The following is a 72,089-nucleotide window of genomic DNA, read 5'->3' on the forward strand; positions in this document are numbered from 1 at the left end:
TTCAACTGTTGGATAGTGATACATCATTTAAATTAAACCACAGCACACAATAAGTTAGGTGACTAAGAATCGATATACAACATACACATTTGATGTATGCATCACTGCAAATTTAAGATTATTAATAAAAAAAATTTATTTAAGATATTAAAATTCAACAACATATGCCATAAATCTGCGTACTAGAAAAATATAGGTTAATTATTTGGTTAAGGTTATAGGCGAACAACACGTACACATTTGATGTATACATCACTGCAAATTTAAGAATATTACGGAGTAATACGGAGTAATAAATATTTAAGATATTAAAATTCAACAATATAGGCCATAAATCTGCGTACTAGAAAAAAGTTTAGGTTAATTATTTGGGCAAATGACCCAAAAAGGTAACATAAGTTACCAAATTTGACAATTAAGCTAACCCCAATTCGTGTAAGCCCGAAAAGAATTGCAATTTAATTTTTGCGCAAGAAAAGGATTGAGTGTTTAAAATTTTTAAAATTGAGGTAATATCAAAATCTAAAATCGCGAATTACTTCAAATTGAGATTTGGAACAGATTCGTAGTGCTTCGATTAACATTTGTTGTGAATTCAAGTTGATCCAAAACATCACGAAATACAACGAATCGAGATGAACAAGTCGTTTGAACAAGTCGGCTTGTTTTTTTTTTTTTTTTTTTTTTAGAACAGCGAAATTGGAATCACCCGAGGGGGACTTAAACACCCGTTGCGATCATCTCCCGTTTCGACTATGCCGATGCAGTGATATTAACCCGCCCCCTATCGCTGCCCGGGAGGAAACCTTGAACCTTGTTCATATCGATTCGTTGTATTTCGTGATGTTTTGGATCAACTTGCTTCACAACAAATGCTAATCGAAGCACTACGAATCTGTTCCAAGTCTCAATTTAAAGTAATTCGCGATTTTAAATTTTGATATTACCTCAATTTTAAAAATTTTAAACACGCAATTATTTTCTTGCATAAAAATAAAATTGCAATCTTTTCGGGCTTTTACAAATTGAGGTTACTTTGATTGTCAAATTGAGTAACTTATGTTACCTTTTTGAGCCATTTGCCCCGATTATTTTGTTAAGGTTATAGGCCATATATAAATTCATTGGTTAGTGATACATTTATTCATGTTATCATCACCCAAATTCATTACACGAGTTAAAATTAAATTTGTGTATAATGGTCATATATTGTTCCACGAAACCAATTTAAGACAAGTGGACTGTTCTAACAACCCAAAGATAATTAATTTTCATGAATTGATATCTGATTTTGACAATGGAGTTTGATTGGTGTCTACATCATATATTTGATTGACATCGATCTTGTTCATATATTGATTTCACGTAATGTATATATGTATATGAATGTTTCATTATTGAGAAGTGATGATTATGTTAAGATCATTGTTATTTGATAATTCTGAAGTTAAATATTCGAAGAGTAAGAAATTAAAATAAATCAAAATGAATAACACATAGAGTAACACAATATTATTTTTAGATTAAAATTAGTGACACAATATTGTTTTAAAAACAACGATGAGAATACTCAAATCCACCCATATAAGGTATAAGAAGAAACTTGTGTCGAAACTCATGTGGTAGCGATCTATCTCTTAATTAGATGTCAGGAGTTCGACTCTCGTGAGGTGCATCATTTCATACAAGGTTTTCCTTTAACCCTTGAATTCTATCTAAAGTTGCCTTCCGCACATCATGTCGTGGGGGCGGTAGGGGAGGGGGGGTTTTACCGCTCATGCCCTCGGATTGGGTCGGGTTTCCTTCCGCACATCATGTCGTGGTGGCCGGTTATGCAACTGGGAGATGAACGCGTGGGTGGTTTAGTTCCCCTTAAGTGATTCCGAATTGTTGTTAAAAAAAAAGGTATCAGAAGACAAGGTGTAGACAATTAGTTATCTACCATAAGGTAAAAGAAAGTCGTTTCTCCACCCACGGGTAAAGAAAATTGTTTTTATACTCACGGTAGAGAAAATCGTTTCTCCACCCATGGGTAGAAAAAATCATCACTCCTTTGACTTGAGCCGAGGGTTAAAGAGACTGTTTCTAGATGGATTTCAGACCAATATGAAAAAAAAAAAAAAAAAAAAACAGAATAAACTCGCATATATACAAGTATGGAATCAAATCGATACATTACAAAGGATGATATACAACCAAAGGGCTTCCGACGCAACGGTATTAGTAAGTCTTATTAACTTTGAATTTTTGAGTTCGAATCCCGTCGTAGACAAAAAATGTGTGTGTGTGTGTGTGTGTGTGTGTGTGTGTGTGTGTATATGTGTGTGTGTGATGTCTAAATAAACAAAGGATGATATACAACCTTAAATGATATGCATATGCAATGCGCATCAATAGAGAAGTTAGCAAAAAATATGTATAGCCAAATATAGATTTATACATTATGCCATATATAATGCATAGTCATAAAATAGATAACATTTAGTATAACGAAACATACATATTCAAATAGACAAACATAAAAGGAAACAAAAAACATGTATATATCTACCTAAAGCTTGTACCTATCGCACTAAAAAAAAAAACTTAGAGATATCTATCGATTTAAGAATCTTTTTACTCATAAAAAAGTTCAGTTACATGGACTCCCAGCCCAACTCATAGCCATGAAGTTTTTAACCTTATCCTCTAAACTTGGTTCCTTATCTTCAATTTCAACAAGCTTTTCTAACATATCTTCCTCACTACCGAAACACGTCATGTTAAATTGATCATTCGGAAGATTAGTAAACATATGTTGGTTGTTTTTTAATGATATGAGAGAGCGGTTAAGTGCCTCCTTCATGCTTAATTTCTTCGACTCAACATCAAAATTCGTGTTTAGGGCGCATGTACATTTATTAAGATAAAATAAGCAAGAATCACAAATAAAGACCGTCACCGGCTAGAAACAAGATCCGTGAAGAGAATAAGCTATCCGGATAGGCAGTGCTGAACGTAACTCAGGCATACAAGACATCTAGGAGTCACCGGGATTAAGAATATCGTGAAGGGATACTTGATGATTTTTGGTTGCGCTCACAAGTAAGCCCTTCAGACTTGGTCAAGTGTGCAGACTACCCGGTAGCCTGCACACAGACATCAAAATATCTTGACTATGGCACACGAGTGGAGTGTCTATGTCACGTCAGCGCGTAGTACTAGGAAAGTTTGTTACACTATTTTGTTACAACCATGAAAGAGACGGGTTCCACACCATCATTCTCTCTAATAAACTCTTGGTGCCTATAAGTAAACCCCACGAGTCATTTTTTTCTAAGGACAATTACTATAAAATTACTCTGTCAAAGTCACATTTGATATCACAGTCAAAACGTATTCCGATTGGATTTCGGTAACCACCGGAGTTCAATCCCCTTAGATATTAATTGGCTCAATCTTGTTAAGTATATTGATCCACTTAATTGTTTAACGCCCTCGCGAAGCCATATTCTGATCGGGTTTGCACGATTGTCGGAGTTAAAACAATCTATCAACTACATTATTCCTAAATTAAGTACTCGAATCCTTAACCATAAGTTTTAGGTTCGATCAAATATCACTATCTAAAGATACGAGCAACTCAATCGTCTCTAAAAGAGGTATGGCATCAAAGATAGGGGCATCTAACGTGGATCAAGCCCAGAAGAACATGGAAACTCTACCGGTGATTGGGAAATCAATCCTTCAGAACCGGATCAACATCACAAGTATAGAAGACATTGATTAAGACAGGCATGTTTATGAAAACATTGAATGTAGGCATTCAGAGGAATCTCCGATAAGGGCCAGAAGGATGAACTTCAACCTCTCAGGACAAACAGCTAGAGTAAGTAGCAGAATAGTTTCAAATCAGGAAGATAGTGACATGATAGCAAAAAATGATTTCAAAAGACGTGGAGACACTGGTGTTGGAAAAGCTGGAAAACATGTTCGGGGAAAGATATCAGGCAGAAATCAGCATGTTGAGGATGAACTTAATAATTTTGATATGTTAAGCTTTGGTTCCTTACCACCAGTTAGGATATGGAACAATGGGGTAACGGCAGAAGATGCAAACGCATGGTTAAAAGAGTTGTTGGTACATGCGGAACCACTGGAATATAAACACTCTCCGTCCCAACCAGCTGTTCAAGGAACAATGTTGGAAAATCTATTTGCTCTAATCACCGGCTAAAAAGGAAAAAAATCCTATGGAGTTGTCTATTATCGGTAAAAAATTCTCCGATAGAATTGCGGGATACTTGCTCCCGGAAAGAATTATTATTCCAATAACACGGGGTATATGGGAGGAACAACCGATCCAAATGATTTCTTACAGATATTTAAAGGAACTATTAAAACTCAACATTTGGAGTGATGAAGTAGCTTGTCATCTATTCCCAACTGTGTTGCAGTCTGCAGCAAGGGAATGGTTCTCCAAATTGCCATCAAGAGGAATAACAAGCTTCCTAGATCTCAGAGAAAAATTCCTCATGCAATATCAAAATCTGTGAAGACACACACTAACAAATCTGTATGCTGACGAAATCCCACAATACCGAGGGGAAAGGATAGACGCTTTTGTAACTCGATATATGCTGGAATGCAAAAAAAAAATAATAATAAAATAAAAAATAAAAAATCCATGGACTACCTGAAAGCCATCAGATATCAGGTTTCATTTCCTACCTGGATAAGGAAATAATCTTTATTTGGTAGCACAATTGCGTTAGAATATACCACTTTTGCATAAGCAGTAACTATTGCGCGTGGAAGACAAGAGAAGTGAAAGCAAACACATACATGATACCAGTGGAAGAAGGAGTGATAGCAGTTATCACAACAGTATAAAATACATCAGTCATGGAAAGGGCTACGAAGGTAGCTAATACGACAAAGGGTACAAGAAGCCATATGAAAAAAGTTCACTTTTAGAAAGCTTAACGAACACTCCAAGAGAGATACTGATGACAGAACCAGTTAAGGCTAAATTAAATTCCCCAACGTCAATAGAGAAGCGTGACAGACAAAAGAACAACTGATAGATATTGCAAATTTCATGAAGATATCGGCCACACTACAGACGAATGTAAGGCTTTGATAAGAGAGATTGTAGCAAGAATTAAGGAGGGGGATCTAAACCATTTGCTGGAAGGAAAGAAGTTCAGAAAACCAGACCCGAACAAAACGTTCAATTGGCAGAAGGATGACGGGAAGAAAAAATAAAGAAAAAGAGAAGGTGATCATTAACATGATAAATTTGCAAAGAAAGGAGAATAGAGTAAAGAATGAATCCTGGAAGGATGTAGCAATAAATTTCCTAGCCCTATCGGAAGCAAATCCTAGGGAAGAACCAGTGATAATCGCGGTAAACATCGAGGGGGTCTATACAGAAAAAATGTACACTAATGTCGACAGTGAAGCTGGCATACTATACACACATTGCATCTTGATATTACCAACATTTGTCGTTAGGAATTTGAGAAAATCACATGCTGTAATAACAGGTTTTGAAGGATTACCTGCGAAGCTGCTGGGCAAAGTTAAAGCACAAGTAAATTTGGGTAAATTTCATTATTTAAGGAGTAAGATTATAGATATTTATGTTGTGGAGTTCGTGACGGAAAAAATGTAATACTTGGACAAAATTCTTTACAAAATTTTGGGTCAGTTATCTTGACTACACATGGCCTCATGAAATTCACAATAAAATGGGGTGTGGCAACGATTCCATCCTCAAGATAAAACAGCCAAGAATCATAAGTAAGAGCTATCACCGGCTATAAACAAGATCCGTGAAGAGCAGAAGCTATTTGGATAGGCAGTGTCGAACGTAACTCAGGCATACAAGCCATCTAGGAGTCACCTGGATAAAGAACACCGGTGAAGGGATACTTGATGATTTTATGCTATGCCCACAAGTAACCCCTTAAACTTGGTCAAGTGTATAGGCTACCCGGTAGCATCCACACGGTCTTCAAAATATTCGGACAATGGAACACGAGTGGAGCGTCTATGCCATGTTAACCTTTAATATCATGAAAGTTTGTTACGCCAGTTTGTTACAAACATCAAAGGGACTGGTGCCACATCATCATTATCTCTAACAAACTCTTGGCGCCTATAAATACACCTCATGGGTCATTCGTTTCTAAAGACAATCAATATAACATTACTCCGTCAAAGTCACATCGGATATCATAGTCAAAACGTATTCCGATTGGATTTCGGTAACCACCGGAGTTCAATCCCCTTAGATATCAATCTGCTCAATCTTATTAAGTAGATTGATCTGATTGATTATTTTACGCCCTCGCAAATTCAAATTTTGATCGGGTTTGCACAATTTTTGGAGTTAAAACATTCTATCAACTACATTTTTCCCAAATTAAGCACTCGAATACTTAACCATAAGTTTTAGGTTCGATCACGTGCCTCTTTAGCTCTGTTCATCTCCCCCAGTCCTTCTATTTATATAATCCATGAATTCTTCCATTTGAGAATTCTGCTTCTTGACATGCTGAAATCGTTGATGCTGATAATAACCATGATAATGTTGTGCGTAAGAATAGTTAAACCAATGATCGCCCATTTTTTTGTAACTAACAAAAACTAGAAAAGGATACAAACACCGATTCTACAAAAAAAAGTAAACAAAAATAAAAATAAAAATAAAAATAAAATAAAGACTAAGTTAATAACAAAATAGCAATAATCTTAAACTGACACAATCATCCCCGGTATCGGCACCAAAAACCCGGTGTCAGTGTCAGGAATCTTAAACTAATGACAACCTAGTAAACCATCTTAAAAATACAAAACTATCCTCGGTAACGACGCCAAAAATTTGATGAGTTAAAATCAGGTTATAAAATTTTAATAACGAGAGAGTATCAAATAATGACTAAACACAAATACATTCAAGTTTACCCGATTATGTAGTAGTGTTGTAAATAGCAAAATCCAGGTATCGTTCCATGGACAGTATAGCCGCAATTTAAGAAAGTAAACTCAGATGCGATTAATGAACTAAAACTACTAAAAAGAGTAAATAGCAATAAAGTGATTTTTCGTTTAAAGACCGGAATGCCAAAGAAAAGTATTTTTATTTTTTTGAATAAATAAAAGCGAAGAACAAAGCATTAAAACGAAGTAAATAATCAGAAATAACCAATTTTACCTAGACTCCATTCACTTGTATGTTGGTTTTTTAAAATTAAGACCTAGTCACTTTTCTGCTACACGTGAAGTCATCTTGCTAGGTCTACACATACGATCAAAATATAGTTACCAAGACTAGCTGACAATCAACAAACCTAATGACTTAAACTTATGGAACTGTCAGTCGCGGTCACCACTAATTGTGCTAGTTGGTGGTCGCATACAATTCACTTCTACATGATTTATCGCTTGAACTTAATTTATCTCCATGGTCAGGATGGATGAACAATTCTGTTGTCACTAATTGTAAAAATACTAAACCTAATTTTTGAGTCGTCAGTTCAATACAATCAAGCAAAAGTTACCAATTAAGTCGAAACAATAATCTCAGTGTAAAAGTTGTTCTTTTATTCAAGCATTAAATCCTGTAATATAAAATTAAGCAACATAAAATTAGTCCAGACAAATACATAATATATAGTTTAAACAAACATAAAAGATTAGCCAACAATCATTAAAATCAAAACAATGTTTAAAGATAAATTGTTCATAAACAAAGACTTCGCCCTAAACTTGAATGATCTTGAGTTCAATCCATGTTTATAGATTGTTCCATGATTACTGGAAGGAGTTAAACGTATAAGGTTAATGCATTATGAGTGAGGATTTAAAAGTAGGTTTAATTCAGATTTTCCACGTACTATTAGGTCTGACGCGCGGCCAATATGGCTCATTCCATAATTGAGGAAGAGAATGCGCAAATAATGAGAGAACAAGATGCATCATATCCCTTCGGAACCTAGCGAGGTAAATAAGTTACATCTTGTGAAAGTTGATTGAACCTCTAAAAGAGAAAAGTAATATTAGAGACACTGGTTTTAGGGTAGAGATGTTAAAAGATAAAGCTTTTGAGCTACCACCACCTAATCCAGTGTATGTGAATCCTGTGGTTCCACCATACCATCCACCTCTTCCATATCCGTTGAAGAATGGTAAACCATGAGTTGGAGCTTTGTACGTGGATGAAATGGATAAAAAGACATAGCAAAAGTTAGGAGGGCCACAAAAGGAGAAGTAAAAGAAGGATCCAGTTACTAGAAACAGTGAGAAATGCCCAATGAAGGCTGAAATGCCAACTTCACCCCTAAGTTGGGAAATCTAGTGGTGTTCATTTTTCTTGTTTGCCTAGTGATCCAATCATTCACGATACATCTCCTAATCCAGTGACTGCTCTGATCTTGTAACTCATTGTGCAAGATGCATCAGTTTCTAGGAGCCCATACCTGAGGTACTTAACATACATTTTGTGTTGCAAGAATTTCTAGAATTGGAAGGTATTAGCGCTTGCTCTTTTGATGTTATAGACAAGGCTGTTATTGATAAAGAAGTGGACTTGTTGGCCACTCTGATGGCTAATAGCTATGAGGATAACTCTGAAATGTTCCGTTCATATTGATTATAAACGTTCCATATTAATTGATTTCGTCGCGAGGTTTTGACCTCTATATGAGACGTTTTTCAAAGACTGCATTCATTTTTAAAACAACCATAACCTTTATTTTATCTATAAAGGTTTAAAAAGCATTACGTAGATTATCAAATAATGATAATCTAAAATATACCGTTTACACACGACCATTATATAATGGTTTACAATAAGAATATATTACATCAAAAATAAGTTTCTTGAATGCAGTTTTTACATAATATCATACAAGCATGGACTCCAAATCTTGTCCTTATTTTAGTATACAACAGCGGAAGCTCTTAAAAATCACCTGAGAATAAACATGCTTAAAACGTCAACAAAAATGTTGGTGAGTTATAGGTTTAACCTATATATATCAAATCGTAACAATAGACCACAAGATTTCATATTTTAATACACATCCCATACATAGAGATAAAAATCATTCATATGGTGAACACCTGGTAACCAACATTAACAAGATGCATATATAAGAATATCCCCATTATTCCGGGACACCCTTCGGATATGATATAAATTTCGAAGTACTAAAGCATCCGGTACTTTGGATGGGGTTTGTTAAGCCCAATAGATCTATCTTTAGGATTCGCGTCAATTAGGGTGTCTGTTCCCTAATTCTTAGATTACCAGACTTAATAAAAAGGGGCATATTCGATTTCAATAATTCAACCATAGAATGTAGTTTCACGTACTTGTGTCTATTTTGTAAATCATTTATAAAACCTGCATGTATTCTCATCCCAAAAATATTAGATTTTAAAAGTGGGACTATAACTCACTTTCAAAGATATTTCCTTCCTCGAAAATAAGACTTGGCCACAGATCGATTCACGAACCTATACAAATATGTACATATATATCAAAGTATGATCAAAATATAATTACAACTATTTTATTATGTTTTAAAGATTTGAGTGTATTAAGTCAGCTGTCCTCGTTAGTAACCTACAACTAGTTGTCCAATGTTAGATGTACAGAAATAAATCGATATATATTATCTTGAATCAATCCATGACCCAGTGTATACACGTCTCAGGCTAGATCACAACTCAAAGTATATATATTTTTGGAATCAACCTCAACCCTGTATAGCTAACTCCAATATTACTGCATATAGAGTGTCTATGGTTGTTCCAAATAATATATATACATGGGTCGATATGATATGTCAAAACATTTGCATACGTGTCTATGGTATCCCAAGATTACATAATATATTAGAATACATGTATAATACAATATAAGTTAGCTAGGATATGATTTGTATAGATTTGTTAAACATTTCCCGTAGCTAAAAAGATCAAAAATATCCAATCTTGTTTTACCCATAACTTCTTCATTTTAAATCCGTTTTGAGTGAATCAAATTTCTATGGTTTCATATTAAACTCTATTTTATGAATCTAAATAGAAAAAGTATAGGTTTATAGTCGGAAATATAAGTTACAAGTCGTTTTTGTAAAGGTAGTCATTTCAGTCGAAAGAACGACGTCTAGATGACCATTTTAGAAAACATACTTTCACTTTGAGTTTAACCTTGATTTTTGGATATAGTTTCATGTCCATATGAAAAATTATTTTCCCAGAATAAAAACTTTTAAATCAAAGTTTATCATAGTTTTTAATTATCCAAACCAAAACAGCCCCCGGTTTCACTACGACGGCGTATATCCGATTTTATGGTGTTCATCGTGTTTCCAGGTTTTAAATCATTAAGATAGCATATCATATAAATATAGAACATGTGTTTAGTTGATTTTAAAAGTCAAGTTAGAAGGATTAACTTTTGTTTGCGAACAAGTTTAGAATTAACTAAACTATGTTCTAGTGATTACAAGTTTAAACCTTCGAATAAGATAGCTTTATATGTATGAATCGAATGATGTTATGAACATCATTACTACCTCAAGTTTTCTGGATAAAACTACTGGAAATGAGATAAATGGATCTAGCTTCAAAGGATCCTTGGATGGCTTGAAAGTTCTTGAAACAGAATCATGACACGAAAACAGTTCAAGTAAGATTTTCATTCGAAATAAGATTGTTATAGTTGTAGAAATTGAATCAAAGTTTGAATATGAATATTACCTTGAATTAGAAAGATAACCTAATTTAAATAACAAAGGTTCCTTGATCTTAGATGATTACTTGGAATGGATTAAAAAGCTTGGAAGTAGACTTGCAAACTTGGAAGTATTCTTGATTTTTATGAAACTATACTTATGGAATTTATGAAGAACACTTAGAACTTGAAGATGGAACTTGAGAGAGATCAATTAGATGAAGAAAATTGAATAATGAAAGTCTTTGTAGGTTTTTTTGGTCGTTGGTATATGGATTAGATATAAAGGATATGTAATTTTGTTTTCATGTAAATAAGTCATGAATGATTACTCATATTTTTGTAATTTTATGAGATATTTCATGCTAGTTGCCAAATGATGGTTCCCACATGTGTTAGGTGACTCACATGGGCTGCTAAGAGCTGATCATTGGAGTGTATATACCAATAGTACATACATCTAAAAGCTGTGTATTGTACAAGTACGAATACGGGTGCATACGAGTAGAATTGTTAATGAAACTGAACGAGGATGTAATTGTAAGCATTTTTGTTAAGTAGAAGTATTTTGATAAGTGTCTTGAAGTCTTTCAAAAGTGTATGAATACATATTAAAACACTACATGTATATACATTTTAACTGAGTCGTTAAGTCATCGTTAGTCGTTACATGTAAATGTTGTTTTGAAACCTTTCGGTTAACGATCTTGTTAAATGTTGTTAACCCATTATTTATTATATCAAATGAGATGTTAAATTGTTACATTATCATGATATTATGATATATAATATATCTTAGTATGATACATATACAGTTAAATGTCGTTACAACGATAATCGTTACATATATGTCTCGTTTCGAAATCATTAAGTTAGTAGTCTTATTTTTACATATGTAGTTCATTGTTAATACACTTAGTGATATATTTACTTATCATTTAACATAATTAACCAAGTGTATCAATATCTTAATATGATTTATATGTACCTAGTAAGACATTGTTATAACGATAATCGTTATATATATCGTTTTCGAGTTTCTTAATTTAATAGTCTCATTTTTATGTATATAACTCATTGTTAAAATACCTAATGAGATACTTACTTATAATAAAATCATGTTAACCATATATATAACCATATATATGTCATGGTATAGTTTTTACAAGTTTTAACGTTCGTGAATCACCGGTCAACTTGGGTGGTCAATTGTCTATATGAAACATATTTCAATTAATCAAGTCTTAACAAGTTTGATTGGTTAACACGTTGGAAACATTTAGTCATGTAAATATCAATCTCAATTAATATATATAAACATGTAAAAGTTCGGGTCACTACAAACTCTGAAAAGATAAAGGAACTGATGATAGAAGATGAGTCCCGCAACATCATGGAAAAATCAAAGCGGATCAACCCTAAATCTTGAAGATACCAACACGGATGTAAGATAATGCCTTACGAGTGGACATCACAGTGTGAATAGCCTGAGAAAGATGGTATATAGTGATCCTTTCAACTCGAGGTGTCAACGACTAGTTAACTTTTCTAAATTCGTGGAACATACTCCTTTTATTTCTCGTACCGTCTGATAAATGTGGGGGAATTCAAAATCAACTAAAGGCTGATAATGGGAATCAAGTCGCGTGAAAGGGTAAGTAAAAAGTTTCACGACATTTAAAGTTTTGTAGGTTTTCGTTTTATTTTTCAGCATTAGTAATTTACGCATTTTAATTATTTGGTGTGTTAATTTTCTATTTTAGTTAGATTAGGCGTACAACACCCAAAGCGCTGCTTTCATTTTGAAAGCGCCGCTTTGTGCTTTTTGTTGAATGAAGGCGCCGCATCAAACCAAAACGTCGCTTTGAAATCTTAACATTAAAATTAACTTTTATAGAAAGTGCTGCTTGTGTTTATGAAGCTCCACTTCCGTGTATGGGTGTTTAAACATTTTTTAAAAATGAAGCGCCGCTTTTCTGTTTGGAAGTGCCGTATTAATAACTGTACGAGTTAACAGAAATGAAAAACTTTAAAAACCCAAAATTATTGTTCCATTGTTTGTGTTTTTGTCCTTTTTGTTATAACAGTTCATCATGGAAGAGTAGAGGAGCTTAAGATGGCTTTTGAGTTATTACTTTTTTATTCATTCGTTGTCCATCGATATTCTTGCTGAAACCCTAGAAAATTTCGGTCCCCTTTGCTTTTATTGTTTATTATTTTATTTCCCACTTTTGATCGTTGGTATAACATGCTACTAAGGACATAATATGAAATAAGTGTGTGTGTGTGTGTGGGGGGGGGGTTATATTTACACTTGGTTTTTGTTTGTGTGTATGAAAAAACTGTTGCTTTTACGATTAAATGGTATATGTTTGATAAGTAATTGGTTTTTAACTCTTAGGTGGTGACATTATAAATTTACTATGATTGAGATGTTTATACCTTTGAGAGCACCTAAATGGTTAGTGTATTGACCTGCAGTTAAGACTTTATCGGTGAGGGATTGTGTGCTTAGTAACTTTACAACCCTAATTTGTCGTGTTCCCTAAATTGACTGGTTATATAAATTCTCTACTAGACATATAATAGACGAAGTGAGATCACTTTTGTGAGTTTGGTAGTATAAATGATGAATAAATATCAATGATTTGGAGCATTTTTATTTTAACACCAATTTTAAGCATGTCTATCCAGGTCATTAGCACTCGAATACATAACCAGTATATATAGTGTGTTAGCATCATTTGTTATCAATTAAAAAAGTAACCAAATATATAGAGTGCTATAAATAATTAATTACTATTATAAACCAAAACCTTTAGAATAAAAACTAAATGAAACCAAATTATCATTCCTACCCTTATTTTTAGTTATTGATGTGGAAATTTTTATCTTACTTTATCTTATTTAGTGTTTGTTTCAATAAGTGAAAATGCAACTTATTTGTAATAAGAATTGAGGAATAATGATATTTAGAGAACTATTGTAAAATTCAAGGTTCACTGATAACGATGACAGATTAAGTAAGTTAGAATAATTGGGTATGACCGTTTGGACTTGAATATGAATTAGAAATTAGAGGTTGTGATGAACCTGTGACTTTTGTGATGGTGATTGACCATATTACGAGGACGGAATATTCTTAAGGAGGGTAGATTTGTAACAACCTCAAACTGGGTCTAGGAGTAAATAACCTTTTTACCCTTAGTTAATATTAATTTATTAATATTGGTGATTTTAATAATTATGTGTTTATAATTATTGGTGTATGGGATAAAGTGCATTTTGTGACAAGGGTTACAGAACATATTTTGTTATGTGATTTGGACCTCGTTAGGACCGCTTAATGAGGTACAATGCGTTTCAGATAACTGGTAAATACCCGTGTGTTATACGGAGTAGGGTTTCCTCACAATGAAGAAACCCAATTTGAATATATAAACTGCTCGTTTCATTACTTTCTTATTTTAGAAACCCTAAAACCTAAACACCTCTTATTGCTTCTAAATCATAAAATCAATAAGTGAAAATAATAACTTGTGATCATGTGCATCAGATTATAGTAGTTTCAAGGATCAAAACAAGGTAAACATCATTGAATTTGATAGATTTAAAGTGGGTTTTGGGTTAAAATGGGTTTTGATGATTTTTGGGTTTGATTCTTGATTATATGTGTTTGTTATTGTGATGACCCGAAAATTTTTGACTTATTTAAACCAATTCTCTATACGATTTATTATTTTAACACGCTAAACAAAGTCTGTTAGATTGAGTCTCAAAATTTTAGAACTGTTACATATATACAATTACCTTTGACTACTCTCGACGATTCATGAATAATTATATGTATGTATATATATATGTACAAGTAAAAACGACTTTCCTACAGTAAAACCCTATTTGCTACAGTAAAAATTACTTTGCTACAGTAAAACACTATTTGCTACAGTGAAACCGTATTTTGCTACAGTGCTACAGTGAAAACGAGTTTGCTACAGTGATTTGCTACCGTAAACACTATTTGCTACAGTAAAACACTATTTGCTACAGTAAAACACTATTTGATGTCGGCGAACTAGCAAACAAAAACAGAAAAGGCGGCCATGCGATCGCATGGCAAAAACACTGAAAACTCATGCGATCGCATGAGCTACAGTAAATCGAAAAGTAATATAAATATGCCAGTTTTGCTCGACGAATTCCTTACAATTTAGTTTCTTCTGTACTTTAAATTTATATTTATATTTATAATTATAATTATAATTTAAGTTTAATAATAATAAGGTATATTCGAGGGTGTTTTAATTCGGGTTTCAAACCGCTTTAAGCTAAGGAAATATTGGGTATTATTCGGGGTATTGTTCTTGAATCCAAGGCCAACCATACAGTCGTCTACCATCATTACGTCTACGCAATTTGCCTACAATATTGAATCGCAATATTGAACTGTGAGTTTATAGTCTCCCTTTTTAAATACTTTAAATATTTTTGGGCTGAGAATACATGCAATTTATTTTAAACGCAATAAGACACAAGTACATACAAAATTCTACACTGAGTTAAACCGAAAATCCCTTAGCTTTGGTAACTAGTAGCTGCCAGTACATAGGATATGGACTGGTGGGCGCGAATAATTGTATATGGATCCATAGGGCTTGACATCCCCGTCTGAGCTAGAGCGCTAGCCTTTTAACGGACGTATGTTATTTGAGTTTAAGACACGTTGGTTTGCGCGTATTAAAACGAATGGGGTAATTATCACTATAGCGTTAAGTTTAGTTACCAGGGTGCTCTGTTACGTAGAATCTATTGATAAACTTTTGGTGAAATCTTGTGGTCTATCTTTATATATGTTTATGACTCGAGCAATTAAACCTATAACTCACCAACATCCGTGTTGACTTTTTAGCATGTTTTATTCTCAGGTCCTTAGAATGCTTCCGTTGTGATGTGCTTGTTGCCTGCATGGAATCTCTCATGCTTTGTACAAAGTTTATTGCATTCAAAATAAAACTGCGTTGTGTAATAAATAATTGGACTGTGATGTCAACCTGTAAATTAAAGACTTGTGTATTTTGGGGTTTTGCTTATACCTAAGCACTCGCCCACATGTTTATAACTTTCTATGTTTAGAAAGTCACTTATTTTAATGAATGCAATATTTTATCAAAACGTATCATATAGAGGTCAAAACCTCACTGTGGAATCAATAATTAACGTGCCGCGTCAATAGCGATTTTGACGGGTCGTTACAGTTATGCTTGATTGATGTTAGAAATTGTTTATATATGTGTTATGTGATATTATTGAGTCTTTGGATCGACCAAATCAAGCAAAAATCGAGTTTTGGGTGCTAAAAACGCGAAAACAGCGTGCTGGAACTGATTTTCAGCACCCACACTTTTGACAGTTCAACCACGTGGTTGAGTATAATTTTGAGGTCTCAACCACGCGGTTGAGGGCTCAACCATACGGTTGAGGGCTCAACCACGCGGTTGAGCAGTGGTCAGCTTTTAGTAAAATTGAAAAGGGCGTAACTTTCAAACCGTAACTCCGTTTTTGACAAATAAACTATCGTTGGAATAATCTTGAAGTTTACTTATCAATGGTAAGGTTTTAAAACACTAAATAAAACTTGATATTTGGGTCAAATTACAATATAAGTATGTATGCTTCGTTTTACGCACTTGTGGGGGTTACTATTGAAGGGGAAACTGTATAATCTTGTAATATATGGATAGGGACATATATGAGTTGGGTTTTGTGCTGAATTGGTATAAAATTTGGTTAAGTCCATCACTCGTACGAACGAGATGTTTTTATTAAATCTTTGTTTGTGAGAATGAACCGTACGACTGACATCTCACTCGTACGAGTGAGATGGTCAATCGTACGAGTCAGTGGTTTGACCATATGAGTCAATACATGTTGGTGTTATGTGTTTATGTTTGATTTACACGCATGAGTCACATGTCACCCGTGTTAGTGAAGTGACTCACTCGTGCGAGTGATTGTCACTCCTGCTGTTGATCTGACAGATTTTCTTGGTGTTGTGTTTCTGCTTCGTTGATATGTTTGATGTATGATTATATGTGTTTTAATAAGAACTTGACTGAAAAGTGGCGTTACTATAGGGTTGGTGGTCATCTCGACCCACTTCATGTGATTATATGTTATCAGTGTTTTTGATTTCAAAAAAATATAATTGTGATATGATTACTGACTTGGATTGTATCATTCTCAGGTGATAAAGGAACAGAGAAGACTCAGTAACATTAGACCACTGAGTTCTAGCGGGTAATCGGTGAGTGGGACTATCCTTATGAATATTGGTATTTGGTAACAAGTGTAATTACTACCCGCTGCTTGCTTAATATAGATTATGATAATCTATGTATGCATGTTAATTATTGTTGTAATGATAAGTAGTAGGTTATACTACTGTTATCAGGTTTCTGCTTAGATTGAAATAGTAGAATGCCTGATTAGATTGCCTTGTAGTTATTGGTGATGTTACCTACGGTGAGATTGTAGGTGGGTTATGTGAACATTTAGGAACTGGCCATGTATAGAAGGGTCAGTACCGTCCGTGTATAGAAGGGACGGAAGAGGTCAACCGTGTATAGAAGGGTTGGGCTCGGGGGGTTATTGTACGGGCAATATATTGCAATTGACGTATGTAAACGTCAGGAGAGGTATACTGTGGGACAATAACTGGAGCTATCGGTACGGCTCTAGCTTGATCAGCTAGTAGTTGCAGACCTGGCAGGGTCAACGATCCTCTTAGGGTTTTATAGCGGTTAGTGCTATGTATAGCCGTTAGTGCTATGAGAGTGAATAGCTGTGTAGAGCTATTGATATCATTAATGAGTAGCTATGGATACCTTTATTATAGCTATGTAAGGCTATGTTAGTATAGTGCCTTTGGTGCCTTTACTGAATAGCTTGTTGATGTTATTGCTACTCTGTTAATCGAATCACTGCCTAGCTCTGTATGATATAGTTGAGTAATGCTATATTATGTGATAGCTGTGTAATACTATGTCCTTATGCCCTTGACCTAATGCATGATCCCTAAAAGCCTTGGTACTTTGTATTAGTATCTATTGGGATATCTCACTCACTTAGCGTTATGTTAATCCCCTACATTCTCCCCTGCAGATTATATTGTTTTGTATGCTAGAGGCGGGAGAAGATAATCGTATTCTAGTTATGTTTAACACACTGAAGAACTCTGATGTCTGATAAGTATGCCTAACTGTTTTGAAAAGTAACACCATTGGATTGTAATGTATATTAACGAGGTGCTTTTATAAATGAATATTATATGCTTTAAATACTTCCGCTGTGATTTAAAAAAAAAAAGTACGGTGTTACATATGTTGATCCCCTTCACGTAAGAAAAACCTTATCACATCTTGTCCATTGGACTTGCAACTTAAAGACTACATAGCTTGCTCTGAAGCTATTGCATTGATAGGCAGCCTTTACTGGTACAATAAAGCAGTCAATTGGGGTGCCTTTTTAACAATTTTGACGATTTGCAATACATCTTGTAGTCCAAAATACAGACAAGGAAAACGTCTTCCTTTGCAGCTAATTTAGCAGCAGAATCATCCACGTCCAACAGCTGGTCACTATCAACTAAACAATAGAAAGTCATGCAAGTGATTTATTACAACATTTATCAATCAATATACAACTCCCAATATATCAACATAACTAATTACTTCTAAGAGTTAGGCTTTTTGACTGAGATGGTAATATCAGCCCAACAGCTGAGATGGTGATTCTAACAGAGGTTTTAGATGTACCTTTACAACTCTTGTCTTGGCTCTGACCCACTGAAATATGACGCTTTCATGTTTATCAAGATTAAAACACAATATAGAACTTCTTTCAAGTTCTTAAAAATCAAATATCTGTCACCTAAAATGGAGTAAAGGGCTGCTGCATTAGAAAAATGATAACACACAAATAACTACTAATGTCCAGCAAATAAAAAAAAAAGAGAAGGAAAAAATCACAACTTACCCATAACAAATAACTACAACCACGCGTAACCATAAGTTGAGAAAACAACAACAAAAGTGTCTTCAGAAGTAATCGCAGGTGACAATGAATAAGGCAAACTGAATGCAGACGATATAGCTAAACATAAGATATACAGAATTACAGTTACTAAAGAACTATGAGAGACAATTCAATATAAATAAGCAAATACGAAATACATGGACATACCAGGGTCAACCATCGATACATCAGAAGCAGAAGCTACCGGGTCCTTATTTCGAATGTCTCTTCCAACAAATCCAACAACATTACTACAATGTGTAACAGACGACTTCCTAATACGATTATTTTTTGCGGTCGAAGAACTTGAGGAAGCAGGGCCACTCGCACCATCAATTCCACACGGTGAAGCAGCCTCTACACACTTTACAGACTTCCTTATTGGTGACATTATAATACCAAATAACAACTGCATATAACAACACAAAAGACTCCATGTATACGAAAATCCAAGGACAAATAAATATTATAACCAATAAATAAAATATTAAAAAAAACCCAAACCTAAGAAACAAACCCTAATCAGATGTACAAAGTGAAAAACAACTGCACTTGACAATATGAAAGGAAAAAAGCAAAAAAAAAAAAAAAAATTAGCTACCATACTTAAAAAAAAAAATTTACTTGAATACGCTGCCGAAAAAGAAAATCAGATTGGAGCAACGAACAACAAAATCCCCAACAAAAAAGCACCTGCAAGGACAACGATCAGATAGCAGGAAAAAAGTCAAAATTCAAACATGCAGGTTGAGGAAGGTCTGTGAGTATTTTGGAAACCATCAATAAATCAAAATAGAAAGAAAATATGAAGGAAACAATAGAGACGTTAACACAAATCGAAAATGGCAACAAAAACCCTAAAATTGACCTCCAAATTCCAACTAAAAACCGGAATAAAAAGAAGAACCATACCTAAATCTTCCTTCGCAAGTGATTCTGGTCGTTGAGGGTTGCAATCTACTTTATGGCAGCGAAGGTAGCACTGAGGATGATGTGGTGGCCGATGTTGGTGGTTGGTGGTGGCGGTGGTGGTGGTGGCCGATGTTGGTGGGAGCGAAGGTGATGGCGGTGAAGGACGGGATTAATTTAGGAGAAAGTGGGTTTTTAATGTAGGGAATGTTGGGGGAAAACGGTGGGAAAGGGTGATGTCGTTTGTGTAAGTAGAACGACACAATTTTAGGCTGCTGTTAGTATATAAGGATATAAGGAAATTATAGTATTACATTATCAGCCAATATCTTTTGTATATGAACAATTTACTTGTAAGCAAAACAAAATATACATATAAATAAATAATTTAAAACTGAAAGTGCATATATATTTGTGGGTATATATATATATATATATATATATATATATATATATATATATATAATTTACAGCTGAAAGTGTGTACCTCTTTAAGTTAGTAATTTAACCCTTCTTTCTCTTCAAATGAGTATGATTCAGGTTTAGCGCATTGTCATGCCATTCTTCTCACCTAATTACACAACCATTATTTTTAGTGCAGTCCGATTAGGTGCCATTATGTATTATATAGATGAACATCAATAACTTAGTTTCTTACTTTTGGTTTGAAATGTTCATTGTCGTTTGCAGTGTTTGATTTTCATGTGGACTCCCACCTAATCGATTCTTCAATAAGCTCTAGGGGAGCTGAGAAGAGAGTTTCAATACGGATGTTTATATTAGATGCTATTGTAGTTGTATTACCTGTTAGCTTTGTATAATTGTTTGTAGGATTATATAGCATCATAGTAGTCACCTCTGTTAAAAATAGTGCACAATCCATTTAGTAATTACTAATTACTAATTACTAATTACTAATATATAATATATAATATATAATATATGATATGTGATATTACAAATCTACATACTAAACTCAAACTTAATTGAACATAACAGATTTATAATTGTAATCATAATCATAATCATATAAGTGAAAGTAAAAGTGAAATACCTCATCTTGATTGTTCTCGAAAATCCTATAAATCTTCATAACATCATCTAACATCTTGATTCCTCTTTGAATTCATCACCATCATGTTATCGTTCATCATTTAGTTGCAAACCTAAGTCTAATTGAACTTTATGGCATCATAAACAATTGATCAGTCATAAAGTTTTAGTAATACAATAGACAAAAAAATATTAAATGTTGTCCAAAATTATAGAGCTCCCGAAGGCAAATGGTTCGAAATTTGCCCCTCCAATAAATAATCGCCACATCATATTAAAGAGACGACAAAATGTCGATTACATTTACAGTAGCAACCTGCTACAAACCCAAATACAATCAAGAGTAATTCCATATACATAAATCTAAAGACCACATAAAGAAAACGGTGCAACTTAAATGAAGAAATTTTATAAAATAAGTCAGAGATGAACTGACCTTATTTTTTGTATTGTGATATTGTGTGTGGGCAGTAGTCTTGGAAAAGCTAAGCCAAACACATCACTAAAATAACAAACAGAAAACCATAAGCATGAATAGTAAAATAATAATAAGCTCATCCTATTGTCGTTTCCCCTACTCGAACGATATCCCATTAGTCAACAAATACGAAACATTTGTTATTAGAAATAATTAAGCTATAATTATACCACAATCTTCTTTATTTACAGAGAGAAGCTATATTTTTCCATAAACTACCTTTACAATCTGTAGACCAAAGAATGCAGCCCAAACAAATAACACAAACCCAACTTCTTTCCAGGAAACATTTGGAATCGAAGTCACCCTAGATGTTCATGTCTTGAATATTTATATGACAACGGAATCAGCCAAAACAAACATTTGGAATCAAAGTCACCTTAGATGTTCATGTATTAAATTGTCAAGTTTCGATGATCTTTCACATTCGAGATAAAATTTGGTCCCACAGCTGGAACCACCATGAAGAAGCTTGTATTCCATCTCAACACCAACTCCCGACATCTTTGAATCAAATGTTGAAATAAAGATATTCTTTTTCGACATTACCACCAATAATATAGTTTTTGTTGTAGTTAGTATATCTTCGTAGGTTGCACTAAGTAAAAACAGAACCTAACATGACTCTCCAGATGGTTAGCAGCCTCCTCCTAAAATATGAAGAATATATATAAAAACAAACTTAACATAAAACTTGAAAAAGATCTAAACAGGCAAAGATCATGTTGCATAACAAAAGACTAAGATGTTCAATTTGGTTACAGTGAAGGTAACATGTACTTTTTATATTAAATTTATGCTACCCTATTTGACAAAAAAAAAAAAAAAAAAAGTTGAAACAACTATTTTTTGTAACAAATTAAACAAATATTGTTTAATTCCCTGTTTCAAGCTTAATTATCTCAATCATAAGTTATATTTTTCAATATACAATAAGCTATCTAATGAGAACTTTTGTTTAGAAATATGTACAATGAGTACTCAATAATGATAAATCCCAATGAATAAAAACTTACAGGCCAAAAATGATGATAATCCAATCCACCAGTTTCGAACAACTTTTTTGTTAACTTCACAAAATACCCTATCTTCGTCTCATCAACATCACCATAGTCTCCAACTAAAGTCACATCTTCCATCTGCAGAAGCAAACCTCGAAAATAAAACAATTTTCATCGCAATTACCCTCATAAATTTTATATTCCTCTATTTGTGCTCCGAAACCCTAACCTCCAACCTTAAAACAACCGAGTGAAAAATGAGAATCGCACGATTCAGACAATGAAACATCTAAATTGCAAGAAAAGGAAAAACCTAACCTGGCAGTTATGTCAATCGTTTCAGAAGGTTCAAGAATCGCCTGGACATCGTCGATTAGGATCAGGCACTGAAGATGACGTGTTCAACAATCGGCTAGATATCGCTGATTAGGGTGAGGCGATGAAGATGCCGTTGTCAGTTGAGGGTTTACATTGGGAAGCCTTAAGGAGAATGGAGGTAGGTTAGATTAATAGGTAGTTATTATAATATGGTATGTTTAGATGCCGTTTTGCGGTAATTAGACTGATCAAGCTTAGAATAATCGGGTCGGGTTCGGTCCATGCTTGACATCAATAAAGGGGGATTTAAGGGTTAATTGGGTTTAACTCTCCGGTCTGGAGTACCATGAATAACCCCTCGTGAGATGAGGATCTCAACAGGGGTGGCCTGCCAATAGTACATCTTCGAGCAGGCTGATCCGACAAAAGCAAAAAGTGTTCTTTATATAGATGAACATCAATAACTTAGTTTCTTACTTTTGGTTTGAAATGTTCATTGTCGTTTGCAGTGTTTGATTTTCATGTGGACTCCCACCTAATCGATTCTTCAATAAGCTCTAGGGGAGCTGAGAAGAGAGTTTCAATACGGATGTTTATATTAGATGCTATTGTAGTTGTATTACCTGTTAGCTTTGTATAATTGTTTGTAGGATTATATAGCATCATAGTAGTCACCTCTGTTAAAAATAGTGCACAATCCATTTAGTAATTACTAATTACTAATTACTAATTACTAATATATAATATATAATATATAATATATAATATATGATATGTGAAATTACAAATCTACATACTAAACTCAAACTTAATTGAACATAACAGATTTATAATTGTAATCATAATCATAATCATATAAGTGAAAGTAAAAGTGAAATACCTCATCTTGATTGTTCTCGAAAATCCTATAAATCTTCATAACATCATCTAACATCTTGATTCCTCTTTGAATTCATCACCATCATGTTATCGTTCATCATTTAGTTGCAAACCTAAGTCTAATTGAACTTTATGGCATCATAAACAATTGATCAGTCATAAAGTTTTAGTAATACAATAGACAAAAAAATATTAAATGTTGTCCAAAATTATAGAGCTCCCGAAGGCAAATGGTTCGAAATTTGCCCCTCCAATAAATAATCGCCACATCATATTAAAGAGACGACAAAATGTCGATTACATTTACAGTAGCAACCTGCTACAAACCCAAATACAATCAAGAGTAATTCCATATACATAAATCTAAAGACCACATAAAGAAAACGGTGCAACTTAAATGAAGAAATTTTATAAAATAAGTCAGAGATGAACTGACCTTATTTTTTGTATTGTGATATTGTGTGTGGGCAGTAGTCTTGGAAAAGCTAAGCCAAACACATCACTAAAATAACTAACAGAAAACCATAAGCATGAATAGTAAAATAATAATAAGCTCATCCTATTGTCGTTTCCCCTACTCGAACGATATCCCATTAGTCAACAAATACGAAACATTTGTTATTAGAAATAATTAAGCTATAATTATACCACAATCTTCTTTATTTACAGAGAGAAGCTATATTTTTCCATAAATTACCTTTACAATCTGTAGACCAAAGAATGCAGCCCAAACAAATAACACAAACCCAACTTCTTTCCAGGAAACATTTGGAATCGAAGTCTCCCTAGATGTTCATGTCTTGAATATTTATATGACAACGGAATCAGCCAAAACAAACATTTGGAATCAAAGTCACCTTAGATGTTCATGTATTAAATTGTCAAGTTTCGATGATCTTTCACATTCGAGATAAAATTTGGTCCCACAGCTGGAACCACCATGAAGAAGCTTGTATTCCATCTCAACACCAACTCCCGACATCTTTGAATCAAATGTTGAAATAAAGATATTCTTTTTCAACATTACCACCAATAATATAGTTTTTGTTGTAGTTAGTATATCTTCGTAGGTTGCACTAAGTAAAAACAGAACCTACCATGACTCTCCAGATGGTTAGCAGCCTCCTCCTAAAATATGAAGAATATATATAAAAACAAACTTAACATAAAACTTGAAAAAGATCTAAACAGGCAAAGATCATGTTGCATAACAAAAGACTAAGATGTTCAATTTGGTTACAGTGAAGGTAACATGTACTTTTTATATTAAATTTATGCTACCCTATTTGACAAAAAAAAAAAAAAAAAAAAAAAAGTTGAAACAACTATTTTTTGTAACAAATTAAACAAATATTGTTTAATTCCCTGTTTCAAGCTTAATTATCTCAATCATAAGTTATATTTTTTTAATATACAATAAGCTAGCTAATGAGAACTTTTGTTTAGAAATATGTACAATGAGTACTCAAATATGATAAATCCTAATGAATAAAAACTTACAGGCCAAAAATGATGATAATCCAATCCACCAGTTTCGAACAACTTTTTTGTTAACTTCACAAAATACCCTATCTTCGTCTCATCAACATCACCATAGTCTCCAACTAAAGTCACATCTTCCATCTGCAGAAGCAAACCTCGAAAATAAAACAATTTTCATCGCAATTACCCTCATAAATTTTATATTCCTCTATTTGTGCTCCGAAACCCTAACCTCCAACCTTAAAACAACCGAGTGAAAAATGAGAATCGCACGATTCAGACAATGAAACATCTAAATTGCAAGAAAAGGAAAAACCTAACCTGGCAGTTATGTCAATCGTTTCAGAAGGTTCAAGAATCGCCTGGACATCGTCAATTAGGATCAGGCACTGAAGATGACGTGTTCAACAATCGGCTAGATATCGCCGATTAGGGTGAGGCGATGAATATGCCGTTGTCAGTTGAGGGTTTACATTGGGAAGCCGTAAGGAGAATGGAGGTAGGTTAGATTAATAGGTATTTATTATAATATGGTATGCTTAGATGCCGTTTTGCCCGATCAAGCTTAGAATAATCGGGTCGGGTTCGGTCCATGTTTGACATCAATAAAGGGGGATTTAAGGGTCAATTGGGTTTAACTCTCCGGTCTGGAGTACCATGAATAACCCCTCGTGAGATGAGGATCTCAACAGGGGTGGCCTGCCAATAGTACATCTTCGAGCAGGCGGATCCGACAAAAGCAAAAAGTGTTCTTGTCGGACCATGCCTTTGGTCTGCCAGGTGTCCTCTGCCAACTACAGCATCGTCTGACATGTGGATGCTACCAATGCGCGCGAATGGGATTGGCATCATGATTGCCATGATAGCGCTATAGGCCTTAGCGTGCGCTCTTGTAAATCCTTATGGCGATGATGTTTGATGCGCAACACGAGCTGATCGGGTATGCGTATCATTAAGTCCCCCAGTTCAATGGTATGCGCAGGAACTGCGCATGGCGTTGAACTCAACTTGTAACCACCGTTCATCCATTCTTTTCCACGCGCCTCCACTTTTTTCTACTTATATTTTAGCAAAGTATTTTGTCCTGTTGCATTAAATGCAAAGAAATCGAAGCAACGTTTGTCAGTTGCTACAGTTGTCACTCCGTCATTTTCGCCGCCCTTGATTACCTCGTACTTATTTCTTTCCATCTTTTGACACATGGTTCCATCTCCGCCTTTTATCTTTTTAACCGCCCTTTTTCAACTTCCCTGAGGCCTCTTCCGTGTTTTTACTCTCCTATAAATACCTCATAATCATCTATTTCATTTTTTACTTCATATGTGCTCTCTAATCCTGCGTAAATCTTCTCAGCTTATTACTTCGACCTCGTATTTTTATCTTTTTCAGTTTAGCGCTTATTTAGTCTCTTTTCTTACGATCTTTTGAATTACTTGTTAATAGATGGCATCTTCATCGTCTACTTCTGAGTCTCCAAACTGATCAGCGCGTAGATGATGTTATTGAAGGTAAGGTCACTGTATATCGACAGGTCATGGTAGAAGGGAATGTGCGCTATCCTCCCACTTCTTTCTTCATGGAGGTTCTTAGCCATTTCAATATCGGCATTGGCCAGCTGCACCCGTATAGCGCGTGTCGCGTTACCCTCTTTGAGATGATTTGCCGCCACTATCAATTTCCTCCATCGCTGGATTTGTTTAAGAACGTATTTTTGTACCGTAAAAACCAAAAAAGTTGGTACTCTTTTAACGACATGATTAACTTTGTGAAGAGCCTGAAAGCCGGGATGCGCAATAAGTGGAAGAACTCATTCTTCTTCATCGATGATTCTTTTATCCCTCTCGCGTATAGAAATATTTGCGCATGGCACACAGAAGCTACAAATGCGCGGTTAAATGTCAGGCCTCCCCTTTCCCCAGAAGATCAGCGGAGACTCGAGCATTTCTACAATCGCGAACTTCCCATCCGCCAATATAGCTCGGATATTTTACGGATTGCTAATATGTGCCCCTATCCGCCTGCCCTGCCAGTTATCAAAGACGCCGATGATAATGGTAGGCGGAAGATGAGCGTTATTTTTATACTTGTTTTCTTTTCATTACTTTCGTCTAACTTAACTTGTTAAATTTGCAGAGATGCATCTAGACAGGCTTCTTGCTTCTAGTGATATCGAGGGCTTTCACACCGAGACGCTCGAAGTGGAGTACGAGGGCGAGCAGGGCTTGGGTGCTGATGAGCGAGCTCATGGTGATGCTGATGTTGGCGCCGGTGGTTCTAGTGGCGCCGACCAACGCGAGGGTTATGCAGTTGACGACCCTCATCGAGCGAACGTCGAAGGGGCCAATGTGACTGAGGCCCAAACTGAAAGTGGGAATAAGCGCAAGCGCGCTAGAAAGGCAAAAGGTAGTGTTACTTTTCTTTAAGTCCTGGAGATTAGCGCTACCTATGATGTTACTAAATCAGTTATCTTCTTGTCTGCAGAGGCTCGTCTGCAGTTCTACGGTATGAATGATTTGATATCAATACCAGAGGCTACAACGACTTCCCAATCCAATTTTCTAGAGAGTATTAAACACCCCAATTACTTCACGTATATATCACTAGAGGCGGAATGGCGCTTTGATGCTATACTAATCAATAATGATGAAACTCTATTTATCAACTCACATTCATCATGAAAACATTGTTATTGTTAGCCATGACGACCTCACTCAAATTTCGGGATGAAATTTCCTTAACGGGTAGGTACTGTGAAGAACCGGAAAATTTCGACTAATTTTAAATCAAACTCTCGATACGATTTAATATTTTTGACACATTAAGCAAAGTCTGTTAAACTGAGTCTCAAAATTTTATACTGTTTCCATGAAATCATTTAACCTTCGACTATTCCCGACGATTCACGAACAGTTTATGATTAGATGTATACATATATTATATAATTATTAAATATTACATAATTAATAAAAATTAATATTAATATATTAAATTTAATTATAAATTAAAGTATAATTGTTATAGTAATATTATTACTAATTTCATTATTATCATTAATATTAATATCAATATTAGTATTATTAATATTATTATTATTATTACTATTATTAGTATATTTTTTTTTTGTTATTATTATTATTTGCATCATTAATATTATTATTATTTCTATTATTATTGTTATTGGTAATTTTAGTATTATTAATAATATTATCAATATTATTATTATTAATATAATTATTAATATTAATTAAAAATATATTATAAAGACATAATTGTACAAATTAGTTTTACATCACTTTCACTTTTATTTTTTTCTTTAATTCTCTGTTCTACATCCAAGGCCTGTCGACCACCATTACTACCCAACAATTGATCGTACCAGGTTTGCTCTAATTATTCGTTTATCACCTTTATCATCAGTGAATTTAAAATATCAATCAATTATTGTTTTTGTCTGATGATTACTATGATTTTATATATTCTATCTAATTTATCTATCTCTATCTATCTCTCACTTCTTCTTCTTTACAAAACCACGAAGACACCACTATCATTCATCTATGTGAGCTACTACTGCTGCTATTTTTTCACTGTTGCTGCACGATCTCCAGTCAAGTACCACCATCGACAAACCATTGAAGTTACATACAAGGTTTTCTGTTTCTATTACAACCCTGATCATCATCATAAACCACCATACACACCACGCCCATTCTTTCTGTTTACTCTCTTCAACCACAACAACTCACCTTATTATTGCTACTGATAATCGTTATCGTTTCTGTTGAAACCACCACGTAAACACCACTATCGATCAACTAATGACACACCTTGCAACTACCATTTTGTTTTCTATTTCTATTCGAAATAAACCAAATAACCACGCACCACCTTAAACCCATTTGATCGCCACCTTATGTGTTTTTCTTCAAATCAATATGCAAGATTAATCTTTGCTATATGTTTTACGAGATCAACTTAACTACATCTTTATCACATTGTCTAATCATCAAAGCACCACCCATATCCAAGTCTATATATATATACTTACATATTCACCACCATCTTTATCTCTTTAAATCACCACCAGTTTCATCAAACTCTTGAACCACCATGAAAATCTCCATTTAAACTACTGTTATGCTACTCGAATGTCTTATGTTTTTCTGTTTCCTCGACAACCACAAACAGTCACCAGTTAGACCCATTTAGTTATTGTTTTTGCTCAGTTACTACTTGTATTGTTGCTGCTCGAACTTTTTCTGTTTTCTTTCAAACTACCAAACAAAACCACCATTGAACACCTTAAACCGCTATCAAATAAGCTGTTATTGCTGCAGTTATACCTCCTGTTTTGAAGCCAAACCTTCCACCATCATAACCACCTCAAAACACCACGTAAAAACTGCCGTAAGGTGTTACTATTTTTATTTTTTTAATCGTCACTATGGTGGACTGAAATTGTGACCTTTTTCCCTTCTATTTAATCAACGCAAAGAAACAAATAAAGGGTGGGTTTATTGAGCTTACAAAACAAAAAGAGAAAAAGAAAAAGCAATACCACTTATTTGGTTTTGTCGATTTGCAAAGGTGAGTAAGGAGGAATCATCTTAATTGATTAAATTGTGGGGTCTGGTGTGTCTCTTTTCGTCAATCACAAAAGCAAAGGAGGTAACTCGTTTGTTCCAACTTTCATTGCTTTAATTATATATTAAATTTCTATGATCAAACACGTACCGATTGGTTTAATCATTTGAATGATATATGTGACCGTGAGAGTAATATACGATGATGAGTTTGATCCTATTATGATGATGATACAAGATGATTATTATGATCGGGTGATGAAACGATTAGGCGGATGATAGAAAGGTGACGATATCGATATGACTATGATTATGATTTTATGTGATCGTGATGATTTAAATGGCGATGATGATATCGGGTTATGTTAATGATGACTGGAAGATGAGGTTAGGGTTAATAGGATCGTATTTTCTTCATATTATCGATCGATTTATCCGTTTACAAAGTTAATGGGCTTAAGACTTTACCATTAATGGACCTAATATTAATATGTCTACTGGGCTGAGATCAGTTTATGTTTTCTAATGGGCTGAGATCCAGTTGCTTGATCTGTTGGACCAAATGCTTTTTTTGCATGGTTGGGCTGTTATGATTCTAATTTATTGGGCCGAAGACTAGCTTCCTGTTGGGCCAAAAGAGTTCGAAAATGATGATGAGGATGTCACGGTACAGTGGTGATGATCAATGTAATGAGTTATACAAATATAAATCTGAATTTAATCTGAAATGCGAGGTCAGAGGAGTGGTTAAGGATGTTATTGGGTTAGCGGGAGGTCGCGGGTTCAAACCCGGGCTTGGGCATTTTTTTAAGCTACTTCTTTAAGGTAGTTATTTATTTATTTATTTATTTATTATTATTATCTTATTATCATTATTATTATTATTATTATTATTATTATTATTATTATTATTATTATTATTATTATTATTATTATTATTATTATTATTATTATAATTAATATTATTATTATTATCATCATTATTATTAACATTATGATCATTACTATCATTTTTGCTATTACTAGTAGCATTATTACATACTAAATATTATCTATATAAAAAGATATATATTCATTTCATATATCATAACTAAATTAATATTACATACTAATTGATGTGCGGAAAGTGGTACATGAATTGTTGTATAAAATAATATGGAAAAATACCGATTAGAGATTGCTACACACTAACGGGCAGTGTATCCGATCGTGTAGTAGTATAGTAACTGGTTTAGTTCCGTGTATCGTTCTAAGGACAGTTGTATTAGTCAAACTAGAATTATAAACTATATTATGATTAATTAAGTAAATGAAGCTTAAAGGTACAAGTTTTATGTTTTGGTGGCTATTTAACGATTTAGCCAAATCAGATAAGGTTAAATGTAAAAATAATATTTTTGGTCTTTTAAGTTTATAAGATGAAAATAAGTGCAAAGAAAGTAAGTAAGATAGTTTTGATATCAATTTAAGGAAAAATGCTCATCTAGACTTTTTACCCTCGATGTTGAATGTTATTTAGGATTAAGACTGGATTGATTGGTTATGCACGAGAACTAATTGATCGGTTTACCAAGAGTAGTCTTGAGTAAACACTCAAACGGGATTACAAGACGCAAGTGATGTTCTTGTCATCTAAGACCTCCTATTTGTATTTCAACTAATTCAACTAGTCTAAAGACTTGAAGAATGATCAAGTCAATGGTGTGTTAATCATGATCCACTCCTATGTCAACTTATGATTTAGCCTAGTTCATTCCCTTGGTCCGGTTAAATGCTCAATTCACCCAACCCAAGTAATCAATTTAGGGTGGTAATAAGATCCCTATAAACGTCACTAGATAAGGCAAATTACTAACACCTATTAGTTATATGGAATCGAGTAATGAAAATATGTATAACATAATCTAGGGAATTGATCGTTCACCTATATAACTACACATATCAATTAGGCTATCCGAAAGTGTCTACAAGAGTCGTTCTTACATTCCTATGTAAGCTGACCATTTGAACTCAACTTATCCCTTTTGGTAAAAGATGGATAAACACATGTCACTAGGTGTAAATCAATACATTAATTTAACAAGATGATGTTTCTTAATCAAATGAACATATCAATTAGTTGAATCGAAAGGATTAAACTTTAACAAGAATGGTTCTTGTATTCAAACATTAAACTATCGTGCATAATAACAATCAATCAAAAGTAAACATTCAACATCTCGGTTATTTATCTAGACAAACATTATAGAGTTTAGCCAACAATCATGCTTGAAAACTTAAACACAACAGTAACAAAGATATAATTCATTGTAAATGCAAGATTAACCTTTTAGGAGTAATCTTGGATGAAGCTCTTGAATGATCTTCGATTCTTCAATGATTTTAGTGTTTAAATGCACTTTGATATGCCCTAGAACTGCTTTGAATCGTATGTTTTCGTCCTTGAGCAGAAAGGAAACTGGTACCCTTCAAATGAAACTGGAAATGGAATTAAATAAGCTGAATTGTTGGTGAAAAGTACTGTGCGCGGCGCGCACAGTAAGGGTGCGCCAAGCGCACTCTCACCTACTTCACTTTATACTTTACAGCTCGACTACGCACGTTCAAATCTGCTTTTCTGTCAAAAGTGCGCGGCTGGGTGCGCTGAGCGCACTACTGTGCGCGGCACGCACCATCAAATTGTGCGCTGAGCGCACTTTGGTTTTTGCCAAGAAAATCCTCTGATCAAAATATTGCAATGTGCGCTGAGTGCACTATTTGTGGTGCGCTGAGCGCACTCTTCTGGTATTGGCTTTCTGGTCTCGTTTTCGATCTCTGAGCTGTTGTCATACATTATCTTCATATTTCTTCAAGTTTACAATGATTCTAGACTATATTACAATACTATGAGTTACAAACGGATTTACGATGTTTACATATGAAATAAACAACAATAGGACGTGATATTACGACTAAAGATATGACTAATTGGAGTAATATCAAAATCCCCCATACTTAACCCTTGCTTGTCCTCAAGCAAGTCTTGTTCTAAACATTCATATACGAATCACAAACACAAATGAATCTCAAGCATTTATTTAAAATACAATTTACACGAATCACACGACTCACGCCAAACACACACAAACTCACGCTATATGAAACCCATAAAATACAAATGGAAAACACACTCACACGATACAGTACACAAGTTTACACTATTGGAATACACACTCATTTAGGTACACACACAATTTATGAAACACATGCACACATTTGGATTATTTGGGAGAGAAAAAATTTGGGTCCTTAGGGAAAATTGGATCTTTGAGAAAAACATTTTAATATTTTGAAAATGTCAATGTTAGTTTTTTAAACTAAACACGTTTTCCGGTTTTAACCTCAAATTTCGGTCGAGGGTAACTGAAAACCGAAGTCTCAGTCGGCGATTAGAAAGCTATCCGCCCCCATGATTGTAGTATCATGGAACTCTTAACCGAATGTCCAAAAAAATGGTTTTACACAATATAGTTCATAAAATAGCAATAGTTTTTAGAAGAAACTTATATCGTGTCCAAATATCATCGGTGAACCATGAGTTTGCACACCTCAATTTGTTATGGCATATGTATGTTGACCGTGGTCAAACATAGATGTGGTTGATCTTTACGGAGATTATCCATCTAGGGATTAGATTCATTAGTCTTAAAAGCTAATTTGCAATGTGCCCCCCATTGTACGAGACAGATCCATCTCATGGTTAGGATAAGTCTGACCACCAAAAACCCTGTTTGATGCTGAGGTGAGGTGGATTTCCAGCCGATGATAGAGATGACTTTTCTAGTTTTTTCGTCAACCTACAGCTGTTCTGGACTACATCTTCTAACAAAAGTTAGCAAGTGTGTCATGATTCATCCTTTTCGTTCAGTGATTATTATATCTTTTATTTCCAAGCAAAAAAAAATACTTTCATCGTTTTATCTTTGCAAAAATTTGTGATAATAATTCGAAAAGATTAGTAACATCCCCCACACTTGGCTTTTTCGCTAATACTTTTAGTTCTAAAATTTAAAATTTTTCATAAAATGCGACAATAAGCCAAGTTGTATTGCATAACCGAGAGAATTACCCACTCCCCCACACTTAAGATTAAGTAAGGTCCTCATTACTTAAAATCAGAAACAAATTAAAAATTCACGAGGGCATTAGAAGAGTTCGAAAAACCTTGGCATAAAGCCGGAGATCGTGAAATGTAGGTGAGCGATGGCGCTGAACTTAATGCCAGCATAAGAACATCGTTCATTCCTTGATCCTTATCACAAATTCCCAATTGATAGTACTTCGCTAAGCTTAATTCCAGCATCACTAAACCTTTACAATAAGAAATAAATACAAAACACACAAAATAGAATAGATAAAAGTGGTGTTTTTAACACAACCACCACAAATGTCAAACGTACAACATAAATATCCTAATTATTACAAACCAATTGTCTTAAAAGAAACAAATCTGAAGAAAAAAAAATACCAAATGTTACCAAATATTACCAAATAGGGCGCATTTGCCCTCTAATTATCACCAAAGAAATTACTAAAAGGCCATCCGGAGTAGGTGCCTGAACCATCATTCCTAGGTCTTCCGTGCGGGTATTGCTCCTCAAATCGTCTTTGTGCATCATGCATAGCTGCTTGTTCATCATATGTTGGAGGACTCGGAATTCGGTTCGACATGTGATAATAGGTCGGATGTTGGTAGGAAGTGGCATAATATTCTTGGGGGTTTTGCATATACATACCGACATTATGGCGAAGCCAATCGCCCCTGTAATTCCCCCACCTTCGGTCATACATTTCCGCCCTGTTATGCTCGCGCTGCTCTTCATGAAATTGGTTAAATTGTTGCCTTTGTTCCTCATATTGGTTATCCCTGTGTTGATAACCTACCCTCATATCATGAAAACCGGAGATCACTTCCTCCAATTCTTCTTCCCTCGACCTTTGTGTTCGCCTACGCCTTCGCCTTTGAACTTGTGGTAACTCTTCTTTAGTTTCAGGTTCTTCCATGCGAACCTCTCCTTCCGTTTCATCTCTGCCAACACCGCTACCACCCGCTTCATGATCATGGGCACGTAGTGGTTCATCTACTCTCGGGACAAAAGGAATAAGCCTTTGATGATTATTATAGCTCAAAAATTGTGCATTCAGATAATAAGTCTTGTTTAAAGGCTTCATTGTTGTACTATTTGGAATCAACCGAGAGAAATCGACACCAAAATGCCTGGCAATCTGTGTGATGTAATGCCCACCAACAATTTGATTCAACCCTCTATCTCCCCGCGAATTATCAAGATAATCTGCCAAAGTGGATGGAATGTCGACACTACTTTGGTTGTAGATTTTGTCTACAAGAAAAACATCTTGACGTGTCACCTTATTTGTGCCATGTTTTCTTGCATTAAATGTACATGCAACAAGCCGATGAAGCATTCTTTTGTCTTTATCATTTATATCGGTGAACTTGCTTCGGCTAGAAGAGAATTGAGTGTCACTCATATCGTCCCAAAATGGGCGTGGATAATAGGAATCGTCATAATACTCGGCTGACCGTAAGTAGGCATTGAGTTGGGCATCATCTAATTCAATATACAGATCAAATAATCGGGCAAACTCAATTTGACTAAGTGCCCGGTCCATCCCACCTAAATGAAACCTCATGAAGTTTCGAGTTTTCAGGTCCATAACGAGATCAAAACGTAAGGATGCTATGAATTCTTTACACAATTCCGGATAAATGACATCATTGAATCCCATAATCCTTTCCCATGCCCTGACTGTTATTAACCTGCCAGTTAAAAGCCGGTATTTAACCTCCAACATTCTCGACACTCTATCATATTCCCTTGCTTCAACCAATGGAGCCGGGTCAAAGTACCAAGTGGCATCACATGTTTTGTTTGCTACCCAATTATATACACTTGCGTAATCCGGATGATCCCGGACATAAGCTAACCAAACCCTTGGATCATTGTGATCTGGTGATCCTTCGGGGGAAGATTGTCGTTCATTTGGTGGAGAATTTTGTTCATCCGAAGAATCTTGTTCTTCTCGGTACCGGTGGGAAGGTTCTTCTTGTTGTTGACCTGTCCTTGATCTAAAGTTGTACTGCACACGTAAAACATACACCAAAACAAAAGAGGCGCATAGACAATAGTATGCATTAGTGTGAGTTCATTATAAATTAAGTATATGTTCAAAAATACATATAGCACATAATTATGTTAATCATTCGTATGAACATTTTCTCAAAAGATTAACATAACTAGTCTAGCGTTTTAGAAACCAAATTTGAACATGAACCTCATATCATTCTCATCCCTCAACCTATCACATTAGACACAAAGTAATGGAAACTTAACAATTTTCAAGTATTTATAACAATTAAGAACTAAAATATGTTAGATTTCCAAAACATGTTATGCTCAAAATGTGATACATATTTATGAAGTACACAAATTATCTCAAACATTCACAAACACTTTGCTAGGAACCAAATCCAACCAAACTTAAAGCCAAAATTTGGATTTAATTTTTACATAAACCCTAGAATCATGAATATACCCTAAAAACACAATGTAATATGATTTCAAGTTATACAAAGCAATTATAACAACCAAAAGCATGTTAATGTTCATAACAATTAGCAATTCAAGAAAACCCACATAAATTTCTTAAACAATCCCAAAAATTAAGCATGAAATCGAAGTGTTGAAAAGAAAATTAAGTGGAATCACATGAACATACCCTAGGCATCTTGATTTAGGCTTTGATTTGAGAAGAAATGATTCAAATTGGAAGGATTGAAATTAGGGTTTGAAGTGTTTTAGAGTGAAAGAGGGAATGAATCTGCAATTTTTGGTGAGGAGTGGGAAAAAAACGAGTGTGTGGTTGTAATGAGGAGATAAAATTGTGGGCCCCACAAAAATTTGAAGCTGATCCGCCCATTTTTTAAGAGTGCGCCAAGCGCACATTTTGGGTGCGCGGCGCGCACTTGTGATCTGAGTTTAAAAAAAACCTTCTGACCCATTTTTTGCAAAGTGCGCTGAGCGCACATCTTAAGGGTGCGCGGCGCGCACTATTGTTTTTCAGCTGTTTTCGCGTTTGGTCGGTACAGTGAGGTTGGTAACATATTGGTGAACGTAATGGCTTTCAACAAAAATTAAAAATCACACAAAATCACGTAATTCACACAAAAACCTATTTTTAACATTTGTGAAGGTTTCAAAAACGAGTCGCTTCACCCGACTCTTCCCCCAAACTTAGGTAGCTTTGGGGTTGAAAATGAGTTTTACCTCATCTTCAATGTTCATAGGTCCATCAACATATAGTTTGACCCTGTGTCCGTTTACCTTAAATGTGTCATCCTTCGCATTTCATAATTCTACCGTTCCATACGGAAAAACCTTGTTAACAACAAATGGTCCCATCCATCGAGACTTGAGTTTTCCAGGGAAAAGTTTAAATCGTGAGTTAAATAACAAAACACGATCACCTTCTTTAAAATCTTTCAGATTCTTAAGACGGGTATCGTGCCAAACTTTGGTCTTTTCCTTGTATATGAGCGAGTTTTCATATGCGTTATGTCTCAACTCATCCAACTCATTAAGTTGGTTCAAACGAAGGTTTTCCGCTTCTTCAAGATCAAGGTTACATGTCTTAAGAGCCCAATGTGATTTATGCTCGATCTCCAAAGGGAGATGACATGCTTTCCCATAGACTAGACGGTAAGGTGTGGTTCCAATAGGAGTTTTGTAGGCGGTTCTAAATGCCTACAAAGCATCGTCAAGCTTTGTTGACCACACCTTGGGATTGGATCCAACCGTTTTCTCAAGGATCCTTTTTAGTGCCCGATTCGTATTTTCAACTTGCCCACTTGTTTGTGGGTGATAAGATGTAGAAATTTTATGGGTTATCCCATATCGTTTTAACACCTTTTCCAATTGAGTGTTGCAAAAATGGGTACCACGATCACTAATTAAAGCCTTCGGGGTACCGAACCGGGCAAAAAGCTCTTTAAGAAAAGTTACAACTACTCGTGCATCGTTTGTGGGGAGGGCCCTTGCCTCTGCCCATTTTGAGACGTAGTCAACTGCAACGAGTATGTATTGGCTGGAATGAGATTTTGGGAATGGTCCCATGAAATCAATGCCCCAAATATCGAAAACCTCACAAACTTGGATTATGTTTTGAGGCATTTCATCTCTTTGACTGATCTTTCCTGCCCTTTGGCAAGAATTGCATGATTTACATATACGGTGGGCATCTTTAAAGATGGTAGGCCAATAAAAATCGGCCTCGTAGACTTTTCTCCCCGTGATTTGGGGTCCGAAATGTCCACCAGTGGGACCAAGTTGACATTGGAGAAGAATTTTATTGCATTCTTCCCCGAAGACACATCGACGGATTATCCCATCGGGACACCGTTTGAAGAGATACGGGTTTTCCTAAAAATAGTACTTTAAGTCACTGAAAAATTTCTTTCGTTTTTGATGTGACATACCGGTTTCTAGGAATCCACCCGCAAGATAGTTGGCTATGTCAAGTAACCAAGGATCATCAATTTTCTCATTTTCATGAGATTTTCGTCTGGAAAGTTATCTTGGATAACAGTCTCATGGAGAACCTCAAGATTCGGGTTCTCAAGGCGAGAAAGATGATCGGCAGCTAGGTTTTCAGCCCCCTTTTTATCTTTAATATCAATGTCGAATTCTTGCAGAAGCAAGACCCAACGTATTAACCGGGGTTTAGCATCTTGCTTAGTGAGCAAGTACTTTAATGCTGAATGGTCTGTATAGACAACCGTCTTTGCTAGTACCAAATAAGATCGGAATTTATCAAACGAAAAGACAATTGCCAGGAGTTCCTTCTCGGTGGTAGTGTAATTAAGTTGGGCTCCTTGCAAGGTCTTACTAGCATAATAAATGGGCTGGAAATGTTTTTCAATTCTCTGCCCCAAGACGGCACCAATAGCAAAGTCACTAGCGTCACACATAAGTTCGAATGGAATTGACCAATTCGGCGATATAAGAATGGGTGATTGCGTGAGTTTTGCTTTAAGGAGGTTAAAGGTGTTAAGACATTCATCCGTAAAGACAAATAGAGAGTCTTTTTCAAGAAGTTTGTTCATTGGGGTTGCAATTTTAGAAAAATCTTTAATGAACCGACGGTAGAAACCGGCGTGCCCCAGAAAACTTCTTACACCTTTTACATTTGACGGTGGTGGTAATTTGGCTATGACTTCCACTTTAGCTCTGTCCACCTCTAGTCCCGCAGAGGAAATTTTATGACCTAAAACAATGCCCTCTCTTACCATAAAATGGCATTTTTCCCAGTTAAGAACAAGATTAGATTCTTCACACCGAATCAACATACGCTCAAGATTATGAAGACATGAGTCAAAAGAATCACCGAAGACTGAAAAGTCATCCATGAATACTTCCATAAAGTCTTCAATCATATCATGAAAAATAGCTACCATACACCTTTGGAAGGTGGCAGGAGCATTGCATAAGCCAAAAGGCATACGTCGATAGGAGAAAGTACCATAAGGGCATGTAAAGGTGGTTTTCTCTTGGTCCTCGGGTGCTATAGGGATTTGGAAATATCCCGAGAAACCGTCAAGAAAACAATAAAAGTTCTTTCCTGCCAACCTTTCCAACATTTGATCAATGTAAGGAAGAGGAATATGGTCTTTTCGGGTAGCATCATTTAATTTTCTGTAATCAATGCATACCCTCCAACCCGTGATAGTCCTGGTTGAAATTAATTGGTCGTCTTCATTGGTGATAACGGTCATGCCACCCTTTTTGGGTACACATTGGATCGGACTCACCCAAGGACTATCCGAAATTGGATAAATAAGACCCGCATCTAGGAGTTTGACAATCTCCTTTTTAACAACTTCTTGCATATTAGGGTTCAGTCGCCTTTGTCTTTGTACATATGGTTTATAGTTATCTTCCATTAATATCTTATGCGTACAATAAGAGGGACTTATACCCTTGATGTCATGAATTTTCCACGCTAGAGCCGGTTTATGGGCTTTTAACATGGAAACTAGTTTAGACTTCTCACTTACAGAGAGTTCGGATGAAATGATAACCGGGAGAGTAGAATCCTCTTGAAGGTAAGCATATTCCAAGTGACTTGGAAGTGGCTTCAGTTCCAAAACGGGAGGTTCTTCAATCGATGTTTTACATCGGTACTCATTTTTTAAACCTAACTTTCTGTATTCTTCATCATTTGGCTCATAACCATTAGCCATCAAAGCGGTCAACATCTCCACTTCTTCCACCATGTTCACTTCATCACCTTCTGCAAAAATGCATTCTCCCGAACCTTTCAATTCTGGAAATTCCTGCAACAACTCTGAATATGTGTCTACGGTTTGCAAATAATAACATTGATCATCAGTAGACTCGGGGTATTGCAAGGCATGGTCAACGGAAAAGGTGACCTTAATATCCTCAATGCTAAGGGTCAATTTCTGCCCATGAACATCTATCATAGCTCTAGCGGTATTGGGGAAAGGTCGACCCAATATAAGAGGCACACGTATATCCTCCTCCATGTCCAAAATTACAAAATCGGCCGGAAATACTAGGGTGCCCACTTTTACTAACATATTCTCTAAAATTCCACGAGGGAATTTAACAGAGCGGTTCGCTAATTTAATTGCCATTCGGGTTGGTTTTAGTACCCCGGGATCTAGCTTAACATATAATGAATAAGGCATTAAATTTATGCTAGCCCCTAAATCCGCTAATGCTTTAATGCATTCCAAATCTCCCAGGAGACATGGTATGGTAAAACTTCCAGGATCTGCTAACTTTTTTGGTATTTTGTTCATCAAGATTGCTGAACAATTAGCATTCATGGTGACTGATAAAAGTTCCTCCATTTTCTTCCGATTAGTAAGTAAGTCTTTTAAGAACTTAGTATACTTGGGCATACCTGAGATTACATCAATGAAAGGCATATTTATGTTAATTTGTTTAAACATATCTAGGAATTTTGACCTTTCGGTCTCTAGCCTTTCTTGTTGTTGCTTTCTTGGGTATGGGAGCGGTGGTTGATATGGTTTCACTACGGGTTTCTCCCGTTCTTCCTTTTCAACCACTTGTTCCGGCTCCTTAACCGGTTCATCATCTTTGTTCAACGGAACACTGAAATCGGAATTTTCGGGAATTCTTGGAGCATCGTATGCTAAACCACTCCGTGTGGTAATAACATTGGCGTGCTCATTTCGGGGGTTCTTATTGGTATTGCCCGGTAAACTTCCTGGTTTCCTCTCACTAAGTAAACTAGCTAACCCACTCATTTGCTTCTCCAAGTTCTGTATTGAGGCTTGTTGGTTTCTAAACTGGTGTTCGTTTTTCTCGTTGGTTTGGTTTATGTTTGTGACAAGCTGAGTTTGTGATGCAATTAACTTTTCCAACATACTCTCCAAATTTGACTTTTTCTCTTCCTGTTGGGGTTTTTGATAAAAACCCAGAGTTATTGTTGGTACCCGCTACTTGACCCTTGTTGGTAATTGGAATTTTGACCTTGAGGGTTGTAGGGGTTGTTGAAGTTCCGGTTAAACTGGGCTCTTCCTTGAAATTGATTATTATTTCTTTGGCTTATGAAAGCCACTTCTTCTTTTTGAGCCATAGTTAAACCGGCATCACAATCTTTTCCTAAATGGAGTCCACCACAGTATTCACAACCTACTTTCATACTATGAATTTCCTTGGTGATTTTGTCCATGTTTCGAGCAATACCGTCTAATTTCACACTTAAGGAACTAAGGTCATCATAAGCACCGGCGCTTTGAACTTGAGCATTACGAGTAATTGGTCTTTCTTGATGCCACTCATGAGAATAATCGGCTAGCTTCTCGATTATCTCATAAGCTTCTTGCTCAGTTTTGTCCATGAGTGAACCTCCGGACGCTTGATCAATGGAAATTCGGGTTGCAACATCACAACCCTTGTAAAAGATTTGGACTTTTTGGAAGGTATCCAAACCATGGTTCGGACATCCTCTTAGCATTTTGGAAAATCGATTCCATGCTTCGTACAAGGTTTCCATCGGCTTTTGACAGAATTGGGTAATTTCGTGTTGGAGTCTCGCGGACTTAGAAGCTGGAAAATATTTCTTAAGAAATTTTTCAAACATACCATCCCAAGTTTCTATCGTAGCCTCGGCCAATGAATCTCACCAACTTCGTGCTTCCCCGTGGAGTGTCCATGGGAAAAGTCTTAAAAATATAGCCTGGTCAGTGTCAGGTTTAAGTTTGAAAAGAAGACATATCTCTTGAAAGAGACGAATATGTTCGTTTGCATCTTCATTTAGACCACTACTAAATTGACACCTGTTATTAATCATTTGAAGAATAGGTCCTTTTATTACAAAATTTACCTTACCAGTGGGCGGAGTAATAGCACTACCTTGGCCGGTTCGGGTTGCTTTCATCTTAGCCGCCATTGATTGTCTTGGTACCAACGGTCTGTCTCCTTCCATTTCAAAATTTGGGGGTTGAACGGGTTTACCAAAATCTGAATATCGAGGCTTGGTTGTACTTGATTCTAAATCAAAAGTTTCTTGCTTTGATGAAGATTCAAAAAGTTCAAGTACTTCTTTTGGAATTCTACCAAGCTTTCTATCAGGTTCCGTAAACTGTGTAAGTAATGGAGATTCTGAACTTCGGGTATGTGGCATATGCAACCTATAATCTGTCAATCACACAACTAACAAAAACTAATTATTTTAAATTATTAATAATTCTATTTTGACACAAAACTGTCCCCGGCAGCGGCGCCAAAAACTTGATGTACGGAAAGTAGTATATGAATTGTTGTATAAAATAATATGGAAAAATACCGATTAGAGATTGCTAGACACTAACGGGCAGTGTACCCGATCGTGTAGTAGTATAGTAACTGGTTTAGTTTCGTGTATCGTTCCAAGGACAGTTGTATTAGTCAAACTAGAATTATAAACTATATTATGATTAACTAAGTAAATGAAGCTTAAAGGTACAAGTTTTATGTTTTGGTGGCTATTTAACGATTTAGCCAAATCAGATAAGGTTAAATGTAAAAACAATATTTTTGGTCTTTTAAGTTTATAAGATGAAAATAAGTGCAAAGAAAGCAAGTAAGATAGTTTTGATATCAATTTAAGGAAACATGCTCATCTAGACTTTTTACCCTCGATGTTGAATGTTATTTAGGATTAAGACTGGATTGATTGGTTATGCACGAGAACTAATTGATCAGTTTACCAAGAGTAGTCTTGAGTAAACACTCAAACGGGATTACAAGACGCAAGTGATGTTCTTGTCATCTAAGACTTCCTATTTGTATTTCAACTAATTCAACTAGTCTAAAGACTTGAAGAATGATCAAGTCAATGGTGTGTTGATCATGATCCACTCCTATGTCAACTTATGATTTAGCCTAGTTCATTCCCTTGGTCCGGTTAAATGCTCAATTCACCCAACCCAAGTAATCAATTTAGGGTGGTATTAAGATCCATATAAACGTCACTAGATAAGGCAAATTACCAACACCTATTAGTTATATGGAATCGAGTAATGAAAATATGTATAACATAATCTAGGGAATTGATCGTTCACCTATATAACTACACATATCAATTAGGCTATCCGAAAGTGTCTACAAGAGTCGTTCTTACATTCCTATGTAAGCTGACCATTTGAACTCAACTTATCCCTTTTGGTAAAAGATGGATAAACACATGTCACTAGGTGTAAATCAATACATTAATTTAACAAGATGATGTTTCTTAATCAAATGAACATATCAATTAGTTGAATCGAAAGGATTAAACTTTAACAATAATGGTTCTTGTATTTAAACATTAAACTATCGTGCATAATAATAATCAATCAAAAGTAAACATTCAACATCTCGGTTATTTATCTAGACAAACATTATAGAGTTTAGCCAACAATCATGCTTGAAAACTTAAACACAACAGTAACAAAGATATAATTCATTGTAAATGCAGGATTAACCTTTTAGGAGTAATCTTGGATGAAGCTCTTGAATGATCTTCGATTCTTCAATGATTTTAGTGTTTAAATGCACTTTGATATGCCCTAGAACTGCTTTGAATCGTATGTTTTCGTCCTTGAGCAGAAAGGAAACTGGTACCCTTCAAATGAAACTGGAAATGGAATTAAATAAGCTGAATTGTTGGTGAAAAGTACTGTGCGCGGCGCGCACAGTAAGGGTGCGCCAAGCGCACTCTCACCTATTTCACTTTATACTTTACAGCTCGACTACGCACGTTCAAATATGCTTTTCTGTCAAAAGTACGCGGCTGGGTGCGCTGAGCGCACTACTGTGCGCGGCGCGCACCATCAAATTGTGCGCTGAGCGCACTTTGGTTTTTGCCAAGAAAATCCTCTGATCAAAATATTGCAATGTGCGCTGAGCGCACTATTTGTGGTGCGCTGAGCGCACTCTTCTGGTATTGGCTTTCTGGTCTCGTTTTCGATCTCTGAGCTGTTGTCATACATTATCTTCATATTTCTTCAAGTTTACAATGATTCTAGACTATATTACAATACTATGAGTTACAAACGGATTTACAATGTTTACATATGAAATAAACAACAATAGGACGTGATATTACGACTAAAGATATGACTAATTGGAGTAATATCACTAATTTTTTTAAAAAATGTTAATATCTATAAAAATATAAAATAGTTATAATTAATCTAGTTATTATAATAACATATAAATTATTAAGATAACAAGTATATTAATATTAATAAATAAATTTGTTTGAATATTATTACGTGTTTTAATATATATAACTGATATAGGTTCGTGAATCCGAGGCTAACCCTGCATTGTTCAGTTCCATCGTATGCATATTTTTACTACAAAATATCGTATCGTGAGTTTCATATGCTCCCTTTTTCAATACTTTTACAATATATATTTTTGGGACTGAGAATACATGAAATACTTTTATAAATGTTTGACGCGATAGACACAAGCAAAACATTCCTCTAATGAATTATTATACAGACGAGTTGTTCTGTGAATTATTATATCGAATATCGCCCCTGATTATTATTTAGGGAAATGGCCACTAATTGACGCGAAACCTAAAGGTAGATCTATGGGTACTGACCAGCCCCATCCGAGTTACGGATGCTTTAGTACTTCGAGGTTTATATATATACAGACGATACTTGTATATTACAGACTGAAAGTTCTATTTATTTTGGGGATATTCATGATGCACTTTATATGTTAAGGTCGGTTACCAAGCAAAGGTTATATATAGAGAGAATGATTATTATACACAGGTTATGTGTATGATATTTTGTACACGAGATATGTGTACGGTTACTATGAATTTTGAAAAATGGTTTCGTACACGAGATATGTGTACTGTATTTAAAAGAAATCGCATGGACATTACAGGTGGGTATAGGATACAGACCCATTTGTACCATTGCATGTTTAAACCTTGTGGTCTATCGAAATTACTAAATTTTATTGTTTATGATAAACTTATGAACTCACCAACCTTTTGGTTGACACTTTTAAGATTGTTTATTCTCAGGTATGAAAGAAATCTTTCGATGTGCATTTGCTCATTTTAAAGATATTACTTGGAGTCGTACATGGCATATTTAGGTCAGTACCTCGCAATGGGACCAAATGTTGAAGACTTCGTCTAGGTGGATTAGGACGGGTCGCTTCAGTTGGTATCAGAGCAGTGGTCTTAGCGAACCAGGTCTTGCATTAGTGTGTCTAACTGATAGTCGTTAGGATGCATTAGTGTCATAACCCGTCCTTAACCATAAGAACGCGTTAGATAACGTATGATTTCATTGCGAGGTATTGACCTCTATATGAGACATTTCTGAAAGAAAACTGCATATATTATACATTACAAACCATAACCATTATTTTTGTTACAAGCTTAAGACAATAAAAAGAAGATTAACGTTTAGCGATAATCTTCGACTTACAAACTTTACAAATGATGACAACAACACGGTTTCTAGCATATTTTACAATACAACATCTCGGATATGCAGTTTTATTTTTGACACAAACATGCGTACGCAAGATCCTGGTTAGATCCAACATGATGCAGCGGAAGCTTTAGAAATCACCTGAGAATAGACATGTTTTAAAAGGTCAACATAAAGTTGGTGAGATATAGGTTTAATGCCGGCAGCAATATATATATAGACCACAAGATTTCGTATATAAACAGTTTAATAAAAGTATTCTAAGTGGTTGAGCACTTGGTAACCATACTTAACATTTTCACGTCGCATATTCCCTTTAATATGTAATCTTACTACACCGTACCAAGTGTAGTCACAAAACGAAGTACTGTGCAACCGTTGAATACTGGTCGTCCAGTCCGGTTGGGGTTGTCAGGCCCGATAGATCTATCAACAGGATTCGCGTTTACAATACCGCTGTAAATATTAGTTACCAAGCTACAGGGAAGTATGCCAGTGGTACAACTCAACGTAGAACATATTTTTCAGTTACTTGTGTCCATATCGTAAAACATAAAATACATGTATTCTCATCCCGAAATATTTAGAGTTTAAAAGTGGGACTATATACTCACTCTTGTCTTGATGATATATATATTTTGACTCGGTCTTCCGGTTGATATCACGAACCTATCCATATATAATATATCAATATGTTTTCATTTTTAAAACAAACGTTATATATATATATACTTGTTATACTTTTAATATTTTGAATATTTCCTTAGTCCGTAGTTAGCAGTTCGTTGTTAGTAATTCAATTTTAATGGTTCATTTTTAGATGTTTAATATACCCGCAATGAAATAAATAAAACCCCCAACGAAATAAATAAAACCCCATCGTATATGTATTGGTCGAGATTAATCTTGACCCATGGTACCGGTGTTGTCAAATGACGTGTTGCGTACAATCATGGGATCTTATGATTAATCTTCTCGTGTTGTTTACGGGTGATCCTGAACCATATAAAATTGAATTATAAGTACATATATATAAAATATCATGTTAACTTAAAAAGATGTGATTTATTTAATTTTTTCCCAATTGTTTTCGTGGCTAAACTAGTCTTGGATATCCGATTTTGTTTCGGTCATAGTTTCTTCGTTACAACTCCGTTTTCGTTGATTCAACTTGCCATCTCCTTGGATCGAGTCCCTCTTTAAGACTATGAACTGTAAATACCTTAGTTTGTATCCAAAATCACACGGCATAGGTCAAACTTTAGTGAAACTTATGAAGTTAATCATTTTCCATCATGTAAACAACCTCAAATGATTATTTTTCTAAAAATACTTATACTTTGAAAAACCAAGTTTTACCTTGTTAAATTAACATATAAATAAGTTATGTTACATGTCTTGAAGTATTTTAAAAGTTAAGTTAGAAGGATCTATTTAGTTTGCAAACAAGTTTGAAAACATTCAAACTATGTTCTTGTTGTTAAACTTTTGTACCACAAAATAAGATAGCTATATATATATGAATCGAATAAGGTTATGAACATAGATTCTACCTCAAGTTCCTTGGATAAGTTTGCTGTAAAAGAGGAGTAAGAAGCTAGAATCAAAAGGGTGATAGAAGTGGATGAAAGATTGGAAGTAAGTTGGTGTTCTTGGAAGGTTTTCTTGAAGTGTTGTTGTAAGAGTTTTCCTATGGTGTTTTAGTATGGTTTTTATGGCTAGATCTTCTTGGTTATTTGCTGGATTGTTATGGAGTTTAGAGAGTAAGAAAGAGTGTGTGTTTTTGATAAGAAAATGGTAGTAAAAATGGATCAAAATGAGCATGTATATATACACCAAAAAAAACGTGAATGGGGGGGTATGGAGACAAAAATTCAAGCTATCATTTTATGTATCTAGTCTTATTTGCATCCAAGTTCAATTACCTAGCTCTAAGGGCAGTAACAAGAGTAGGTTTGGTGGTGATTTGATGTGTATTTACTATTAGTAAATACGTATAAAAGCTAGGTATGATACGAGTATAAATACTCTAGGTATACGTATAGAAATTTTGTGAAAAATGGAATGAGGATTCAAATATAGCTATCTTTTGTGAATACACTTATATGGTTTTATGTATTTAAGTCTTTAAAAGTGATTAAATACATTACTTATACAATATATGTATAAACATTATATGTCTTAAGTATTTATGTCAAATAATGTTACGTATAGTTATCGTTTTGAAAACTTAAGTTAGTAGTTTCAAAATACACATATAACTTGTTGTTATTAATATAAAATGAGATATTAAAACATTTATTAATCATGTTAAATATGTATATATACATTTATATACACAAACGTATAATTATCATATATTGTATAGTTCGTGATATCATCGGTCAAACTAGACGGTCAAACGTTGTGTAAAACTCTTTTCGGAAATATAAGTCTCGACAATTTGGATTGCTTATCATGTTGGCAAGGTTTAATTTATGTAAATATTAATCTTATAAGTATAGTATGATCGAAAAAGTGCGGGTCGTTACATTACCTCCCCGTTAAATAAATTTCGTCCCGAAATTTTAAAATTGTACCTATTTTGCGTTATCGAGAAACAAGTGTGGATACTTTTGTTTCATTTGATCCTCTCGTTCCCACGTAAACTCGGGACCTCTTCTAGCATTCCAACGAACCTTAACAATCGGTATATTGCTCTGTTTGAGCTGTTTAACTTCACGGTCCATGATTTCGATTGGTTCTTCGACGAATTGTAGTTTCTCGTCGACATGGATTTCTTCAAGAGGAATGGTGAGGTCTTCCTTTGCAAGACACTTCTTCAGGTTTGAGACGTGAAAGGTATTATGTACTCCAGCGAGTTGTTGCGGTAACTCGAGCCGATAAGCTACCGGTCCAATGCGTTCGATGATCTTAAACGGGCCTACGTACCTTGGGTTCAGTTTACCCCTTTTTCCAAAACGTATCACACCTTTCCAAGGTGACACCTTTAGCATAACCATGTCCCCGACCTGAAACTCTAATGGTTTCCTTCGAACATCGGCGTAGCTCTTTTGGCGACTACGAGCTGTTTTCAATCTCTCCTTGATTTGTACTATCTTCTCGGTCGTTTCGTGTATGATTTCGGGACCAGTTAAATGTCGATCTCCTACTTCATTCCAACAGATAGGAGATCTACACTTCCTTCCGTACAATGCTTCGAATGGCGCAGCTCCAATGCTCGCATGATAACTATTATTATACGAGAATTCTGCTAACGGTAGATATTTATCCCATCCGTTTCCAAAATCGATCACACATGCCCTGAGCATGTCTTCGAGAGTCTGAATCGTTCTCTCACTCTGTCCATCGGTTTGTGGATGATATGCGGTACTCATATCCAACCGAGTTCCTAGTGCCTCCTGTAGTGATTGCCAGAATTTTGAGGTAAATCTACTATCACGATCGGATATAATGGAAATATGTATTCCATGCCTTGAAACAACTTCCTTTATATACAATCGTAATAGTTTCTCCATTCTATCCGTTTCCTTTATAGGTAAGAAATGTGCAGACTTGGTGAGACGATCAACAATCACCCAAATGGTGTCGTATCCCCAGACAGTCTTTGGTAACTTTGTGATGAAATCCATGGTAATACCATCCCATTTCCATTCTGGGATTTCTGGTTGTTGAAGTAACCCTGACGGCTTCTGGTGTTCTGCTTTGACCTTAGAACAAGTTAAACACTCCCCAACATATGTTGCAACGTCGGTCTTTAAATTAGGCCACCAATAACGTGTCTTAAGATCTTGATACATCTTTCCAACTCCAGGATGTATCGAGTATCTTGTCTTATGTGCCTCGTTCAATATTAACTTCCTTAATCCACCCAACTTCGGTACCCAAATACGATTTGCAAAATATCGAATTCCATCTTCCCGTATAACGAGTTGCTTCTCATACTTCTTCATTATTTCATTCTTTATGTTTTCTTTATTGAGTGCTTCTTGTTGAACTTCTTTGATTTGTGAGTTGAGATTCATGCGAATTTTTATGTTCATCGCTCGTACTCGAATTGGTTCTCGTTCCTTTCTGCTTAAAGCATCGGCCACCACGTTCGCCTTTCCGGGATGATAACGAATTTCACAATCATAGTCGTTTATTAACTCGACCCACCTACGTTGCCTCATGTTCAATTGTTTCTGATCAAAGATATGTTGAAGGCTTTTATGATCAGTAAACACAGTGAATTTAACCCCATACAAGTAGTGTCTCCACATCTTCAATGCAAACACGACTGCTCCCAATTCTAGATCATGCGTCGTATAATTTCGCTCGTGAATCTTCAATTGTCGGGATGCAAATGCAATAACTTTCTTCCGTTGCATAAGAACACAACCAAAACCTTGTCGCGAAGCGTCACAATATATTTCAAAATCATCGTTCCCTTCAGGTAACGATAAAATAGGCGCCGTAGTTAACTTCTTCTTCAGTAATTGAAATGCGTTCTCCTGCTCCGAGGTCCATTCGTATTTCTTCCCTTTTTGTGTTAATGCTGTCAACGGCTTAGCTATTCGGGAAAAATCTTGAATAAACCTTCTATAATAACCGGCTAAACCCAAAAATTGGCGTATCTGTGTTGGTGTCTTAGGAGTCTCCCATTTTTCAATAGCTTCAGTTTTTGCTGGATCAACCTGAATTCCTTTGCTATTAACAACGTGACCAAGAAATTGCACTTCTTTCAACCAGAAAGCACACTTAGAAAATTTAGCGTATAGCTGTTCTTTTCTCAACAACTCTAATATCAACCTTAAATGCTGCTCATGCTCTTGCTCACTCTTGGAATAGATAAGAATATCATCAATGAAAACGATAACAAACTTATCCAAATACGAACTACAAACTCGATTCATGAGGTCCATGAATACAGCTGGCGCATTTGTCAACCCAAACGGCATGACCAAAAATTCGTAATGACCATAACGTGTTCGAAAAGCAGTTTTCGGAATGTCCTCTTCTTTGACACGTAGTTGATGATAGCCCGATCTTAGGTCGATTTTCGAATAAACACATGATCCCTGGAGTTGATCAAATAAGTCGTCAATTCTCGGTAGTGGATACCGATTTTTGATAGTTAACTTATTTAATTCACGATAATCTATGCACATCCTAAAAGATCCATCTTTCTTTTTAACAAATAGAATCGGAGCTCCCCACGGTGAAGTACTTGGTCGTATGAATCCACGGTCTAGTAATTCTTTTAACTGACTTTGAAGTTCTTTTAATTCGGACGGTGCAAGTCTATATGGCGCACGAGCCACTGGTGCAGCTCCTGGTACTAAATCTATTTGAAATTCTACAGATCTAAATGGAGGTAATCCCGGCAATTCTTCCGGAAAAACTTCAGGAAAATCTCTTGCCACAGGCACGTCGTTGATGCACTTTTCTTTCTTTTCGACTTTATTAACATGTGCTAAAATAGCGTAACATCCCTTTTCTAAACACTTCTTGGCTTTCAAACAGCTAATGAGTTTTAGCTTTGAATTACCCTTCTCTCCATAAATCATCACCGGTATTTTATCCTTACCAGGAATACGAATTGCCTTCTTGGCACAAACAACTTCCGCTCCTATTTTGGACATCCAGTCCATGCCGACTATTACATCAAAACCTCCTAATTCCACGGGTATTAAGTCGATTTTAAACGTTTCTCCGGCTAGATTTATTTCACAATCACGACAAATTTTATCGGCTTTAATTAGTTTACCATTAGCTAACTCAATCAAGTACTTAGCATCTAGAGGTAATGATGAACAATTCAATTTAGTGTAAAAATTTATACACACGTAACTTCTATCGGCGCCAGTATCAAATAAAATAGATGCTGATAAGTTATTAATGGTAAACGTACCCGTAACAAGCTCCGGGTCTTCTCGTGCCTCTCTAGCATTAATAACAAACGCTCTTCCACGTGCAGGTCCGCCATTCTGATTCGGGCACTGGCTCTTATAGTGACCTTATTTTCCACACCCAAAACAAGTAATGTTAGCCAAAGCAGTTCTATTTGCGTTGGTGGCAGGAGTCTTGTTACCATTTGTAACGAGAGCCTTACAATCTTCAGCAAGATGTCCCTGTCTATTGCATTTAGTGCACAACACACTACAGTAACCAAAATGATGTTTGTGACAACGGTTGCATAAAGGACTTTGTCCTTTATAACCAAAGCTTGAACCACCACCTGCACCTTGTATGGTTTCTTGTTTCTTAAAAGATTGTTGTTGGTTACCTCGATCATAATTTCCATTCCACTTTCTTTTGTTACCTGATACCTTCACATCAGTATTGGATGCTTTCTTATCCAGAATGACCTGATCCATTAACTCGTTCGCCATGGTTATAGCTTCATGAATTGTCTTAGGTTTTGATGCTGTAACGTTTGCCTTGACCTTTTTGGGCAAACCACCTTTGTACATTTCAATCTTCCGTGCTTCGGTTGGAACCAATTCAGGACATAGTAAAACCAATTCCATGAATCGCTGATTGTAGTTGGTGATTTCAGTACCAACTACCTTCAAACTTCGTAACTCATCTTCTAACTTAATAACCTCATTCCTTGGACAATACTCGGTGATTATCATCGCTTTGAATTCTTCCCATGGAGTATCATAAGCTACATCTCCTCCTACCGCCTTCACATAATTCTTCCACCATGTGAGTGCACTATCTTGTAAAGTGCACGATGCAAACTTGGTCATGTCTTTTTCATCACAACCACTGATTTTGAACACCGTCTCCATCTTTTCTATCCATCGGGTTAAACCGATCGGTCCTTCCGTTCCACTGAATGATGATGGCTTGCAAGCTTGAAACGTCTTGTAGGAGCATCCTACACGAGGATTTGGGTTAACTGCAGCAGCTCTTGCAGCTTCGACCCATAGCATTCTATCGTTCACTCGCTGGTTGATGAGTTCCTCGAGTTCTTGTTCCGTCATTCGATTCAATCGCGCCATTTCCTAATGAAAGAAAATAATTATTCACATGGAATATTATAGATGTAGTGTGTATTTATAGTACATTTATAGCTTGTTAATAATATGAACCAGGTATTATTATAAAAGCCTTTTCTTCTTATTAGCGTTTTATAATTATATCTTGGGTAGTACCTACCCGTTAATGTTCATACTTAATAGCTTAGTACAGAATCAATTACTACAATCTAAATAATACTTAACCATGGAAAATTATTGCATTTCATACTTCGCTATTTTACATATGCTTATCTTACATCAAACTTTAAGCAAACCACACTAATAATATTATACAAAACATTATATGATTCCATGGCTTAATACGGCAGTGCATCGTTCGGTCTATTTTCTAGGGCGTTTAGTTCCAATGAATGGCCTAACGCTTATCCTAGCTGTCTGCCTACGTTTTGGCTGAGGAGCCGAAGAACTAGATGCGGGGATAGCACTAATAGGAATAGCGGGAATAGGGGTGGTAGTGTTGAGTGGAATTGGTGCTACGTCATTCTCACTAAGTTCGGGATTTGAATTTTCTAATTCATTCGCTTTTCGTTTCTTTCCTTGATCGAATTTTTCTTTCGTAATTTCTAGTATTTCTTCCTCGGGTTCACTTTCTTCTTCGGGTTCACTTTCCTCTTCGGGTTCACTTTCCTCCTCGGGTTCACTTTCCGATATTTCTATAGTTGGTTCATCCGGAAATTGTGAGTCTTCCCCAAAAATACCACTTTCGTCATCGGATATGTTAATGACTGAAACACAATCTGAAGGTTCTGATTCGGAGTCGCTGAATGTGATAATAAGTTTCGAGCCCGACATCTATCACACAACAACTAACCCATTAGTACTACATAATATTTACATATAAATTTTAACCAACAGTGATAAGCAATGGTTTTTTTTTTTTTTTTAAATCAGACCCGGTCAAAGTCCAGACTTTACTAATGTATCCTAACGACTTCTCGGTTAGACACACTAATGCAAACCTGGTTCGCTAAGACCAACGCTCTGATACCACATGTCATAACCCGTCCTTAACCATAAGAACGCGTTAGATAACGTATGATTTCATTGCGAGGTATTGACCTCTATATGAGACATTTTTGAAAGAAAACTGCATATATTATACATTACAAACCATAACCATTATTTTTGTTACAAGCTTAAGACAATAAAAAGAAGATTAACGTTTAGCGATAATCTTCGACTTACAAACTTTACAAATGATGACAACAACACGGTTTCTAGCATATTTTACAATACAACATCTCGGATATGCAGTTTTATTTTTGACACAAACATGCGTACGCAAGATCCTGGTTAGATCCAACATGATGCAGCGGAAGCTTTAGAAATCACCTGAGAATAGACATGTTTTAAAAGGTCAACATAAAGTTGGTGAGATATAGGTTTAATGCCGGCAGCAATATATATATAGACCACAAGATTTCGTATATAAACAGTTTAATAAAAGTATTCTAAGTGGTTGAGCACTTGGTAACCATACTTAACATTTTCACGTCGCATATTCCCTTTAATATGTAATCTTACTACACCGTACCAAGTGTAGTCACAAAACGAAGTACTGTGCAACCGTTGAATACTGGTCGTCCAGTCCGGTTGGGGTTGTCAGGCCCGATAGATCTATCAACAGGATTCGCGTTTACAATACCGCTGTAAATATTAGTTACCAAGCTACAGGGAAGTATGCCAGTGGTACAACTCAACGTAGAACATATTTTTCAGTTACTTGTGTCCATATCGTAAAACATAAAATACATGTATTCTCATCCCGAAATATTTAGAGTTTAAAAGTGGGACTATATACTCACTCTTGTCTTGATGATATATATATTTTGACTCGGTCTTCCGGTTGATATCACGAACCTATCCATATATAATATATCAATATGTTTTCATTTTTAAAACAAACGTTATATATATATATACTTGTTATACTTTTAATATTTTGAATATTTCCTTAGTCCGTAGTTAGCAGTTCGTTGTTAGTAATTCAATTTTAATGGTTCATTTTTAGATGTTTAATATACCCGCAATGAAATAAATAAAACCCCCAACGAAATAAATAAAACCCCATCGTATATGTATTGGTCGAGATTAATCTTGACCCATGGTACCGGTGTTGTCAAATGACGTGTTGCGTACAATCATGGGATCTTATGATTAATCTTCTCGTGTTGTTTACGGGTGATCCTGAACCATATAAAATTGAATTATAAGTACATATATATAAAATATCATGTTAACTTAAAAAGATGTGATTTATTTAATTTTTTCCCAATTGTTTTCGTGGCTAAACTAGTCTTGGATATCCGATTTTGTTTCGGTCATAGTTTCTTCGTTACAACTCCGTTTTCGTTGATTCAACTTGCCATCTCCTTGGATCGAGTCCCTCTTTAAGACTATGAACTGTAAATACCTTAGTTTGTATCCAAAATCACACGGCATAGGTCAAACTTTAGTGAAACTTATGAAGTTAATCATTTTCCATCATGTAAACAACCTCAAATGATTATTTTTCTAAAAATACTTATACTTTGAAAAACCAAGTTTTACCTTGTTAAATTAACATATAAATAAGTTATGTTACATGTCTTGAAGTATTTTAAAAGTTAAGTTAGAAGGATCTATTTAGTTTGCAAACAAGTTTGAAAACATTCAAACTATGTTCTTGTTGTTAAACTTTTGTACCACAAAATAAGATAGCTATATATATATGAATCGAATAAGGTTATGAACATAGATTCTACCTCAAGTTCCTTGGATAAGTTTGCTGTAAAAGAGGAGTAAGAAGCTAGAATCAAAAGGGTGATAGAAGTGGATGAAAGATTGGAAGTAAGTTGGTGTTCTTGGAAGGTTTTCTTGAAGTGTTGTTGTAAGAGTTTTCCTATAGTGTTTTAGTATGGTTTTTATGGCTAGATCTTCTTGGTTATTTGCTGGATTGTTATGGAGTTTAGAGAGTAAGAAAGAGTGTGTGTTTTTGATAAGAAAATGGTAGTAAAAATGGATCAAAATGAGCATGTATATATACACCAAAAAAAACGTGAATGGGGGGGTATGGAGACAAAAATTCAAGCTATCATTTTATGTATCTAGTCTTATTTGCATCCAAGTTCAATTACCTAGCTCTAAGGGCAGTAACAAGAGTAGGTTTGGTGGTGATTTGATGTGTATTTACTATTAGTAAATACGTATAAAAGCTAGGTATGATACGAGTATAAATACTCTAGGTATACGTATAGAAATTTTGTGAAAAATGGAATGAGGATTCAAATATAGCTATCTTTTGTGAATACACTTATATGGTTTTATGTAGTTAAGTCTTTAAAAGTGATTAAATACATTACTTATACAATATATGTATAAACATTATATGTCTTAAGTATTTATGTCAAATAATGTTACGTATAGTTATCGTTTTGAAAACTTAAGTTAGTAGTTTCAAAATACACATATAACTTGTTGTTATTAATATAAAATGAGATATTAAAACATTTATTAATCATGTTAAATATGTATATATACATTTATATACACAAACGTATAATTATCATATATTGTATAGTTCGTGATATCATCGGTCAAACTAGACGGTCAAACGTTGTGTAAAACTCTTTTCGGAAATATAAGTCTCGACAATTTGGATTGCTTATCATGTTGGCAAGGTTTAATTTATGTAAATATTAATCTTATAAGTATAGTATGATCGAAAAAGTGCGGGTCGTTACAATTAGCGATTCTGGACTTCGACCTTAGCTGCATATTATAAGTTTTGTTTATCATTCCTAGTGGAAAATTACCTGCTTATCATTCTTAAGTCTAGACACGTCTTACTGCATTTATTGCATACGTAGTGTATAGACAAATTCATATCTTATCATATCTGTTACTGTAAACTCTGCCTGACATCTTCCGAAAGTTCCTCCGTAATATACGGGATCTTCTGTACTATATATAGGTATTCTATGTAATTAGAATATCATCCGATATCTGAAAATCATTCGATATCGAAAATCCTTTATCTGACCGTACAAGATGGAACTCGCCACTAGTTCAAGTTCCTCAAATTCCGACAGCTATTCTGATGTGGATTTCTCACTTGATTCTTCGAGTTCCTCGAGCTCCAAAGGCAGCGTAACCGGAATGAACCAACCAATTAGTTATCATCTATACTGGATGAATTGGGGGTGGGTTCGTAGTCGACATAATCAATGGAGACAAGAAGAAGGTGATCTCTTCCACCCACCAAGCTGCACTCTTGGTGAAGAACCTGAAGCACTTACCGGCGAACCAGTCCGAAACACCATTTTCTCTCTCATTTCCAGAGTATCTCGTCACGATTATATACTATCTCAAATTCTAAATCTTATTCATCCGCTTGTTCAAAACACCAATCATCCCAGAATAATAGAAGAAGTCAACGAGCTTCGCACCCGGGTAGTGACTTTGGAGCATATGGTGCAAAACTTACAAGTACTAGCAGTATCACCGACACAACCAGTACCCCCAGCATCAGCACCAGTACCCCCAACAACAACATTACACGGCTCAACATCACAATCCGTACCTCGAGCATAACCTTCATTCTATCTATTGTTCTACATCATTTATCTTTATTCTACGTATTGTTCTACATCAAAGATCTTTTGTACAGAATGATTAATTGTGAAAATATTTTAACGGGTAGGTAATACCCGAGGAATATTTAGATTTCACATTAATATGTTACACTGTACATTCTTCGATTCTGATTCAACAATTATTTACTATTCTACTTACATCCACAGATATACGTATCCGTTCACCGCAGAATAACCATTTTCATTCAAATTCAATTTCATATTCAAATTTTGACCGATCATAATCCAAGTCAAGATTTAACATGTGGCATAATGAAGAAATTATTGACAGAATAAAAATTGATTAGAAACAAACTAATTAACTATATGAAATTTTGTTAAGAATCCACGCTAACAATATCCTAACTAACTGTTCCTATATCCGTTATGACTATTTCCTTATTACATTTTATTTATTGTCATTTTAATTATCGCAATTAATTATCGCAATTTTTATACTCGCAATTTTATTTATCGTCATTTAAATACTGTTATTTATTTTACGCACTTTAAATATCGTCATTTAAATACTGTCATAATATACTAGTCTTGGTTAATCCCGAGACAATATAATATAATTAATTGAGACATATGTCGATTAATTCTAAGATTATATATTGGCATATTGGACTACTAACATTGGACTATTAACATTGGACAATTAAAAGGTATTAAAATATTGATTTTAACATATTAGACTAAACATTTCTTCAAACTTGCCACTTAATTTCATCTTAAACATCATGTGTATCTTGACGATTACAAACTGCATTCAAACCTTTCAAAATTCTTGAAAACACCTCAGATCGATAACCAATGATTCAGATTCGTTAACCTTGAGAATGCTGATGAAGCAGCAAAAGCTATAGATGGTCTTAATGGCCAAAAGGTTGATAATAAGAATGGTGTGTTGAAAAAGCTCAGATTTGGAACTGAAAAATGGATTGACCAAACCCCGAAGGAGACTATGGACAAATCACAAGGATTAAACCTGTACTTACAGAATCCTGATGGTTCATATCCGATGAAATCTTTAGCGAATACCTTGATCCTTACTTATTTTAAATTCTTGCGGAAAAATTATATTCATCATCCTTCGAGTTTAGAAATTCTAAGATATCATCGTATCTTTCATCATATATATCTTCGATATTTCTGAAGATATCTTCATAATTATTCTTGCCTGAAATTATTTATCTTTTCGCGCTATATGTGTTACATCATAAAGGAAACTGTTTTAGTTTTTATATTCGGTAAAATTTGAGTTTAAATTATGAATGATTTCTAGAGAGGTGTTGGGAATTGAATCATGAGTTAGTATAATATAATTACGCCTGACCAACGTGATTATATTACAGTAAGTCTTGCTGAATTTCTAATGGAACGTGATGATTCACAGACCATACCGTCATCATGTGACATGTGTAAGATCCGATTATTTATTTTACAGAAGTGTATTAGAGTGCATGAAGTGTGGGGAAAATTGTGTGAGTAAACCGAAGACAGAACCTGTTCAGCCCTTCGTGCGCGCCGCGCAGGGGTAATGGTGCGCGCCGCGCACTGTCCCTGCGACAGAACCCCAGTTTTTCTGTTTTGAGTTTAATGAAGGGCATTATGGTCTTTTAACTTGAGGGTCGGTTTTAGGCCACAAAGGCAGATTGGTGGACTCTTTTATGTCCACAATCTTATCTTCATCTCTTCCACACACTCTCAAACCCTAGAGTGAGAAATAGAGCTTAGAGAGAGAAAGCTTCATTTGGGGAAGAAGGAGCTTGAATCAAACGAAGTTGCAAGTGTTAAAGTTGTTCACCTTGTTCACGGCTACGTTGTGGTGGTATTGGTAAGCACTAACTCCGAGTTTTCATAGTTTGATTTAGTGTTCATAATTGGAGTTTTGAAATGGGTGTTCTTGAAATAAACCCATTAGTTGTTAATTGGATGTTTGAGCTAGTAAATGGTGTTAATAACCATTGTTGGTTGGTTTGGGTTTGTTAATGAAGATGATTAGTTGTTAATCATGTTTGGTTGTTGGAATCACTAGTTAATTAAGATTATAAGTGATTAGAAGTGTAAACTTGCAAATGGGTGTTGACTTGATTTTGGGTCAAAATGGATTTTTGTGTCCTAATGATGCAAGTAAGTGTTTTGATGTTGAACCTTGAGCATAAGGGGGTGTTTGAACATAATCATTAGTTAATTTTGATTATGGATGTTTTGGACGAGTTTTGACTTAGTCAAAGTGATGCATGTGCAAATGGGTCGATATTGCACTTATGGTGTTTTGTGTATAAGCTAGTGTATTTAGCTTATTCGGTTGTAAATTACTTAGGTGATTTGCATCGGACGATCAGGAGCTCAAGCGGAAGTTGCCTTACTTGAAATCAAGGTGAGTGGAATATTTATACATGTATGTATGTGGTTTATTTACTCGTACGCGATGTGGGCCTTTGGCGCCACATCGTGAGTGTTGGGCGTTATGTCACAAGTTGGTGGCTTATTTGGTATTCGGGTGAAGAGAACTACGGGTCGGTAGTATCTCGCTAGGTGTCTCACGAGTCGGTGACACCTCTTGGAGGTTTACAAGTCGGTGACCTCATATGTATTGACGGGTGGTGCACTAGTCGGTGACACCCCATAGTGTTCACAAGTCGGTGACACTTGGTGGTACTTCACAAGTCGGTGATGCCACATGGCGTTCACGAGGCGGTGACCCATAAGTAATAGTGGTGATTTACAAGTCGGTGACACCTTATGATGAGTCACAAGTCGGTGACATTTCTTAGTGATCACAAGTCGGTGACACTAGGTGGGGCTTCACAAGTCGGTGATGCTACATGGTGATTCACAAGTCGGTGACACCATATGACTAGTCACAAGTCGGTGACATGGTACGAGTGAGACTCGATGATCTTGGTCGGCTACAAGTCGGTAGTAGTAAGCGGTGAACGGTTAGCGTGTTTATGCCCTTTTATGTTTAGTATATTATCGTGTTGAATTATATACTAACGTTATTGCTAGTCGTGTGTTTGTTGATGCTAACTCGTTTGTTCGTTGTATGTAATGGTTGTGTAGGTGGATGCGTGTAGGTAAATTACATATGTATATGTATAAGTATTGCATTCACTAAGCATTAGCTTACCCTCTCGTTGTTTACCATTTTATAGGTTCTGGCGTGGATAAGGGTAAGGGCATTCGTTCGGACTAGAGATCCCGCTCGATGCTAGGGGACGCTTTTGGCTTTAGTAGCTCTTGGAGTGTGACCGATAGTTGGGTAGTTTAATCCCAAATGCCATGCTCATTGTGTAGTTTGGAACTTAAACTTTTTGGTGGTCGAAACTCTAAACTTGTATTAAACTTGCATTTTGGGTCGTGTGGGCCCCGCTTGTAAAACATCGTTTTATGTTTGATTCGTGTTAGTTTTACATATATAAGTTTGTCGTGAAAAGCCTTCGGTCTAAATATGTCGGGAAGTGGTCCATCTTTTTACGAGTTAAAAACAGTTTGATCAGAGCCTGGAACGCCTTGTGCGCGCCGCGCACTTTCAGTGGAGCGCGCCGCGCACCACACCTGAGCAGCAGTTTAATTTTTTTTTTTGGGACTGTTTTTGGTCGGTTATCGGGTTGGGTTGTTACAAGTGGTATCAGAGCATGGTCTAAGGGATTTAGGTGACTTGAGATAGGCGCCTAGACTTAGACTTTTGTGTGTGCTATTATGCGGGACTTGTAGGATTGCGGGTCGGTTCGGGATTTAGTTAGTGCCTTAGAGAATGGGTGAACTAGCTATGTATTGATTATGTTGTTATTAATCGTGTTGTTTGCGTTGAATATCTAGCGAGATAGTTGTTGTATTCATGAGCTCGGCATGGCGTGTGAGCGTAATAATGCTTCGCGACCATTATTACGGTTGCAAGCCAAGTCATGCAAGTGATGTACAACAAGTGTTGAACTAGATGGGATGTACGAACTGTGGCATATTATATGTTTGTGAACGATTGATCGTGGTGGTGGGTGTAAGTTATTCATGTTGTGTTCCTAACCGAGTTCATTTCTTAGAATGACTACAAGGAGCAAACAAGCCAACGAAGATCAAGACAAAGACGTTGAGTTCACGGCTAAGGTTGAGGCCATCTTTAAACGTCAAAAAGCGGAGTTTCTCGAGGATGTTAGAAAAGTTTTTCGGGAATCGGTTGATGGGCAATTAACCGATCTAATTGATGAAAGGGTGAAGGTCGCAATCGAGGAAGCGCTTGATGCTAGAAATATTTATCCCCGAGGCGAAGGGAGTGAAGGAAATGGGAGGCGGGACTTCCATTACAAAAACTTCAAGGATGCACAACCTCCTATGTTTAATGGGGTAAGGGATTCGTTGAAGAGTACATGTTGGGTTTCAGACATCGAGGGGGCTTTCCGTACTAGTGAATGTCCTCCCGAGAAAAAAACGAGGTACGGTTCTAGTATGTTACGTGAAGAAGCCAAGTTGTGGTGGGATGACAAGATTCAATTGTATGGCGAGGAACAATGTATGAGCTTGTCATGGGATGAGTTCAAAAGGAGTTCTTTGATGAATATCGAACTTCTTCCAACCTTGATAGAATCCGGGACGAGTTACACAATTTGCGACAAGGTTCGATGGACTTGGTTACTCTCAAGTCTACCTTCTTGGCAAAGACTCGTTTTTTTCCGGAGTATGTTGGTGACGATCACAAGTTGATGAAAGATTTCTACCGTACCATGAATGATGAGTTGAAGGGTAAGATTAGTCGGGGAATGGCTAAGTCTTTTGAAGAGTTGTTTGAGTTGGCGCGGGGTTTCGAACCGGAGGTGTCAAAGCCAAGTGTGTCCGATGTTAGTAAACGGAAGTTCGAAGCGGCGACGTTTTCGAACAAGAAGAGTAAAAGCGCTACCGAAGGTGTCAGAAGCGTAAAGATGAATGACACGGGTGGTTCTAAATTCGCGTGTTATAATTGTGGGCAAACGGGGCATAAGTCTCGTGATTGTCCGTCGGGTAAGGTCACATGTTTTAAGTGCCGGAAGGAGGGACACCGGAAGTCGGAATGTCCCGAGTGGAATAGTGACGGAGCGCGAAAATCTAGCGACGCTTGATTCAGGTACTATTCGATTTTAGTACTATCTTTATGCGGGTGATTTTGGATAATGATTGAGTTTATCCATGTATTGTAGTGACTAGCTAGGTCGAGTTAGTCCATTGCGGTTTGATTAGCCATGTCGGGTTAATCAATTGGATGTTGGATGTTGACCGAGGCGGGTTAACCAAGTGAGTTTGACTAACCGGGTCGGGTTAATCAATTAAATGATAAGTGTTGACCGAGTCGCGTTGACCTAGTGTGTTTGACTTAACCAAGTCTGGTTAATCAATTGTTGTTAGGCGTTGACCGGGGCGGGTTGACTAAGGGTATTTGACTAACCGAGCCGGGTTAATCAAATTGTTTTTAGGGGATTAACCAAGTCGGGTTGATCGAGATAGTTTGACTAACCAAGTCGGGTTAATCAATAAGTTGTTGGGAGTGTTGACCAAGTCGGGTTGACCAAGTGAGTTCGACTTAACCGAGTCGGGTTAATCAATTTGGTGATAAGTGTTGATCGAGGCGGGTTGACCGAGCGTATTTGACTAACCGGGTAGGGTTAATTAATTCTTGTTAAGGGTTGGCCGAGGTAGGTTGACCGGGCGAGTTGGAGGCCTAACCGAGTCGGGTGAAACCGTGATTTGATTAGAGGGTTACTTGTATTGCGCTCCATAAGGTTTAGCGTAGTAATGGTATGCCGTTCGAGAGGCGTTCACGTTGACTTTGTATGTGTGTGAGTATAGTCATGGTGGTTGACTATCTTTGTTTTTGTGTAAGTGACCGCGTTAACGGTCGAGACGGTACGGGTAGGGTATAAGTCTTGGTGGCACCAAGCATCGCCATTGTAAGTGAAAGTTTGCTAGGCCTGCTTTGTGTCCTAGGTAGATCTCGACTAGCAGTTGATTGCTAGGGAGTTGTGGCGTTGAGCCGTAATGTTCATTGGGTTTGGGTGACTTCGAATAGTCAAGTGTCATATAACGCCGAGGATGGACCCCGAAAGGGGCAAGTGAATGAGACTCGGTGGTAGTAATGGGAGTTGTATAACACTACGTCAGGTGCCCTCCATATACCTGCAAGTAGAATACTTCACTCTGGTGGTGTGATTACTTTGTACTTGGGTACCGGTGAGGAAACCCGAAGGTACGATCATGGTTTATTGCGACGACTAACGGGCATTGACGTTTAGCCGATTCGGAAAGACTAGGTTCGAGTATCTTGTGGTAAGTCCGTGGAAACTTCTGAGTATGACCGACGTTGGTACCGGTCATGTATGTTGTGGAATGTTGAAATTTCGCAAGGTATTATCATCTTGACGATGATAAGGTAGGGTTAAAACCCTAAATGGGGGAGTATGTACACGGAGGGTACGATGCTTCTTTGGTTTGGTAGGCGTGTTTGAGCCATTTGCCGTAAGTTATCTCGTTTTGAGAGCCAACTAGAGACGTAGAGTGTTAGTTTGGACTGTCTCATGTAGGGGCGTGTTAGGAGAGTGCGTTCGGGAACGAACTCTCTAGAGCATTGGCGATGGGCGTTAGAACTCTAAGTCGTGAGTTGGAGTATGCCAAGGAAATCATGAAGGTTAATTGTGCAATTGGAACGTTGCATGGTGGTAAAGTGTGATCGATAGGATGCACGGTGACCTCAAAGGTTCCGAGATTGTGTGAGAACTCGAAGACTTGTGGAAAATGAGTTGTTTTCGTTCGCGATGAGGTTTATATCGCGAGGACGCGATCCAATTTAAGTGGGGGAGAGTTGTAAGACCCGATTATTTATTTTACAGAAGTGTATTAGAGTGCATGAAGTGTGGAGAAAATTGTGTGAGTAAACTGAAGACAGAACCTATTCAGCCCTTCGTGCGCGCCGCGCAGGGGTAATGGTGCACGCCGCGCACTGTCCCTGCGACAGAACCCCAGTTTTTCTGTTTTGAGTTTAATGAAGGGCATTATGATCTTTTCACTTGAGGGTCGGTTTTAGGCCACAAAGGCAGATTGGTGGACTCTTTCAAGTCCACAATCTTATCTTCATCTCTTCCACACACTCTCAAACCCTAGAGTGAGAAATAGAGCTTAGAGAGAGAAAGATTCATTTGGGGAAGAAGGAGCTTGAATCAAATGAAGTTGCAAGTGTTAAAGTTGTTCACCTTGTTCACGGCTACGTTGTGGTGGTATTGGTAAGCTCTAACTCCGAGTTTTCATAGTTTGATTTAGGGGTTTTGAAATGGGTGTTCTTGAAATAAACCCGTTAGTTGTTAATTGGATGTTTGAGCTAGTAAATGGTGTTAATAACCATTGTTGGTTGGTTTGGGTTTGTTAATGAAGATGATTAGTTGTTAATCATGTTTATTTGTTGGAATCACTAGTTAATTAAGATTATAAGTGATTAGAAGTGTAAACTTGCAAATGGGTGTTGACTTGAGTTTGGGTCAAAATGGATTTTTGTGTCCTAATGATGCAAGTAAGTGTTTTGATGTTGAACCTTGAGCATAAGGGGGTGTTTGAACATAATCATTAGTTAATTTTGATTATGGGTGTTTTGGGCGAGTTTTGACTTAGTCAAAGTGATGCATGTGCAAATGGGTCGATATTGCACTTATGGTGTTTTGTGTATAAGCTAGTGTATTTAGCTTATTCGGTTGTAAATTACTTAGGTGATTTGCATCGGACGATCAGGAGCTCAAGCGGAAGTTGCCTTACTTGAAATCAAGGTGAGTGGAATATTTATACATGTATGTATGTGGTTTATTTACTCGTACGCGATGTGGGCCTTTGGCGCCACATCGTGAGTGTTGGGCATTATGTCACAAGTTGGTGGCTTATTTGGTATTCGGGTGAAGAGAACTACGGGTTGGTAGTATCTCGCTAGGTGTCTCACGAGTCGGTGACACCTCTTGGAGGTTTACAAGTCGGTGACCTCATATGTATTGATGGGTGGTGCACTAGTCGGTGACACCCCATAGTGTTCACAAGTCGGTGACACTTGGTGGTACTTCACAAGTCGGTGATGCCACATGGCGTTCACGAGGCGGTGACCCATAAGTAATAGTGGTTATTTACAAGTCGGTGACACCTTATGATGAGTCACAAGTCGGTGACATTTCTTAGTGATCACAAGTCGGTGACACTAGGTGGAGCTTCACAAGTCGGTGATGCTACATGGTGATTCACAAGTCGGTGACACCATATGACGAGTCACAAGTCGGTGACATGGTACGAGTGAGACTCGATGATCTTGGTCGGCTACAAGTCGGTAGTAGTAAGCGGTGAACGGTTAGCGTGTTTATGCCCTTTTATGTTTAGTATATTATCGTGTTGAATTATATACTAACGTTGTTGCTAGTCGTGTGTTTGTTGATGCTAACTCGTTTGTTCGTTGTATGTAATGGTTGTGTAGGTGGATGCGTGTAGGTAAATTACATATGTATATGTATAAGTATTGCATTCACTAAGCATTAGCTTACCCTCTCGTTGTTTACCATTTTATAGGTTCCGGCGTGGATAAGGGTAAGGGCATTCGTTCGGACTAGAGATCCCGCTCGATGCTAGGGGACGCTTTTGGCTTTAGTAGCTCTTGGAGTGTGACCGATATTTGGGTAGTTTAATCCCAAACGCCATGCTCATTGTGTAGTTTGGAACTTAAACTTTTTGGTGGTCGAAACTCTAAACTTGTATTAAACTTGTATTTTGGGTCGTGTGGGCCCCGCTTGTAAAACATCGTTTTATGTTTGATTCGTGTTAGTTTTACATATATAAGTTTGTCGTGAAAAGCGTTCGGTCTAAATATGTCGGGAAGTGGTCCATCTTTTTACGAGTTAAAAACAGTTTGATCAGAGCCTGGAATGCCTTGTGCGCGCCGCGCACTTTCAGTGGAGCGCGCCGCGCACCACACCTGAGCAGCAGTTTAATTTTTTTTTTTTTGGGACTGTTTTTGGTCGGTTATCGGGTTGGGTTGTTACAACATGTTACATAACTCTTTCATTCTATTTAACCTCTAAACATATCAAGAACATATTTTCTTGATATTTCTATCTTTCTGTGATTCTGGTATTTTAACAAATCAAATCGTGCTATTACATTTCTTTCTGCTTAGTATATTATGATCATTCTTCATACAAACGAATTCTGAATCATTATTTGCTTCACTTAAAGTTGAGAATAGAAAACAAAAGCATGAAATTCCAAAATATAAGGAAAAATATAAGCACGTCAACAACATGGAAACTACAAACCGTGTATATCAATGCTTATAGCAATATAAAGACATGGGAGAATGATAAATACAATAATTCCTAGAGCATAGTAGAAGTATAAATATTCTTCTGGTAGAAGATTGAAAAGAAAGATGACTGTATATATGGTCAATATAATAGCAAAGATCAATATAGGATTGAGCATATTAATGGATCTTTTGGGAGTATGAATTGAGAAACAAAGTATAGGAGTAGTGAAAATAATGGAACGAAAGAAGTAAATTTATAGTGAAATATCAGACATAGCAATCGAGGCAGATTACCACATTTATTTAAAGAGGATCCTAATTTCCTTATTCACCGAAGAATCGAATCTTATATAGATTTTGAAGATTATCTCTAAATTCCTTGAATTTCGAAAATCCACCGTGACTACGTCAAAAGTTAAATCTCTATCTCAATCTTTTGTGACAGCTTCACTCGTACGCTTCACATAATCGAATCATTTTATCTATACTAATCAATAATGATGAAACTCAATCAATAATGATGAAACTCTATTTATCAACTCACATTCATCATGAAAACATTGTTATTGTTAGCCATGACGACCTCAATCAAATTTCGGGACCAAATTTCTTTAACGGGTAGGTACTGTGACGACCTGGAAAATTTTGACTAATTTTAAATCAAACTCTCAATACGATTTAATATTTTTGACACGTTAAGCAAAGTCTGTTAAACTGAGTCTCAAAATTTTTGAACTGTTTCCATGAAATCATTTAACCTTCGACTATTCCCGACGATTCACGAACATTTTATGATTAGATGTATACATATATTATATAATTAGTAAATATGACATAATTAATAAAATTTTATATTAATATATTAAATTTAATTATAAATTAAAGTATAATTGTTATAGTAATATTATTACTACTTTCATTATTATCATTAATATTAATATCAATATTAGTATTATTAATATTATTATTATTATTATTACTATTATTATTAGTATTATTTTTTTTGTTATTATTATTATCATTATTATTTGTATCATTAATTTTATTATTATTTCTATTATTATTGTTATTGGTATTTTTAGTATTATTAATAATATTATCAATATTATTATTATTAATATAATTATTCATTATTAATATTAATTAAAAATATATTATAAAGACATAATTGTACCAAATTAGTTTTACATCACTTTCACTTTTATTTTTTTCTTTAATTTTATGTTCTACATCCAAGGCCTGTCGACCACCATTACTACCCAACAATTGATCGTACCAGGTTTACTGCTCCAATTATTCGTTTATCACCTTTATCATCAGTGAATTTAAAATATCAATCAATTATTGTTTTTGTCTGATGATTACTATGATTTTATATATTCTATCTAATTTATCTATCTCTATCTATCTCTCACTTCTTCTTCTTTACAAAACCACGAAGACACCACTATCATTCATCTATGTGATCTGCTACTGCTGCTATTTCTTCACTGTTGCTACACGATCTCCAGTCAAGTACCACCATCGACAAACCATTGAAGTTACATACAAGGTTTTCTATTTCTATTATAACCCTGATCATCATCATAAACCACCATACACACCACACCCATTCTTTCTGTTTACTCTCTTCAACCACAACAACTCACCTTATTATTGCTACTGATAATCGTTATCGTTTCTGTTGAAACCACCACGTAAACACCACTATCGATCAACTAATGACACACCTTGTGACTACCATTTTGTTTTCTATTTCTATTCGAAATAAACCAAATAACCACGCCACCTTAAACCCATTTGATCACCACTTTATGTGTTTTTCTTCAAATCAATATGCAAGATTAATCTTTGCTATATGTTTTACGAGATCAACTTAACAACATCTTTATCACCTCGTCTAATCATCAAAGCACCACCCATATCTAAGTCTCTCTCTCTCTCTATATATATATATATATATATATATATATATATATATATATATATATATATATATATATATACTTACATATTCACCACCATCTTTATCTCTTTAAACCACCACCACTTTCATCAAACTCTCGAACCACCATGAAAATCTCCATTTAAACTACTGTTATGCTACTCGAATGTCTTCTGTTTTTCTGATTCCTCGACAACCACAAATAGTCACCAGTTAGAACCATTTTGTTATTGTTTTTGCTCAGCTACTACTTGTATTGTTGCTGCTCGAACTTTTTCTGTTTTCTTTCAAACTACCAAACAAAACCACCATTGAACACCTTAAACCGCTATCAAATAAACTGTTATTGCTGCTGTTATACCTCCTGTTTTGTAGCCAAACCTTCCACCATCATAACCACCTCAAAACACCACGTAAAAACTGCCGCAAGGTGTTGCACCTTTTTTTTCTTGAATCGTCACTACGGTGGACTAAAATTGTGGCCTTTTCCCTTCTATTTAATCAACGCAAAGAAACAAATAAAGGGTGCGTTTATTGAGCTTACAAAATAAAAAAGAGAAAAAGAAAAAGCAATACCACTTATTTGGTTTTGTCGATTTGCAAAGGTGAGCAAGGAGGAATCATCTTAATTGATTAATTTGTGGGGTTTGGTGTGTCTCTTTTCGTCAATCACAAAAGCAAAGGAGGTAACTCGTTTGTTCCAACTTTCATTGCTTTAATTATATATTAAATTTCTATGATCAAACACGTACCGATTGGTTTAATCATTTGAATGATATACGTGACCGTGAGAGTAATATACGATGATGAGGTTGATCCTGTTATGATGATGATACAAGATGATTATTATGATCGGGTGATGAAACGATTAGGTGGATGATAGAAAGGTGATGATATCGATATGACTATGATTATGATTTTACGTGATCGTGATGATTTAAATGGCGATGATGATATCGGGTTATGTTAACGATAACTGAAAGATGAGGTTAGGGTTAATAGGATCGTATTTTCTTCATATTATCGATCGATTTATCAGTTTACAAAGTTAATGGGCTTAAGCCTTCACGATTAATGGACCTAATACTAATAAGTCTAATGGGCCGAGATCAGTTTACGTTTTCTGAAGGGCTGAGATCTAGTTGCGTGATCTGTTGGACCAAATCCTTTTTTGCATTGTTGGGCTGTTATGATTCTAATTTATTGGGCCGAAGACTAGCTTCTTGGTTGGGGCAAAAGAGTTCGAAAATGATGATAAGGATGTCACAGTACAGTGGTGATGATTGATGTGATGAGTTATACAAATATAAATCTGAATTTAATCAGAAAAGCGAGGTTAGAGGAGTGGTTAAGGATGTTATTGGGTTAGCGGGAGGTTTCGGGTTCAAACCCGGGCTTGGTCATTTTTTTTAAGCTACTTCTTTAATGTAGTTATTTATTATTATTATTATTATTATTATTATTATTATTATTATTATTATTATTATTATTATTATTATTATTATTATTATTATTATTATTATTATTATTATAATTATTATTATTAATGGTGTATCCTATCGTATACACGCATAAAAGGCATGATGGTTGCATAAAAGTAGCGTCAGGAAGACTGGAAACAACAGTTTTGTGGAATTATCCGTCCAGCGTTCTCCGCTGTACAGGTTGCTCCGTCATGCGTAAACCCTGAAGGCCGTCTAGCGCGTAAGCCCTGGCCGGAGAACGCCACTTTCAGCATAAATTTCGGATCACAAGTAACAGAACGTATCATCATCTGACACGTGTCCCCGAACAATCCGGTGGATCTGACATTATAAATAGACCCCTTGGGTCGTCATTTTACACAATTCAGACACTCTGATAAACTTGAGAGCAGAGACTTCATCTCTTTCTCTCTCTAACAATTTCTCTCACTAGAAATCATCAGGCTAGCAATTCTACGCTCTACGGACGACAGATTGATTAAGCTACCCCACAAGTTTCTATACTTGTGAACGGGTCTGCAGGGATAATTTCCCAAGAGCAAACATCAATCGGCAACACTCGCCCACCTAAAGCTAGATTACTTCTAGTATCGTGTTGGCACACTAAGCCTTACCTCGTAAGGAAACAGGTGTTAATAATGGCGCCATCCACTAATGCAAAGGACACGCGAAACGGAAAAGGAACGAAAATAACTTAAGCTCCATTCATAAATGAACTTGAAGCAGTCAATAATCCATTAACTGAAGACATGATAACTGTTGAAGATGTACATGTTCCGCCACCGGACGGTATGATTGAAGAAACAGTTGCTGAAACTGCAGAGAGGCTTAAGCGTTTGGCATCTAATTCAGAGAAAAGGCCAGTAATCGAAGAAACAACAACCAAAAGTGTAGAAAGGTCCAAACCTTGTCAATAATCTAGAGAGGCGACCATTGATGAAACCACGGAGATGTCCATCATTTATACCTTTTCGACGGATGGCGGATGGCAAAGACAAGCAAATCATGAAAAGGCAATCTATATCAAAGTACAGGTTATCCAGACTACTTGACAAGCTGGGCAGTCTTATTGATGACTCTGAGGATGATAATGACTTGAATTATATTAATAATGATTCTGACGATGAGATTGATGACAAAGATGAGTTCATGTCTGAGAAGCAGGCAGTGTTGCTTTTAAATGACATCCTTAAGAAGACAGCTCCGGCAAAGTATAAGCAACGCTTAGCGCATCCCACCGTCCGTGCTGTGGCTGTGGATAATTTTTTCGCACTAATTACTGGAGAGCAAGCTACAAAGCCATCGACTATGGCAGAATCTACTCAATATTTTATTGATCGAATTGCTAACTACCGTTGCCTAGAAATCTTGGCATACCGGCAATTGGAGTTTATGATGGTACAACGGATCCTGAAGATTTTCTTACCATGTTTGAGGGTGCAATGAGGTTACAACATTGGGATGACGAGGTAGCTTGTCATATGTTTCCAATGGTGTTGCAGAAAATGGCAAGGGAATGGTTTGCAAGCTTACCGTCAAGGAGTATTACAAGTTATTTAGATCTTCGTGCAAAGTTTGTTATGCAATATCAAAATCTTCGTAGCTGCACTTTGACACACCTTGATGCACATGAGATAACGATGCATCATAATGAGTCCTTGAGTAATTTCATGAAGCGCTACATGCTTGAAGCACAGAAGATACCTGATTGTCCAGAATCGCAGCTAGTGTCCGGTTTCATTTTTTGTTTGGATCAGCGAAGGTTTAGTGCACTTGTTCATACATTAAGGTATGACTTGCCAAAAACTCTGCATCAGGCGTTGGAAATTGCACAAAAACATGTTCGAGCTGGTGAGCGAGGACTAAGCAAGTTTGATGGAAGTGGCAGTAGCAAACCGCACAACGGAGGGCGGTACTTTGACAGAAATCAGAGGAGGAATGACAATTCCAATGGTGGATGGAGAGGCAACAATCATCCTAATGATTTTCATCACAACAGAAGGCCAATAGAGAGACATCCGTTGATTATGGCGCTGACTAAAACTCCAAAAGAGATTCTTTTCACTGAGCCAATCCGGACTACTTTCAATCCTCCAGCACCCATGGAGGAAAGAGAGGGTCCAAAAAGTGAACTATGGTATGACTTTCATGAGGCATGGGGT

General features: G+C 36.0%; 1 protein-coding gene and 1 long non-coding RNA gene across 21 annotated transcripts; both read right to left on the minus strand.

Annotated features, from left to right (window-relative positions):
- Positions 1-18,042: 18,042 nt before the first annotated feature.
- LOC139865728 (uncharacterized) lies at positions 18,043-22,688 on the minus strand. Of its 20 annotated transcripts, none has more exons than XR_011765084.1 (11): positions 22,262-22,688; positions 21,204-21,895; positions 20,769-21,083; positions 20,373-20,461; positions 20,202-20,285; positions 19,718-19,989; positions 19,430-19,498; positions 18,974-19,169; positions 18,767-18,883; positions 18,547-18,682; positions 18,043-18,376 (listed from the first exon to the last, which is right to left on the minus strand). XR_011765084.1 is itself a non-coding variant. In XM_071853817.1 (11 exons), exons 8-10 carry the CDS (start codon positions 19,194-19,196, stop codon positions 18,662-18,664), a joined length of 342 nt encoding a protein of 113 aa, XP_071709918.1. In that variant the 5' UTR covers positions 19,197-19,214; positions 19,430-19,989; positions 20,202-20,285; positions 20,373-20,461; positions 20,769-21,083; positions 21,204-21,552; positions 21,625-21,895; positions 22,262-22,688; the 3' UTR covers positions 18,043-18,376; positions 18,547-18,661. The 20 variants fall into 20 exon arrangements, 17 of the variants coding, with proteins under 17 accessions (XP_071709918.1, XP_071709920.1, XP_071709917.1 ...); XM_071853817.1 differs by having other exon boundaries at positions 18,767-18,864; positions 18,974-19,214; positions 19,430-19,989; positions 21,204-21,552; positions 21,625-21,895; XM_071853819.1 differs by having other exon boundaries at positions 18,767-18,864; positions 18,974-19,214; positions 19,430-19,989; ... (1 more) ...; positions 21,204-21,269; positions 21,465-21,895.
- Positions 22,689-23,034: 346 nt separating this feature from the next.
- LOC139867413 (uncharacterized) lies at positions 23,035-25,361 on the minus strand. The gene is made up of 5 exons (XR_011765833.1): positions 24,944-25,361; positions 24,141-24,571; positions 23,880-23,945; positions 23,445-23,759; positions 23,035-23,130 (listed from the first exon to the last, which is right to left on the minus strand). It is a non-coding gene; the product is annotated as an uncharacterized lncRNA (long non-coding RNA).
- Positions 25,362-72,089: the final 46,728 nt, after the last annotated feature.

This window comes from Rutidosis leptorrhynchoides, chromosome 9, assembly GCF_046630445.1.
Source record: "Rutidosis leptorrhynchoides isolate AG116_Rl617_1_P2 chromosome 9, CSIRO_AGI_Rlap_v1, whole genome shotgun sequence".
NCBI lineage: Eukaryota > Viridiplantae > Streptophyta > Magnoliopsida > Asterales > Asteraceae > Rutidosis > Rutidosis leptorrhynchoides.

Bases quoted from the DNA above. Each gene is read 5' to 3' on its own strand.
- LOC139865728 (XM_071853805.1), bottom strand. From the start codon at position 19,220: ATGCAGTTGTTATTTGGTATTATAATGTCACCAATAAGGAAGTCTGTA. The intron at 18,865-18,973 runs GTATGTCCATGT...GTCTGCATTCAG, and splicing joins TGTATCGATGGTTGACCCTG to TTTGCCTTATTCATTGTCAC. The intron at 18,683-18,766 runs GTAAGTTGTGAT...TTTCTAATGCAG, and splicing joins GTTGTAGTTATTTGTTATGG to CAGCCCTTTACTCCATTTTA.